Source organism: Malania oleifera, chromosome 13, assembly GCF_029873635.1.
Source record: "Malania oleifera isolate guangnan ecotype guangnan chromosome 13, ASM2987363v1, whole genome shotgun sequence".
Classification (NCBI taxonomy): domain Eukaryota; kingdom Viridiplantae; phylum Streptophyta; class Magnoliopsida; order Santalales; family Ximeniaceae; genus Malania; species Malania oleifera.
This window is the reverse complement of record NC_080429.1, coordinates 1,828,649-1,889,596: the sequence shown is the minus strand read 5'-3', so window position 1 is coordinate 1,889,596 and position 60,948 is coordinate 1,828,649. Positions and strand designations below refer to the sequence as shown.

Sequence of the window (60,948 nt, the reverse complement as noted above, 5' to 3'; positions counted from 1 at the left end):
GAAGGACCTCCGGTGGCTATGTAACAATACGAGGAATACTAAGACGTTCTTACATGGCAGCTATTTATATTTGCGGTCGAATGTTGAAATCCTAAGACATTCACGGAGTGTATATTGGAGATTTTCACGAGGATTCCAACACACGGCCAAACCATATAAAATTGCTGTACTATTCTCTCTTTTCTGTTTCGTTTGTTCCTCTTTGTAGTGTGCATAATCCTACAAGTTGTAGGAGAAATGAAAATAAAAAAATTTGGACTAGGGGCAATTCTTGAATAGATGAACAATGGAATGGGGAAATCAAAAGCCATTACAATAGACAATAAGCCAAAAAAAGAACTTGTTCATTGCTGCACCAAAATGTGGGACTCTTTAAGGGCATTTAACTTCTCGTCATATAAACCAGCTGCCTCAAAATGAACATGAACCGAGGAAAGTAATCAATCTAAAACAATTTAGCTGAGTATAATTTACACGTATGGCAACCAGTTTTTCAAGTGTGAGGCTAATGGCGACATACTTAACGGTCTTGATCTTGATCTTGATCATCTGACTGAAGGTTGATAATTTGTGACACCACAAGCTTCGAAAGCTCACTGATTGCAGCTTGAACCTGATTACCATCTGGATCCCCGTGCCTGGACCATCCTGGTGCTTGGGATGTTAATGGGGTGTATTCAGTCGCAGCTACCCTAGTCTTCCTTGATGTGGAGAGCACTTTCTCCAGATCTGACTGAGACAATGGCCTTGGTGCCTGAAAACCAAAAATAGACAAATTTTAATCAAAATAAAACGCTATCTCTGATAACATCATATGGGCTTATTTCATGGAAGATGGTATTTTTATTAACCATGGGAATAACCTTCTTGCATTTATAAACCCACTCTGGCTAAGTGCCATGAAATGCTTCATTTGAAGAAGCAAAAATGGTTGCTATTAGTCTTGTTAGACAAAAGGTGCCTAATCTGAGCCAACCAAGCAAAAGGTGCTTACATAGTTTTAGTAACTACAATGAGACAGTAGCTTCCAAAATGGGTTTGCTCAATTTTAATGGAGGATGCTGCATGCATCATTAAGATCAACATGGTTACCTATGGGTGCTTTTGGTATCATTACCGTTGCCGGTTTTCTGTTTGCATCTTTTCTAGATGCAAAATGCAGGATAAAAACGTGTTTGGTTTGAGTTTTTTTTAAGCCCCCAGGAGAAACGGTTTTCATGGTTTCCGTAAAAATGAAAAACCACAAAAAGTGGTTTCAACTTGGTTTTGCAACGGGAAAAAGGCGGCAATGTGCTGAAGGGTCCGGGTTCGAACCCCAGCTCATGTGCATTCTGCCTTATTTTTGTTGCCCCCATTTTTTTCCCGCTATTCCTAAGGTTTCATCTCCAGCTGCACAGCTCCTCCCTTTCTCTCTTCTTTGTTAATTTCTCATTCACCATCTCCAGCTGCACAGCTATGCCTCCCTTCTTCATTTGCCTCTCATTAGCCATTTCCAGCCGCACAGCTCTTCCTCCCTTCTGTGTTAGCCTCACATTCGCCATCTCCAGCCGCAGGGCTCGTCCTCCCTTCTTCGTCCACCTCTCCTTCACATCTCTCTGTGCTCATCAGCTGCTGGAGCTTCTGCGAAGTCCTTCACACAGCGCTTCCTCTCCCTGGAATCCCTTCTTCATTCGCCACTCTATCCAGTCATCTTCAGCTCCTTGCTGCACAGCGATTGGAAGCCAATCCATCCACCATTGCAGCCACGATCTTCAATCTCCGGTATTTTCCTTGCCTATTCTATTGCAAACCTTGGAATAAAATTTATCAATTTCATTTTTTGGGGTGGGGTAGGGACAAATCATGTATTGTGCATCTTAAAAGGTTTTCACATTTCATTGTTTTTTTCTTCTTACTCTCCTAGAAAATTTGTCTTCTCATTTTCTTTAAAAAGCTTGTCTGATATGTTAAGTTGGATAGCAATGCAATCAATATAAAGCTTTGACATGGTCCTCTGCTTTACCCACACGAGAGCTTCAATTTATTCCCAAACAGCAGCAAAATCAGGTACAACATAAAACATGCATTTAATTTTTTTTTTTTGAAAAAAAAAAAAATGTTTGCTAGATTACTGCAGCATGCATTTGTCAGAATCTAAATATCCCTGTACAGAGATATAATGTAATTCTAGAAGCAAGCCATTCTCTTTTTATTACTATTGTTACTTAATTGTTTGACCAGAGTTGTTAAAGCCTCGGTACAACAATTCCATATTTTGATCTGGCAATTTGCCAGTCTATCCAACAAAACAGACGTAGCGTCTCCATGTGTGCATATAATAGGTATAATCTAGAAGAAGTCAAATTAATTTGGATTTAATGGTGCTGGTCCTGGAACTGTGGTATATAAAAGAAAAAAGGGCTTGGAACGAAGCAGCTTCTAAAGGGTTTAAGCTTAGCACAACATCACACACAGAGTGCTCTCAAAATGGAGACATAAAAGAGTTCTTTTCTTCTTCTAAACAGCATTAGCAGAGAAGATTACTGGAGATTTGTAAAAGAAACCCACTAGTTGACTGTTAATAAGTAAACAAAAAAAATGACAGCTATAACATCAATGCATCACAATTAGTATAAATTTTTTAACTTTTAATACACGAAGGAGTTCTGTTTCGAAAGTATTGAATTCTACAAAAAGGTCCTTTCACACTATGTTAGTATATAAATTAAATAACATTTAATATTCTTTAAATCAAAAGCATGATTACTGCAAATGCAATACAAAGAGTTAATATTGTTCCTATGAAAAAAATTAAATTACATATACAAAATTAAACTTCATCTTATCTATACAAAATATATATTCTTTTAGAAACTTTTTTTTTTTTAATCAAAATACCCTATACATGTCTAATACATAATAAACTGTTATGTCTACACATTTTCCCCAAGTTTAACCAAAATTTTCATCAGGCAACAGTAGCATACCAACAAGAACAGTGCACTCATGGAATCAATATTAAAAATAAACAAGTCAATTGGATAATAGAATTAATGCTTTTAAGAACTATCATATCTTTATATACCTCCTTCTGATGATGTAAAGGATGGATCTATATTTTCTAGTAAGACAAGGGTTCCTTTAATCTGGGCATTCTGCATCCTTTCATCCAAGGGCTGCAAAGCGCACACTCTTTTTTGTTGCATTAAGTGCCCATTGTGCTGATGTGTGTGCCTGATTCTCCTACAATATTAATCTTGGATTTTTTCTAGTTACGAAGATGGAAACGGTTGAGATTCAGAATGATATGAATGACTGTGTGGAGTTTGAAGAGAAGGATGTGTGGCCTGAAGCAATTGAACGATATCTATTTGACTTAATGATTGAGAAGGTGAAGAAAGGAAATCGAACCACTACAGCCTTTTAAAAATCAGGTTGGAAAGCAATAAAGAAAGGACTTAAGGACAAATTTTTCAAGGATTATAATGATAATCAGCTAAAGACAAGTACAATCAGTTGAGGGGAAGGCAAAGGCATTTCAAGGCCTTAATCTCCGAGACTGGAATTGATTATAACTCGTTAACAGGCCAAGTAAATGCAGATGATAAATGTTGCAAAGGTTGGCGTAAGGTAACATCTAATATCCTAATATCCTACATACATTGTTGAGAAAATAGGGCTGTCATTTCTTTTATTTTTTAAAAATGATGGGTTTTAACTAGTACAGTAGTATATTTAATTCTTATAGGTACATAGATTGGGAAAAAGTTTGGAAGGAATTGCCTAGAATATGAAAACCTGCGCTTCATTTTTGGAGACACTACAGCTACCAGTGCTAATGCACATCCCTCTACTATGTCTCCATCAGAGAGTGAAGACGAAGGTCATGGTGGCATTAATGTAGACAATGAAGAAGACCGACCTGCCATCCCCACTGAACATGGACCTACTATTTTATCCAAGGAGAAGTCTTCTAATCCTAGGCAAAAAAGGGCAAAAAACATGAGTTCTGTAATAAAGAAGGTTTTCACTATTTTTGGTGAACAATCAATCTGGAAGAATGATATATTTGAACAGAAGTTCGATGTGCATTGCATGACTCCTCTTCGTATAAGGAGATCTTTCTAGACATGCCTGATGAGAGGAAGAGGGATTGGTTAATCACTCTTTAGTTTATTAATTATGTTATGTTTTTGTCACTTGACGATTTCAGTTTGTTGATTGTTATATTTTACCTCTTTTAAACTACTTGACGTTTTAATATGATTGTGTAATAATTATGGATGATGTTTGTTTTAAGTTATGCTAAAGACATTACTCGTATGACTATGAATTGCATTTTCTATGTTACACTAGGTAATAATTGTGGATGTATATTACTTGTGGATGATGCCACTTTGGTTATGCCAAATTATCGTTTGATTCATGTTATGTTGTAGTATGGAAAATCTGTCAGATTTTGAAACTAATTCAAATGAGGAGACATTTAGGAATGTTGTGATTATGTTGACTTTGTTGGAGGATGAATCTTTGCATTCGAATAAACTACCATGTAGAACATCTATTCTACCAGGACATGATTGGGTTCTTGAACTCCTAAATGGTAATCCTACAAGGATTTATGAATCATTTTGCATCGATAAATATACTTTCTTCAACTTGTGTGAAGAATTGAAGCAATGGGGAAACTTGAAGACCACAAAAAATGTGACAGTTGAAAGGGCAAGTAGCAATTTTTCTTATGACTATTTGTCATGCTGATACTGTTCGTGATAATGCTGAGCGATTTCAACATTCTACATGGACCATATCCAAGTATTTTCACAAAGTTGTGTATGCAATGTATTGACTTGCAAAAAGAATTATCAAACCTCCATCATTTGACAATGTTCCTAAAAAAATACGTCATAATTCCAAATATTTTCCATATTTTGAGGTATAACAATTGAGTGATATTTTTCATTAATGTTCTTAGATGAAGTATGTATTTATGTTTTAAGTATATTTTTATTATGTATAGAATTGTATTGGAGCTATAGATGGGACACATGTTGCTGCTTGCGTTCCCAGTGACGAACAAATTCCATATCGAGGGAAAAAAATTGAGGCAACATAGAATGTGATGAGTGCATGTTCATTTGACATGTTTTTCACATTTGTAATGGCTGGATGGGAGGGAACTACAAATGACTCAAGAATTTTCTCAGAAACTCTATCAAGACCTAAGAATTACTTTTCAATGCCTCCTCAAGGTAATAATTTAAAACGTGTAGTACATTGTTGTTTTATATTTATAAATTCTTATATATTTTTTTTAAAATGGAAAACATTATCTTGTAGACTCTGAATATACAAATATGACTGGGTTTCTTTCACCGTAACAAGGAGAGAGATATCATTTAAGAGATTATAGAGGTAGGGAAAGACCACAAGGTCCAACAAAGTTATTTAACTACAGGCATTCTTCTCTGCGAAATGTCACAGAACAATGTTTTGGAGTTTTAAAAGTTAGATTTCCAATACTTTAAAAAATGCCTACATATAGCATTAGAAAACAAAAGTGTACTGTAATTGCATGTTGTGTTGTAGACAATTTTATTAGAATGAATGCTCTCAAGATGACTTATTTGAGGAATTTGGAGAAGATATGGTTATTGGAGAAGGAACGAACGCAAATGCCCCTCGGCTTGAATATGATACTAATCCATCACAGCTACGCATCATCGCTCGTAAACGTGACAAAATTGCTCGGAAGATGTGGGATGATTTAAGTAATGAACATCATGATTTTGAACGATTGGTGTAACTTTGTTGTAATAGAAAACTACGTGATTTCCACTTTTTGTTATTGATTGGTTATTCCAATTTGTAAGAATTAATAGACTTACAGTAGTTTTTTGTTATCTTTCAATGAATTAATAGTAATTGCCATCTTTGTTTGATATTTTTATCATCTTTAATTTTTTTTACATTTATTACTTTATGGTAACATCCAGTTCAATCATTTTTCACCCCTCTCCTGTCCTCAAACAAATGAACAAGTGTAAATAATGAATTTAGAGCTTCTTCACTATCAATGCATAAAAAACTGAGAAATAAATTAGAAAATATTCCAAATAAATGAACAAAAATATTTTACTCATCATTAGCATTTTATTTTTCATAATTTTTAATTATATTAAAATATTTCTTATTTGTAATAATATTTAACATAAAAAGCAGTGCAATGAAAAACGAATTTCCTTCATTTTTTTTTCATCCTTTACTCAAAAAAATGAACAAATGTAAATAACATAACTAAGGAGGTCAATGTCTTTTGAGTTTTGTCCTTATTATAATTTCACAAGGTAAAGAAAAAATTTGAAAACAAAAAAATCAAATAGATTTTTTATTTTAATTTCAGGTTTAAAAAAAGAAAACAGACAACCAAACAGGTTCAGTTTTTGATTTCAGTTTTAATGACAGAACCAAGCAGGTTGTTGTTTTCAGTTTTTAGTTTCTGTTTCTAGTTTTCAGTTTTCGTTTCTAGTTTTTGGTATTCAAATTTTGACAATGATACCAAACGGCCCATATACTTTTTGCTTGCCACGGGTGATGAGAATCAACAAGCACCATTAAATGATGAGAATCGACAAGCACCATTAAAGGATCCATTGCATGTTCCAGTGAGACCTATCACTAGAGAGAGATCCAAGAAGATCAAAGAAGCACTTCATGGGTTGATTCAAGATATTTGGGCTTATTCAAAAAACAAGGCACTCCAAGCTTGACCCAAAGAAAGATAAAGACTTAATAAACTTAATCCAAGTTTTTGATAGAGTTGATCTTGCTTAAATGCTGTAATCTTCTTAATAATTGTGTGCTATTCAAATATGAGATTTGACTTTTTGACTTAAATCTTTACATTTAATTTGTAATTTTGCAAGACAACTTGTTTGCTTGCATGTGCATATTTTTGTAAGTTGTGTTATTATTAATTGTGTTAGGTTAAGAGTTGTTGGAAGTGTTCAATGTTTTGTCTCCTAGGCTATGCCTATAAATAGCTTTCTCATTGTAAGAACAAAGACATGAAGGAATAAAAATGTGAGGGTTTGTTTCTTCTTGGTTCTTCAAAGAACTTGTGAACTTATCAAGGAATTCTTCCTTATGGCATTCAAATTTATACCTTTGGTTCGTGATTCATTCATAATCATTGGGTCGGGGTTTGTTAATTTATATCTTCGGTTCATGATTAAGTTATAATCATTGGGTTGGGGTTTGTTACTTTATACCTTTGGTTCACGTTTCATTTATAAACGTTGGGTCTGAATTTTCTATCAAAAATTTGAATTTTAGTTTTCTTGGGCAAGTATTCCAATATTGTTCGTTGGGTCTCAATATGTGTCGGTTGAGGTTCGCATCATTTGGCAAGTATTCCAATATTGTTTGTTGAGTTTCAACACATGTCGATTGAGGTTCGCATCATTTGGTATCAAAGCTTAAGTTCTAAAATCAAGTTTACTATCCTTTTATCTTTTATTTCTTGTTATCATCCTATCTTGTTCTATTTATGTTCATTATTCATTGTTTTTGTTTTGTAACGTATACCAAGTAGGAAAAAAAAAAAAGAGGAGGCATCAAAAAAGAAAAAAAAAAAAGGAGACATCAAAAAAGAAAAGAAAGCAACAAAAAAAAAAAAGGTGATATTGAAGCAACGGATACTATCACTTGGTACTTAACAAAGTTTTTTTTTTTTTCTTGAATTGTGACTTTTGTAGTTTCATTTCCCTCAAAAATCTGATTTTTTGTCCTCTTCCTTGATCTGTTGTTTCTATAATATTTTCTTGCCGTCAATATTGGCTTAAAATACTACAAGGATTCGAGGACGAATCCTTTTGTAGAGAAGGGGAATGATGAGAATCGACAAGCACCATTAAATGATCCATTGCACGTTCCAGTTGGACCTATCACTAGAGAGAGATCCAAGAAGATCAAAGAAGCACTTCATGAGCTGATTCAAGATATTTGGGCTTGTTCAAAAATGGGGCACTCCAAGCTTGGCCCAAAGAAAGATGAAGGTTTAATAAACTTAATCCAAGTTTTTAATAGAGTTGATCTTGCTTAAATGCTATAATCTCCTTAATAATGGTGTGTTATTCAAATATGGGATTTGACTTTTTGACTTAAATCTTTACATTTAATTTGTAATCTTACAAAACAACTTGTTTGCTTGCATATACATATCTTTGTAAGTTGTGTTATTATTAATTGTGTTAGGTTGAGAGTTGTTGAGAGTTGTTAAGAGTTGTTGGAAGTGTTTAATGTTTTGTCTCTGAAACTATACCTATAAATAGTCTTCTCATTGTAAGAACAAAGCCATGATGGAATAAAAATATGAAGGTTTGTTTCTTCTTGGTTCTTCAAAGAACTTGTGAACTAATCAAGAAATTCTTCCTTGTGGTGTTCAAATTTTATACCTTTGGTTCGTGATTCATTCATAATCATTAAGTCGAATTTGTTAATTTATACCTTCGGTTCATGATTAAGTTATAATCAATGGGTCGGAGTTTGTTACTTTATACCTGCGGTTCACGTTTCATTTATAAACGTTAGGTCTAGATTGTCTATCAAAAATCTGAATTTTAGCTTTCTTGGGCAAGTATTTCAATATTGTTCGTTGGGTCTCAACGCGTGTCGGTTGAGGTTCGCATCATTTGGCAAGTATTCCAATATTGTTTGTTAGATTTCAACGCATGTCGATTGAGGTTCACAGCAACAGGTCTCAAACATTTCATATTATTATTATAGTTCTGTCATAATATTTATCTGCAGGGAATGTGCTTAAATCCCAGCATTCATCAAAATGCACCAGCATAGAATCAAAGGAATGGTGGGTAAACTAAATACAGGAAGACAAGATGAGAAATGAGTACTAACAGGAGATGGCTTCCCACTCTTCTCCTCATCGAGTAGATCTCTGATAGGAAAATAGGCTGCTTTCTTGCAGAGCTCAAGTAGATCAGAACCAGTGTAACCATCGCACAAGCCAGCTATGTGATAAAAGTCAATCCCATGTTCCACTCTCTCACCCTTCAAAACAACTTTCAGTATCTCAGCCCTCTCCCTTCGATCTGGCATCCCAATTTCAAATGCCTGAGGAAGACGTCGAAGTATTGCTTCATCAAGCTCTGAAGGACGATTAGTTGCAGCAAGGACCATCACTCTAGCATTCTCTATAAAGACAGTGAAGGATAATCATAACCAAAAAATTCGTTTCACACTTTTTAACTAAAGGAAAAGGACAGGCTAGAAATTATAAAAAAATATAAAAAAGTGAACTTCATCTTTGTAAAGATATGATGTAACTGCTACTGAATCTAAAAACTCACGATCTGTGGTAAAACCATCCCATAGAGCCATGAACTCAGTCTTCATGTTAGTTAATGCTTCATGATCTGTATTGCGGCGCTGACCCAAAAAACTGTCAACCTCATCAATGAATATAATAGCAGGCTGGAGTTTATGAGCCAAGGTGAATACAGCAGCCACTGCAAAAGTTACAGTAGGAAATCAACAATCAACCATATAGAAAACGTAATTTGCAGGAGGAACACATACGAGAGTCAGCTCTATGCAGTCCAGATCAGCTATACATGATCTACTAGCAACCACCTGTGCAACTAACATGGGTCCGCTATCTGACCTAACCATAATTAGTTATGCATTCTTCCACATGCCAGTAAAAAAGAAAAGGCTGAAACACAACTCAAGTAAAAATTTATTGAAGTTATGAAGAGCATAATTACAGTCAAATAATAGTGACCATTCCTTCTTTTGCTATTTTTTTTCTCTCTGTTTTTCTCCTCTTTCTGCCCACACGACAAATCAAAACAAAACATTATCTCTTCATGAGATGGGGAAAAGCATATAGAGGAGAAGCTTCATTTTCAAAAAGACTGGTCATTTCAGTCGATCATTCTGACCAGGGTTTCTCTTACCCTGCAAAGCCTAACCATCTTCAAATTTAGGCTTCATTTTCAAAAAATGCTCTTTTCAATTGATCATCCTGACCAGGGTTTCCCTACAATGCATAGCCTAACTATCTTCTAATTTAACAAAAAATATAACACTAAATATCAAGGTACATGTGTGTAACACTTACATGCATAACATTTTACTAGACATGCTTCTTAGTTGATTTCTGAGATGACCATGCTTAATAAAATCTTTACTTTTCTCATTTGCAATACAAAGGCTAAGCCAAAAGAAGACAACAGAGACATTATCTATAAAATTTTGACCAAAAATTTAACATTTACATGCATGACGTTTTATTAGATATTCTTCTTAGTTATGTCTAAGTTGAGCATGCTATATAAAATATTCATTTTCTCAAATGCGATGGCTTGTATGCCAAAAACAAGTTGCGCTGTACGCCTGTACGTAAAAAGTAGCATTTCAACATAATAACCCATTTCATTCAAAAAACACAAAAATTTCTGCATTTTGGACAGCGATCTCACCATTGGGCCATTTGGTACAAGTATCACTGTCAAAAATATGAAAACGTCAGCCAAAAACGAAAACACGAAATCAGAAATGAAAAAATTGAATTGTTTGGTTAATATTTCCAAAACTAAAATAAACTAAAAACACAATTGAGCTCATGTTTAATTTTCTCCTTGAATCAAATAATAGTTAAAAACTTCATTTAAAATAATAAAAATTGAAATTATGCAAATTCGAAAATATTGTAATGAAAAAAAAAATTAATTGCAAATATTTTATTTTATTGTTTTATTTTTTAACTCACTTTTTTTTGTGCTCCAAGAACTATCCTATTTGTACATGGCAACTGATGAGGTAAAAAAGATTTTTTGGAAAAAAATTTTTACAAATTTTGTAAACTTTTTTACTTTAATTATTTTTAAAATTCATATGGCCATTTTATTTGTATAGAATGAATTATTTAATCATAAAATTCAATTCTAGTTACTAAACACCAATATACCCATTTTAGTTCAACAAATCACAATAGAACACACTTTAAGCTTAATGTTCTACTCTTAAATGTTGATATATGCATCTAAAAAATCTACATGGCTAAAAAATTAGAGAGGTGGGATGAAGAAATTGTATATGATGCTGCAAGGAATTGAACAAGACACTGCAAGTGATGCTTGCTAAACTGACAAGGATACTCTTAGCACAATGGCTCGAGGTGCTCAATGAGAAGGGGGTATGGGAGAATATCATATGCTCATATTAGGAAGCTCTCAAACTTCTCACTCATAGGTAGAAGCTCTATGTACTTGAAATGTAAAATGAGTGTGCTGAGCTAGGAGTTAAAAGAGTCCCTTTCTAAAGCGTCGAAACTTTGTTGAAAGAAGGCCTTTTTTAATGGACAAATTGGTGTATATATAGAAAATTTGTCTATTAAGCATTAGGCAAGACTAAAAAACCCTTTCAAGTTTGGACTGTATATTATGGAGAGATGTTAAGGGTAGAATCTTTCTTTCGATAAATATGCATTGTGTTAGTCCACGTCCATAAGGCATTGCCTATTGTCCATTAGACAAGACTCAAAATCCTTTTTCAGTTTGGAGTCTTTGTGACAAAGAGGATAAGGATAGAATGAGTAAAACATGTCTTCTTTTCGGATGGCTAGAGCAAAGACTCCAAACCAAAAAGGGATTTTGAGTCTTGTCTAATGGACAGAAGACCATGCTTCTTTTGAGTATTAAAATCAAGTGTGCGACTTCATCTTGGATTGACTAAATCAAAAGATAGAGCTGAGGGCAAAGTGAAGTTGCCTAGAGGGCACACAAACCAGCAAGGAAATGTAGCAAGACACACTGGCAAGGGAGAGGTAGTATGAATTAGCAAGAATGACAAGTATACTTGCTATATCAAAGCCAATAGTGAAATTGTCAAAATTATTGCGAGTGTTGAAGTATTGGGTAAAATGGAAAACCTAATCAAAACGATAGGTCTCTCCCTCTATTTATAATATATGTCCAATGAACATAATTTAACCTTAACAACTAACACTTACTAATATAACACTAGCACATACTAATAATGCTAAATGAACAAAATAACCATTAACACTCCCCCTCAAGTTGAAGCATAGAAATCATACACTCCTAACTTGTTACAAGTAAATTTAAACAAGTAACCTACAAAGTTTTAGTGAATAAATCAGCAAGCTACAACTCATACTACACCTAAGTGGTTGTAATGAACTCTTGCCCAAGTTTTTCTCAAACAAAGTCGCAATCAACTTCAATATCTTTTCATCACATAGGGAAGAACAGGATGGAGGCAATATGAAAAGCAACTTGATTATCATGCATCAACTACATAGACCAAGAATGTGGAAAGCCAAGTTCTTCCACTAAGTTCTTTAACCAAATAAGTTCATATGTAGTGTGAGCCATGACCCTTACTCTAGCTCAAACACTTGACCACCACAGTTTATTTCTTACTTTTATAGGAAAACAAATTGCCCCCAACAAAGATGCAATACCCAGTTGTGGATCTTATGTCAAATACAGAATGATCTATTGCATACCATCAAAGACCAAACCTAAGTACTACAACATTGAATTGACCAAACCATGTTCCAGAAGACTGTTTTAATTCATATAATGATTTACTAGGCTGACATACTACGCTTGACCCCCTTGAGCAACAAACCCAATGGTTGCTCCATATAGACCTCCTCCTGAAGATCACCGTGCATTCTTCACATCTCAGCGATGCAGAGAGCAGTGATAAGTAGTGGTTAAGGAGATGAATAATCCAAACTATCCACTTAATATATCCTTTAGGATTGATTTTCACAGTATATACGTAGCAACAAACCACAAATTTATCAGGAGAAAGAGATACCAATCCCCAAGTATAATTTTCCTACAATGCACGCATCTTTTCAAGCATAGCATTCCTCTATCCAAAATGGGTTAAGGCTTCAGATATAGATCTAGGAAGAGCAATAATAGATAAGAATACTAATAAAACAATAATATGAGGGTGACAAGAAGTCATTACAAACAAAATTAGAGATGAGATGTTGTGCACATGTGCCCTTACCTTTCCAAATAGAACAAGGGGTTCAACATAAAGGGCAAAATGGCATCATGAAACAAGGAAACCAACTATGAGCTCCCATCGTGAATACACTTGCATATTAGAATGATTGAAGCGATGAGTACTCAAATTATATTGAGAGTCGAAAATAGGTGGATGATTAGGCAAACACAATAGACTAGAATATAGAAGATAAAGTAAAGGGACAGACTTATTGAAGTCGAGAACACTCAAGGACTAACAATAGTATGGTGTAGACTCAAAGAAGGTAACAAAGCAATGTAGTGTAGGGCTATTACAACGATATCCTTTTTGAGTACATGAGATGCCTAGGAAAAACACATTTTATAGCACAAAGATCTAACTTATCCACCCAAGAGTTACAAATGAATAAAAGGCATACTGCTTTTCTTTTACTCCAATAGATTTTTTCCTAATTGTTTTTTGGTTATTGGGATCGGTACAACCGAATATACAAGGCGATCAAAATAACAAAGAAGCATACAAGAAGAGAACATAATAGCGAATTTTAACACACAGAATGAAGAATGCAATTTTGTTAATAAGATAGCAGGAAATGAGCACAACATCACTCCAAAACACTTTAGCAACAAGCATTTGGTAAAGTAAGGTACGAGTGAATTCAAGGATATAACGCAGCCCTATTTCAATGTAAAGTGTGGAAACAAAATGACTAATGAACAATATCAGATTGTGTCATATAAGTAGTGAAGTGCATACCGAAGTACTCTTTAGCATTATCATTCCAAAGAATCAAAACAAGCAAATCAAATTGAGTCTTTATTCAAAACAAAAGGCACAAAATATAAGAAACAACTCAAAACGATCTTTTATTAAATAGAGCCAAGTCATCAATGAAAAAATAATCAACAAAAATTGTGAAGTATTGAAAACCTAACTTGATCAAATCTAACTAGGACCCTAAACATCATAATGGACTAACATCAAAGAGCTTGCTGCCCATTGACCCAGGGGGCAAATGGAACTAGTCATTAAAACTCAAAGTAGGAACTATTTGTTTTGACTTTTCCAATAAAGTATGACCAGGGTGACAAACAATTTGCAGTGGTGTAGCAACAAATGAATCACCCACAAACTGACATAACACTGCCACCAACCTAAGAGACTAACCAATGACCTTAATAGTACTAAACAACGACTAATGAATAAACACAAGTTAACGATGAAAAAAAAATGTTAGATTTTTTAACAAAATACATGACCAACAACTTGAAATTATGGTATATGGAAGGCTTTTAAGTCATTCTGGAGGAAATCGAAGAAAAAACAAGCCTGAAGGATATCTCACATGCAGGTGACAGGGTTCAAAACTGCTAGCAAACTTGGCTAGTGCATGGGCTCTCATCAGGAGATGATATTTCACAAACTTATAGATTGGAGGGTTTTGTAACTATATATGGGGTTTGATGTAGGACAAGAAGTAAGACCATGGAAAGATCCTTGCTGGAAAATAATTAAGAAGAGTTAGGTTAAGTAATCGTGGGGTTAAGTTAGTAATTTATGATGTGTGGTTAGTAGTTTGTTATGTGTGTTAAGTATTAATTAGCATAGGATTATGTGTATTTGGGGGTTATTTGTAATGTTTGTGTAAAGTAGGGATACATTTGTAATGTAATGTAGTTTTAGGGGTCTGAAGTGTACTTTCATGTAAAGAGGCTTTCTTATAAGTAGTGTATGAAAGCCACGCTGTAGGAAGTTGATGAATTACAAATTGAAGTGAACGTGAATTTTCCCCCTGGTATCTCCTCTCTCCTCCCTTCCTCTTCCTCCTCTTCTAATTTCTGCATGGCTGCAGAACCTTGACGCTGCCCCCTGCATCATTTGGTTTAGAGCTCAACCACGATCTCTTTCTTCCATTTCAATTCCCCCATCTTTTCTTTTCAATCTTCTTCTTCCCCCCTCTTCTTCTCTTCTTCCTTTCCCCCACTGTTCTGCAACTTCTATCTCCCTCTACTACAACTTCTTTCTCTCTTCCTCTATTCTGGGGCGTCCCCTACAAGCGACGCGTTGCACTTGAACCACCTGGGTGTAGCGAAAAGTGGGCGAGGGTGGGCTAGATCGTCGCCCCGAAGCGACGCGCTGTGTCGGCGGCCGCGTACGGTGTCAAATATGCGAGAGTTCCTGCATCATTCTAGACGTGGGCAAGTAAAGACGTTAGTTCAGGAAACTAATATTAGATTAGCAACTTGGAATATAGGGACACTTACACGTAAAAGCATGGAAATTGTGGATACAATGATTAGAAGAAGAATTAATATAATTTGCCTTCAAGAAATTAAGTGGGTGGGGGAGAAAGCTAGAGAAATCGATAAATCAGGATTTAAACTTTGGTACACTGGAAAAGAAAAACATAAGAATGGAGTAGGCATTATTATAGACAAAAACTTAAAAGATAGCGTTGTGGATGTAACTAGAGTAAGGGATAAAATTATAAAAATTAAGATGGTATTAGGACAAGAGATAATAAATATTATTAGTGCTTATGCTCCTCAAGTTGGCTTAGCAGAAAATCTTAGGAGACAATTTTGGGAAGATATGGATAGTATTATACAAGGCATACCGGAGACTAAGAAAATATTTATAGGAGGAGAACTGAATGGACACGTTGGAAGAGATAATAAAAATTATGAGAGGATACATAGAGGATATGGATATGGAGACAAAAATGAGTCTGGGGAGATGATCTTAGACTTTGCTATGTCATATGATTTTAGTATAATGAATACTTGCTTTAAGAAGAGAGAAGAACACTTAATAACCTTTAAAAGTGGACAAAATAGAAGTCAAATAGATTTTTTTTAACTAGGAGGGTAGATCGTTTATCATGCAAGGATTGTAAAGTTATTCTAGGTGAAAGCCTAACCACACAACATAGAGTCTTAGTGTTAGATATATGCATTAAAAAATGGAAGAAAAAGGATAAAATAAACCAGTGTAGGAGAACTAGATGGTGGAACCTAAAAGGAGAAAATATAATAAATTTTAAAGATAAAATGATCAAAGATGGAGATTGGACCTCAGAGGATGGAATAGATACTAATACTCCTTGGAATAGATTAGCTAGCTCTATTAAAAAGATAGTAAAAGAGATTTTAGGTGAATCAAGGGGAAGATTCTCGAATAGCAAAGAAAGTTGGTGGTGGGATAAAGATGTACAAAAAATCATAAAGACAAAAAGAATTTGGTATAAAACATGGCAAAAATGTAGAAACAGAGATAACTTTGAAAAATATAAGGAGGTAAGAAAAGATGCAAAAAGGGCCGTTAGTGAAGCTAAATATAGATCATTTAATAGTTTGTATGGTAGATTAGGTACAAAAGAAGAGGAAAGAGATATATTTAAACTTGCTAAAGCTAGAGAAAGGAAGAGCAAGGACTTAGGAAATGTAAAATGTATAAAAAGTGAGGATGATATTGTCTTGGTTAAGGACGAAGATATTAAAGAAAAATGGCGAAGTTACTTTAGTAAGTTGTTTAACGAAAACCAAATAGAAGGCTTAAACTTAGAATTGTCAAATGAGGAAAAGTCTAAAAATATAAGATTTATTCACAAAATTAGAGTTAACGAAATTAAGTTTGCACTAAAAAAGATGAAAAACGGGAAAACTATGGGACCAGATAACATCCCAATTGAAGTTTGGAAATGCTTGGGTGAAAACGGAATTATATGGTTAACTAATTTATTTAATACAATTGTAAAAACTAAGAAAATGCTAGATGAATGGAGGAAAAGCACTTTAATACCTATATACAAAAATAAAGGAGATATTCAAAATTGTAATAACTATCGTGGAATTAAACTAATGAGTCGTACGATGAAACTATGGGAAAGAGTAGTTGAACAAAGATTAAGGTTAGAAACGAAGATCTCAGAAAATCAATTTGGTTTTATGCCTGGGAGATCTACCACAGAAACTATTTATCTTTTAAGAAGATAAATGGAAAAGTTTAGGGAAAAGAAGAGGGACTTGCATATGATATTTATTGACCTTGAGAAAGCATATGATAGGATATCTAGGGAAGTTCTATGGTGGGTTTTAGAAAAAAAGGGTGTATGTTGTAGGTATACCGATGTCATAGGCGTACATCAAGGATCTGCTGAGTCCTTATCTTTTTGCTTTAGTGATGGACCAATTAACTAAGAGTATTCAAAAGGAGGTTCCATAGTGTATGTTATTTGCAGATGATATTGTATTAATTGACAAAACTAGGGATGAAGTAGAGGCTGAGTTAGAATTATGGAGAGAAGCTTTGGAATCTAGAGGCTTCAAGATAAGTAGAAATAAAACAGAATATATGAAATGTAATTTTAGTAATGATAGGAGGAATATTTGAGACAAAGTTAAACTTGATGATGAAGAAATAAATAACACTTGCAGATTTCGATACCTTGGATCTATTATGCAAGCTGAAGGAGAAATTGAAGATGATGTAATGCATAAAATTAAAGTAGGTTGGGTAAAATGGAGAAGTGCTTCAAGTGTGTTATGTGATCGTAGAATACCCTTAAAATTGAAAGAGAAGTTTTATAGGATAGCTATAAGACCAACTATGTTATATGGATCGGAATGTTGGGCGACGAAAAAACATAATATTCAAAAAGTAAAAGTTGCCTAGATGAGGATGCTTAGATGGATGAGTGGTATAACATTGAAAGATAAATTAAGGAATGAACATATTCGTGGTAAGTTAGGTGTAGCTCTTATAGAAGATAAGATAAAGGAGGGACAACTCAGATGATATGGACACTTGCAACGTAGGCCTTATAGTGCACCTGTGAGGAAGAGTGACCTAGTTACTGTGGGGGACAGTAGAAGGGGTAGGGGTAGACCAAAAATAACTTGGGAGGAGATAGTGAGTAAGGATTTAATATCCTTGAATCTATCAAAAGAAATGGTCCATGATCGCATAAATTGGCGGAAAAGGATTCATATAGCCGACCCCACTTAATGGGAATAAGGCTTGGTTTTGTTGTTATTGTTGTTGTTGTTGTCTTCTTTCCTTCTCTCCTTTGTTCTGTAACTTCTACTTCCTCTTTGCTGCTGCTGCTACTTTCTTCTCTTCTTGTTCTCTCGTTTTCCGTTTTAATCTCCTGCTCTGTTCCTAATCCTTTGCTGCCACACAGCCTTCTGCCCTCTTGCTTCTGCTGTGTTTCTCTTCTCCTTCTCTTCTTCCTCTTTTCTTTTATTCTCTCCCATAACTCCCTCAACTCTCTTTCTCATCTTTGAACTCTGTGGCTATCTCTTGGCAGTTTGTGGCAGTTTCTATCCAGCAACTCCTCCAACTTCCCATTTTTTCTTCTTCTCTCCTTCCATTTCTTAACTCTCTCTCTCTCTCTATTTCTGAATTTCAGTTAAAAGAAAAATTGAAAAGCAGTTCTGCGGTTTCTGAACTTTTCATAAAATTCCATCCATGTCCCCATTTCTTCAAACACCACTTTCCAGCCACCATCCTGCAACACCACCCGCACCACCAAAAACAAACCCCCCCCCCCCCCCCGACACCCTTCCCCTCAAAATTTTATCACTGTCCAACAACCGGAGAAACCCCCACGCGCTGGCAAACATACTCCAGCCATCGGCCTTCAAGAATCACTAGTGCCTTGTGTTTTTCTCATCACACCACCACCACCACTGTGCTCCCCACCCACTAAACTGCAGTCGCCTGAAGTTTCATCGCCGAAATCTCGCCACCGGTGACTCATGCACCTCATGCGCCAACAAATAACATGAGAAAGTCTCCCAGAGTCTTCTGCAATTTCCTGCCTCATGAGAAATTTCCTATAGCCACAATATTTTTGAGTTTCTCCATGATAATTTGATCTGCAGCTTGATATTTTAATCATGGAGACAATATAGTGTAAGCAAGCGCAATATTTTGGCACGAAACACAGAAATTGTCACTTCCAGCATCAAAAATCAGGTTTTGCTGCTTAATTTGTGAGTTTTCTTCATGAATTTGTTTCATTTCAGCAGGAAAATTCAATATCAAAAGGTGAATTAAAGATAGTTTTTCTTTAGACATTGGGAGTAAGGCCGTGGGAAATTGTGTTAAATGGTTGTGATATATAGCTGCAGCATCTGTATATGCATAAATTCAGCAACATGGTGACAAATTATAAGCAAAAGTAATGCCATTTATCATACCTTGGGCACAATTTCAAGCTCTTCAACACCTTTCCCTCTTCAACACATTTCTCAAGTGTGGAGAAAAGGCTTGCAAAATCATCATTGATGGAAAATGCCCAGTGGTTGTGGTTTCCATAAATGGAATCATTCGTATGCAGCTTCATCCAGAACCTCACCCAAAGCGTTATGTGATAACTTGGGTTGATAACGCAATTTTACATGTTTATAAAAGATGTTTGGTTCCCATCCAAATGGATGAATATTTGGCTAATTTTGGTGTGATATCCTCCCTATGAATAATGGCCATATTCTCCTTGGCTCTCCGTTCTCCTTGATTGGATGATTTAGTTTAGGTGTGACTCAAGGACATGAAAACACATCTTTCTTTCACTATAATGGGAAGAAAATTGTTTTGAAGTCCGCTCTACCAATGAAACAAGACAAAAAATCAGTCATAAATATTCAGCTTGAAGACAATACAAGGAAGGAAATGAATGTGTTTGACATACGAAGTCCTTCAAACATTCATATTGTAGAGTTTATCATTCCCGATGTGCTAATTGATGCCAACTCTCAATTCAAGCCTATGATGATGCCAAAGGATCGTGGTTTCTTGTCTCACTCAAACATCGAATTATTTCCCATTTTAATTTTATTATTTAATAAAATATTAAATAATACTTTGTTTGGGAAAAAAATTCCCATTTTAAGGCTTACATAATCTTGCAGGACCAAACTGCGAGATTTAAAGGGCCAGGGGTTCTCGTGGTGACGCGTGGCAAAAAATGTCGCAGGATAGTCCTACGAGATTTGCCGGGGAAATAGAACGGTGTGTGACGCGTGGCAAATCTCGCAGGACCATCCTGCGAGATTTGCTTGAACTACTCCTTTCCCCTTATATGAAATATATATTTTTTTGGTAATAAAAATATGAAATCTCCCACCGCTTGAAATTCTGTAATTTCACTTCACCCCACACCTTTCCTTAACCAGCTTCAAATTAATTAATATATTTATTTCTATAAACAAAAGATTCGTAAATTTAAAATATGAATTCATAATTATTATTTTATTAACATTGTTGGGCCTTATTTTTCCTTCTGACTTTGAGGTAACTTTCTTCCAATTTGAATCTATTTGTTGTAAATTGTTGAAAAGAAACATTATACCTTTTCTAGTTAATTTATTATCTTAGGCTAGATAAAATTATGGAGAATAAAGAAATTAATGTTATCAAAATGTACATTGAAATTAAAAAAATATTTAAAATTCATTTAATTGTGTAAAATATTAATATTTTTTATTTTAAAAATTATAAAAATTACAATTTACTTTTTAGTTTTTCAATATTGTATTAAAATTGTTCAAAATAATTTCTTGTTTTTATTATTAGATTTAAAAATAATTATAAAAATAGCAACCTTTTTATTCAATTTTTAAACAACTATATAAAATATTATTCCGAATCATGAATTTTAGGGTTAAACTTTAAATTTGCATGAATTTGGAAGAAATTTAATTTATTTTCCAAAGAATGCCATGGAAACTCAAATCCATAGAGTCATTTAAGATTGGTCTTTCGCATTTTTAGGGCTCGTAGTCTTTCCACTATATACTTTTATTCGTAAATTTAAAATATGAATTCATAATTAATAAAAATTGAATTGCGAGCTATAATAATTACATGTTTCCATGTATTATTTCCAGAAAAAATCAGAGTTTACTTTTATAAAAAATATTTTAAATAGAAAGAGCCCAGACATGGCACTAGCAATTATTATTTTATTAACATTGACGAATTTTTTGGAAATAATACATGGAAACATGTAATTATTATAGCTCATAGTTCAATTTTTATTAATTATGAATTCATATTTTAAATTTACGAATCTTTTGTTTATAGAAATAAATATATTAATTAATTTGAAGTTGGTTAAGGAAAGGTGTGAGGTGAAGCAAAATTACCGAATTTCCAGCAGTGGGAGATTTCATATTTTTATTACCAAAAATATATATATTTCATATAAGGGGAAAGGAGCAGTTCAAGCGAATCTCGCAGGATGGTCCTGCAAGATTTGCCACATGTCCTGCGAAATTTGCCATGCGTCACATAGCGTTCCATTTCTCAGGCAAATCTTGCAGGACCATCCTGCGAGATTTTCATGCGACGCATCACTACGAGAACCCCTGGCCCTTTAAATTTCGTAGTTTGATCCTGCGAGATTACGTAAGCCTTAAAATGGGAATTTTTTTCCCAAACAAGGATTATTTAATATTTTATTAAATAATAAAATTAAAATGGGAAAAAACTCCTCAAACATTGGCTTTCAAAGAATCCAAGTTTGCTTCCCTTACGAGCGACACGTTGCACTTGACAACTATAAGACCAGCTATGCTATATGGATCGGAATGTTGGGCGACGAAGAAACATAATATCCAAAAAGAAAAAGTTACCGAGATGAGAATGCTTGGATGGATGAGTGGTATAACATTAAAAGATAAATTAAGGAATAAACATATTCGCGGTAAGTTAGGTGTAGCTCTTATAGAAGATAAAATTAGGGAGGAACGACTAAGATGGTATCGACACTTGCATTGTAGACCACAATGCACCAATGAGGAAAAGTGAGTTAGTTACTGTGGGGGGGAGACATAAAATAACTTGAGAGTAGATAGTAAGGATTTAATTTCCCTGAATCTGTTAAAAGAAATAGTTCATGATCGCATAAATTGGCGGAAAAGGATTCATATAGCCGGCCCCACCTAATGGGACTTAAGGCTTGGTTTTGTTGTTGTTGTTGTTAGTATTAATTAGTATAGGATTATGTGTATTTGGGGGGTTGTTTTTAATTTTGTGCAAAGTAGGGGCATATTTGTAATGTAATGTAGTTTTAGGGGTTTGAGTGTAATTTCATGTAAAGAGGCTTTCTTATAAATAGTGTATGAAAGTCATGTTGTAGGCAGTTGTTGATGAATTTGAATTGAAGTGAACGTGAGTTTTCCCTCTGATATCTCCTCTCCCCTCCCTTCCTCTTCCTCTTCTAATTTCTCCATGGCTGCAGAACCTTGATGCTGCCCCCTGCATCAGGGTTGGTTTTCCAAAATCTAAAACTTCTAGTTTAATTCCCTTAATCAAATGATCGTTTTGTCCTTTAAGCAACTCAAAAGATTTTGAAGGGCAATACCTATACCACTTCCTTTCGTTTGGTATAAAAATCAATGTGGCTCTCACCCAAGGCTACAACTTCAACCTTTTTGGGGAGAGGGTAATGGCCCCATGATAAAGTGGTATTAGAGCCAACCCAACCTGATTAGACTCACGCCAAGCGCCCAAGGTGGTAGGCGGATGGCCATCAGCCTAGAGGGTGTCACTAGATTGGGTGGGGGAGAATGTCACACCGAGCACCCAGGAGGGGTATCCAGGGTGTCTGGCCAAATGCCAAAGGTTAAGCAAGGAGCTTCTATCCTATATCGGAAAAAGTTGGGAGATTCTAAGGGCTTATAAGCGTGGGCGCTGGACACTCTAACAAGGTACCTTTTTGAGGAGAGGGTAATGGCCCCGTGATTGTTAGCCTATTCAAAGCATTAGAAATAGTCTCCAAGGCATTCTCCATATCTTGTACCCTACCGAGCAATAATTCCACCTCGGCAAACAACTTAACATTAGTCACCATGCTTATATTTGTACACGCGTGCACAGCAATAATTTCACCTACGACCCTAAAAAAAGCGCCATCAATTCTCAATTTATTTATGCAAAACGACTAACCTTATCCCCAATTTCTAAAAAAATACCTTAAATTCACCTTTAATCTTCCAAATCATTCAGAAATTAAATAATTTCACTAAGAAAACTCACAAATACAGCAACGAAATCTGATTCTTGATGCTGGCAATGACATTTTCTAATTTTTTGTATCAAATTATCGTGCTTGCTTGCAAAATATCAAGCCCATAATCAAAATATCATGGAAAACTACAAAATTTCATATATGGAACCAATTTCTAGCGTGTGGAAGTTGCTAGGGTTTCTAAGGAATTTCCACATGCGCGCAGCAGGCAAGTGAGGCACCTGTACGCAGCAGGTAAGTGAGGCACATGCACTGCCTGCGATGATTTTATGACAATGAACTTTGGTGCAAAGTAGATCAGAAGGTCCTCGTTGCAGCAGCGGTGGTGTGGGAAAATAATCTCAGGGACTTGGGGATTTCAAACGAACAGCAGCTGAGAACCTTTCTCAGCCACATGGGGCCACAAGGTTTCTTTGACGGCGTTGAAATTTAAGGGAGAGGCTTTCCAAACATTTCTATTTTGAATGGCAGATCTGGTGTTGCAAAATGACACTTGCAAAGTGACATTTAAAATTTGAGGTTAGTGGTTGTAATTTCAATTTCGGTTTGGCAATGAACAGCACACGAGTGAAACAAATTCTCATATTCAACAATGAGTGAGGAAAAATAGAGATTCTGAAGAGAGAGAGAGAGAGAGAGAATATGTAAGAATCAAAACTGTAAGAACATGAGAAAGAATTGAAGAAGAGAAACAAAGAAAATAAAGGGCTAGAATGAACAGAGAGAGAGAGAGAAGAAGAAGAAGAAGAAGAAGAAAAAGAATGAGAGAGGGGGGAAACTCGAGATTGAAATGGAAGAATTAAGATTGATTTGGGCTCTAATGCCAAGATGCGGGAGAGCATCAATGAATTGTTGCCAAGGGAGAAATAAAGGAGAGGAGCCGCAAGACGGAAGTGGAAGAGAGGAGGAGCAAGGGGATAAAATTGGGGAGAAAGAACACACATTTGATTCTCAATTCAAAATTAACAATAACCACATCTTAATTGGCTTTCACGCACGATTATAAGACAGCCTAAAATACAAGAAATTAAACATATACCCCTAAAGTTACATGAAATTACAAACAAACCCCAACAACGTAATCCTACTACAAGCAAACCAAATAGGCATAATAAACCAATGTTTTAAAAGGCAGCGTTTTAACCCTCAAAAGGCGAGGCGTAAGCCTTAAGGCGTTGGGGCATAAGCCTTTTGAGAATTTGTTTTCTAAGATAAAAATTTGTTAAATAAATTATATATATTTAAAATAAAGTAAAAGTTAAGAAAATCACAAATATAATGTAAAAGAAAAAAAAAAACTAGATGTACTTCGCAAAATACTTGTAGGCCATTCAAAAATTGTTAACTTGAATACATGACATAAATCATGACAAGAGATAGCCATACCATTACAAAGTTAAAACTATTTTCATGACGTAAGATACAAGTCCACTTATTTTGAAAAGGTTGAGTTTCAAGAGTTTTAGAAATAAACTCATATTATGACATTCATTTTGTACAAACATGTAGTTAAAATTTTCTAACCAATTCTAACTTGAGAATCACACACCAAAAATGTGTAAGCCTCAACTAAAAAGGCACAAAAAGCGTGCTTTTGTAAAAATGCGTAAGCCTCAGCATGTAATGTGTTAGCCTTTTTGGAATTTGGTATTTTAGATTGAGCCTCAAGGCGTTTTAAGCATGCTTTGCCTTGAGGCGAGCCTCGATTGAGCCTTTTAAAACACTGTAATAAACTATTAATCAACTAAGCACATTAGATTTAGGATCCAACAATCCCTCAGGCCCCATTCCTTGAATTTGGCTTCCAAGTTGGGTCAAAATGATCCATCCAAATACATGCTTCCTATCCTACGTCACCTCTTACAAAAAATTCGATCACCATCTGATCTTGAATGTGGTTACATGCGCCAAGAACAGAAGCTTTGGCTGTCACACCTTCAAAATCTCCCCTTTGCTGGAGTAAATTTGACACATTACAATCACCTGTTTCTCTCTTGGCAATAACTCCAATTGCTAATCTGAATCACATAGTTCATAGGCTTTTATACACTCTAGAGCCCAGATTATTGATACTCTCACCATCCTAGAAATGACATAGTTCCGCACTTATATATATGCTATATAAAAAATCAGCAACCTTATGTTTTGTCAGCTAAGTCTAGTGCATGGCTTGCCAGTTATCAATGTAGAACTACACTTGCGTGTAAAATTACAAATACAATACAATGGCATCACACAATTGTGGTAACGAAGGTTTATGCAATACATATAAAAATATAGCACTTAACAGTGTAATGAAGATGAATCTTAGAATCATAAATTTCTCTTTCAGCAACAGTTGAATCCAAGAACTAAAGTACGAACATAAATACATGATAAACGCTTACCAAGCTTTTGTGCATCCCCAAACCATTTGCTCATTAAATTCGATATTCTAACATTAATGAAAACAGCTCCAGACTCTTTTGCAATAGCTTTGGCAAGCATGGTCTTTCCCGTACCAGGAGGCCCATATAACAATACCCCTTTTTGGGGACCAAGAAGCTTCCCATGTGCAAACAACTCAGGTCTCCGCAATGGAAGAATCACTAGTTCAAATAATGCTTGCTTAATCGTTTCTAACCCTCCAATGGATTTAAATTCCACATCTATATGGTCCGGATTTATAACATCACAAGCTATTACATCCTGTAAAATCATTAAACATCAAAGAGTCAAACACAAAGGGGAAAAAAATAATCCTAAGTTTACTTATTCTAGTAGGGTCATAGTCTTTAATTCTAGTAGGAAAGTAGTCTTTAGTTTTGTTATATGACAATGCCATGAAAGTTCTGTTGGTATTGCTATTTCATGGTCCATTTAAACTGATGGTTTTTTCATTCTTTCCTAAACTGAACATGTTGCAAAAAATATTTGCCATAATTAGAGCAGCTCCCTTATTCATAAATTTATTATCTAAAAAATTACACCAACAAATTGGTCCATGCAAAAATTCATGGGAGCCCAAAAACCAGCTTGGATTTGAAGGCTTGAAACACCAATCCCTAATCCAAGTTCTAATCAAAACAGTCATAATAAGGATTTAAAATGCCATTCAAAATTATAGAGTTTTGTATAATTCCACCCAAAATCCAAATACAAAACTCGAACTCCATGCTCCCTAATGCAATGTTGATCTAACTTTAATTCATCAAACCATAATCTTCAAACCCCTAAAAATTCCTGACAGTACAAAACCATTCAAAGGCAACTATCATTTGCAACAATAACCTTCTATATTTACTTTCTGCTTCCCCTCGACAAGCCCGGAACTATGACAAAAATGAATTATTAAACTCACCTTGTTCTATGTACTTCTAAAGAAACACCTTAATTCAATCAAACGTATAGAAATCCCTCACAGAACACCACCGTTCAAATCTTACCCCTTGCACAAAACAAAACAAATAGACTAGTAATCAAACAGAGAAAAAAAAAACACACACACACATGCGCGCGCGGGCACACGCAGACCTCGTAGTGGTTGGTTTGAATAAGAGGGCGACCAAGACGCTTGGCGATTTCCTTCTTCTCCTGAAGAACCTTCTTGGATGCCTCGCGGTTGGGGTCCAGGTGTCGAAGCCCAGCGAACAGCACGAGGCAGCTCAGTGAGGCGCTCGCTGCGTACAGCACCAGTTTCTCCAAAAACCTCGTCTCCGATTCCATCTCTTTCTATACGCAACAATTTCAATTCAAACGCTGTTCGTTTCCTGCAAAAATGGGTTCGGCAAGGAATGGAAAAGTAGGGTTTGAAAGTGCGGAGAGAAAAGAATAGCTATGGCGGTTCGACAACTGCGCAAATGCCACGTGGCCACGCCCTAACCCATACTGGAAATTACAGGCATCAGACTCTGGGGATAGTATGGCATTCCCGAATTTCTATTAAATTGAAGTGCTGAAGAAATTCAGAGTTGGCTCGATTACAAAATCAAAGAAATTAGTACGGTATAAAGGCAACCCTTCCATTCTAATGCAAAACTATAGTCACTACAACGACATACCTCACTTTTGTTAAATAGTATAATTAACTCAAATTAGATATTATTTATTGTGCAACTATTCTTATCTTGTATACACTTTAAATAATATTTCAAAATAAATACGCAAACATATGAATATACATAATTAAATAATTTAAAATCTTTTTATGAGTTTTGTTAGCAATTTCATTTGTAGTTAATAGTGGAGTATTGCTAACCCATACGTATATTTAATTGGTTCTTAAATTTTTTTCTTTATCCTAATTTGGTATTTGAAAGTTTTACTTTTTTGTATTCTGGTATCTTGATAGAAATATGAGTTAGTTGGTATAACATATGATGAATTCCAATAATAGATTTGAACAAATTTTAATACAAATTTAAAAAGCACAGTACAGATCTAAATTCAAAATACATCTAAACATAGGATTAATGTTTGTCGTATATTTAATTTATATATAATATATGTTGACTAGTTCAAGCACATTCTTTGTTATAGTTGCCTTTTGATCATGTTGAAGATAAATTTTTTCATCTTATTGATAATTGACATGACATAAAAAACAAGATTAGAAAAACATGTTAATGAGCTGTGAAAATCAAGGTTTTACAATTAACCTTCAATTATTACCATTAAATTAAGATGAAACCTTTCACCATAAAAATAAATAGTGAATAAATGCTAAATTTAATAGGGATATGTCTTTCCCAACTATAAAAGGGACATTCGGAAAGAAGGCGAGTATCTCATTCTGATATACAATTTCTTACTGTTGCAATCTTATCCTACCGCAATCCTTGATTTAGGCATCATCGCGATCCCCCCAGAGTACACTCCAAGTCTTCCAAACCTCCTGGTTCAATTCCTTGTAGGTGATTGCGGTTTAAGATTAGTCTACATCAATTAGCCAATTTTTAGCAGCAATAGTATTCATTGCCACAATTAATATTGATACTCAATTCACACACTTTTAAAACTAAATTAATAATGAAAAAAAAAAAAACATACATATACTAATTGTTAACCAAGCCACTATAATCTTAATTTTTTCTCAGAAAATCCTTAAAACTATTTTTTCTTACTTTTTTTAACTATTAAAAACACTCAAAGAAAATATTACAAAATTAATATTTAGAAACAAAAAACATTTTCATATGGATCGACTATCATTTTTTTTCCTACACGTGAAGTGATTTTTTTTTAATAGTTCATCAAATTGACACACAAAAAAAACGAGAAGAAGAAGAAGAAGAAAAAGACGAACGAGAGGGGGAAAATTGGGGATTGAAATGGAAGAATTAAGATTGATTTGGGCTCTAATTAGGGGTGAGCATTCGGTCGGTGTGAATTTGATTAATTAACCGAATTAATCGAAAAAATCTCATTAAACCGACTGAAATTTCATATTTAACCGAACTCAAAACCAACCGAATCGAATTTTCGTTAAATCGGTTAACCGATTTTAACCAATTAAATATTTTAATATATATATATATATAATATAGGCCTTATAGTGCACCTGTGAGGAAGAGTGACTTAGTTACTGTAGGGGGCAGTAGAAGGGGTAGGGGTAGACCTAAAATAACTTGGGAGGAGATAGTGAGTAAGGATTTAATATCTTTGAATCTATCAAAAGAAATGGTCCATGATCGCATAAATTGGCGGAAAAGGATTCATATAGCCGACCCCACTTAGTGGGACTAAGGCTTGGTTTTGTTGTTGTTGTATATATATATAATATAGATTTTTAATATATATAAAATATAAATAATATAAATAAAATATATAAAATTTTAATATTATATATATAATTATTTATTATTAATTTATAGTATTCGGTTAATTCAGTTAACCAAACTAAATAAATTTTTAACGGAGTCGAATGGACCGAATTTACTCAGTTAATTTGGTTTTAACTGAATTATGCTCACCCCTAGCTCTAATGCCAAATGATGCGGGGAGAGCATCAATGAATTGCTGACAAGGGAGAAATAAAGGAGAGGAGCAAGAAGGCGGAAGTGGAAGAGAGGAGCAAGGGGCTAAAATTGGGGAAAAAGAACACATTTGATTCTCAATTCAAAATCAACAATAACCACTTCTTACTCGGCTTTCACACACGATTATAAGAAAGCCTAAAATACAAAAAATTAAACATACACCCCTAAAGTTACATGAAACTACAAACAAACCCCCACAACACAATCCTACTACAAGCAAACCAAACACGCTTAATAAACTATTAATTAACTAAGCGCATTAGATTTAGGACCCAACAATCCCTCAGGCCCCATTCCTTGTATTTGGCTTCCAAGTTGGGTCAAAATGATCCATCCAAATACATGCTTCCTATCCTACATCACATCTTCCAAACAATTCGATCACCATCTGACCTTGAATGTGGTTACATCCACCGAGAACAAAAGCTTTGGCTATCACACCTTCAAAATCTCACCTTTGCTGGAGTTAATTTGACACATTACAATCACCTATTTCTCTCTTGACAATAACTCCAATTGCTAGTCTGAATCACATAGTTTATGGGCTTTTATAGACTCTAGAGTCCAGATTATTGATACTCTCACCATCCTAGAAATGACATAATTCCACACTTATATATATGCTATATAAAAAAATCAGCAACCTTATGTTTTGTCAGCTAAGTCTAGTGCATGGCTTGCCAGTTATCAATGTTGAACTACACTTGCATGTAAAGTTTCAAATACAATACAATGGCATCACACAATTGTGGTAACTAAGGTTTATGCAATGCATATAAAAATATAGCACTCAACATAGTGTAATGAAGATGAATCTTAGAATCACAAATTTTTCTTCCAGCAACAGTTGAATCCAAGAACTAAAGTACATAAATACATGATAAGCGCTTACCAAGCTTTTGTGCATCCCCAAACCATTTGCTCATTAAATTCGACATTCTAACATTAATGAAAACAGCTCCAGACTCTTTTGCAATAGCTTTGGCAAGCATGGTCTCTCCCATACCAGGAAGCCCATATAACAAGACCCCTTTTTGGGGACCAAGAAGCATCCCATGTGCAAACAACACGGGTCTCTATAATGGAAGAATCACTAGTTAAAATAATGCTTGTTTAATCGTTTCTAACCCTCCAATGGATTTAAATTCCACATCTATATGGTCTGGATTTATAACATCACAATTCACAAGCTATTACATCCTGTAAAATCATTAAACATCAGAGAGTCGGAAGTTTACTTATTCTAGTAGGGTCGTAGTCTTTAATTCTAGTAGGAAAGTAGTCTTTAGTTTTGTTATATGACAATACCACGAAAGTTCTGTTAGAAGTTGCTATTTCATAGTCCATTTAAACTGACGTTTTTTTCATTCTTTCCTAAACTGAACAGGTTGCAAAAAATATTTGCCACAATTAGAGCAGTTTCCTAATTCATAAATTTGTTATCTACACAATTCCACCAACAAATTGTTCCATGCAAAAATTCGCAGGAGCCCAAAAACTCACTTGGATTTGAAGGTTTGAAACACCAATCCCTAATCCAAGTTCTAATCAAAACAGTCATAATGAAATATGCATTTCGTGTGATATAAATTCAAACCCAAAAAGGTTTTGACCTACAAATCCTTGTGAAAATACCCTCGTAAGCTCTATATGGTCATTCTCTATTTCCCCTCTGCAAGCACAGAACCGTAAATAAAATTAATTGTTCCATTCGTTTTTCCTGTAAGCTTTTGAAAATGCACTTAAGCTGGATTTGGGAACATGAAGCCGAAGTCTTGGATTTAAAATTGTGAGGATTTAAAATGCCATTCAAAAATATAGAGTTATGTATAATTCCACCCAAAATCCAAGTACAAAGCTCGAACTCCACGCTCCCTAATGCAATGTTGATCTAACTTTAATTCATGAACCCATAATCTTCAAAACCCTAAAAATTCCTGACGGAGTGACGGTACAAAACCATTCAAAGGCGACTATCATTTGCAACAATAACCTTCTATATTTACCTTCTACTTCCCCTCGACAAGCCCGGAACTATGACAAAAATGAATTATTAAACTCGCCTTGTTCTATGTACTTCTAAAGAAACACTTAATTCAACCAAACCTATACAAATCCCTCACAGTACACTGCCGCTCAAATCTTACCCCTTGCATAAAACAAAGCATACAGACAAGTAATCAAACAAAAAAAAAAAAAAACACGCAGGCACACACAGACCTCGTAGGGGTTGGTTTGAATAAGAGGACGACCAAGACGCTTGGCGATTTCCTTCTTCTGCTGAAGAGCCTTCTTGGATGCCTCGCGGTTGGGATCCAGGTGTCGAAGCCCAGCGAACAGCACGAGGCAGCTCAAGGCGGCGCTCGCTGCGTACAGGACCAGTTCCTGCAAAAACCTCGTCTCCGATCCCATCTCTTTCTATACGCAACAATTTCAATTCACAATGTTCGTTTCTTGCAAAAATGGGTTCGGCAAAGAAATGGAAAAGTAGGACTGTGCGGGCTCGCGAGAGAGGGGAGAGAGAGAAGAATAGATACGGCGGTTCGACAACAGCGCGGACACCACACCCTAAATCTATAGTGGAAATTACAGGCCCCGGGCTTTGGGGATAGTGTGGCATTCCCATTTCCCGAATTACTATTAAATTGAAGTGCCGAATTATAGAAATTTTGTTGAGATTGGTAGGTACTAATAATGACCATAAAATCTATGAACACATATTAAGAAAAAATAGATCTAATAGTATTATTGAGGATCCAAAAATTGATGAGATTAGACTATTTAATCTAATAATTATTCAAATATGGAAGAGTATATTGATTGACTAATACAATTAGTCAATAAAAAATAAATAGCTATGTCAACAATGGAGGGTTTGTTCCATATATACATTTGTGCATGTAAGTATTTCTCATATTAAAAGAGAAAAAATGTAAGATTTAGACACTAACTCTCAAAAGATTTGGGGTAATTTAGTCCATTAATGAGTTGATATCATGTGTCATGATCTAGTTGTCTCCTTTTAGGCCCTTATAGGTTTGAGTCATCGAGTCCAACCTAATTTTGATGTTCGAATCAGATCAGTTGATCGATAAGGGTTTGGCAAGGGTCAATAGCTTGGATGGCTTCAATGTGAATGAGGTTAGCAATTAATTTAATTTAAAGTTAAATCGGACTAGACCCAATAACTCTTCAAAGTTGACTCGATCACAAAATCAAAGAAATTAAAATGGTATAAAAGCAATAACTGTTATTTTTTGTCCCACATTGGTAGAATAGTTCCACATTAGTATAAAAAGTTGTTTTGAATTTTGTGTATTATTTGTCTCACATTGGAGAGAAGTGTTTTTTGGATTTAAAGTTGAAGTTATATCAAGAGTTTAACTCTTCATTTGTAAGACACACCTCAAAGTTGTACTTTGTCAAGAAGTAGTGGATTGATTGTCGGCGCCCAAGGACGTAGGTAATTCTATACCGAACCTCGTTAATTTTTTATCTTGTTCTTTTTACTGTCTTATTATTAGTTTCTTATATATTCAATAGCAATAGTTGTAGCATTGGTGTTTGGCACAAGTGGGGTGTCCGGCACAACAATTGGTATCAGAGTTAGGTTGAATAGTGTCGATACGGAGGTGTTCCTCTGTTAGGATCCTTAATTTCACGGTTGATGCTTAAGAAAGATCTTGTCTAAGTGAGTGCTCAGAGACGATTACGGCTCAATCGCTCCCTAGAGGTTAGCCTGATCAAAGTGGAATTCCATATGACAAGACAGAGTAGACACAGTTGGCACGTACTATTCATCCTAGGTCTTTTACTTTGTTGGTTGCTATTGAATATATAGAAGATGACAGAAACTAGTGCAGCAGTAGAAGAAATTATGTCCACACGAACTCCAACCCCTTCGGCTTCGACATCATCATCGAAGACGATAGCTAATGCTCGGTTTAAGGTAAAGAAATTTGATGGTACCAATAATTTTGGTATATGGCAATGTGAGGTGATGGACATCTTGTATCAGCAAGAACTAGATATTGCTTTAAATGATAAACCAGTAGATATGAGTGACAAAGATTGGGAAAAGATCACTCGTCAGACATGTGGTACAATTCGTCTGTGTCTCGCTAAAAATCAGAAATATTGTATTATGAGGGAGACATCCGCAAATAAATTGTGGAAAACATTGGAAGATACATTTATGACCAAAAGTTTGGAAAATCGGCTCTATTTGAAAAACAAATTGTTTCGCTGTCATTATCAACCAAGTATTTCGATTAATGACCACATAAATGCTTTCAATAAAATTTTGGTCAATTTGTTAAATTTGGATGAAAAGGTGAAAGATGAGGTTAAAGCGATATTGTTACTGAATTCTCTCCGTGATACATTTGACCACCACTTTATTGCATGGGAAAGATAAAGTTACTTATGATGTTGTTTGTACTGCATTGATTAGTATTGATTACAGAAAGAATGATCAAAGGGTCCATAAGGAAATAGCAGAAACACTAACAATAAGGGGACGTTCTCAGAGTCTTATGCCTAGAAGGAAGAGTAATCTCATGGGAGAAGTAAATCTCGCGGGAGACCTACTAAAGATGAATGTGCCTTTTGTCATGAAAGAAGACATTAGAAGAAAGATTACCCTAAATTACAGTAGAAGAATAAGGGCAAAGCACATTCTAATGCCAATATAATCAATGATAATGGAAGTGAGTCAGATTTTTCTCTTATTGGAACATCTTCGTCACATTATTTTGGTAAGTGGATTTTAGATTATAGTTGTTCCTATCACATGTGTCCCAATAGGGAATGGTTTTATAATTTTGAAGAATTAGATAGTGGGATTGTTTTTATAGGAAATAATAATACTTGTAAAACAACTAGAATATAATCAATACAGTTGAAATGTCAAGATGAAACTATTAAGACATTGACTGATGTTAGGTATGTTTCAACCCTAAAGAAGAATCTAATTTTATTTGGTGTCTTAGAATCTAAAGGGTTCACTGTCACTTTGAAAGATGGAACCTTAAAGATTAAATTAGGTGCACTGGTGGTGATGAAATGAATAAGGAAAAATAACTTGTATTATTTACAAAGTAGTATAGTTATTGGCTCAACAATTGTTGTTTCTGAAAAATATGCAAATTCATATAGAACCAAGTTATGGCATATGCGATTAGCACATGCAGGAGAAAAATCTCTGCAACAATTAGTTAAACGAGGTTTGTTAAAGGGTGCAAAAGTGTGCAAACTTGAATTTTGTGAACATTGCATTCGGGGAAAACAGACTAGAGTGAAATTTAGCACTACAATCCACCAAACTTAAAGTATTTTAGACTACATCCATACAGATGTATGGGGGCCCACAAAAACGGCTTCATTAGGTGGTATGCATGATTTTATTACTTTTGTTGATGATTTTTCCAGAAGAATTTGGGTGTATTCTATGAAGTATAAAAATGAAGTGTGTAATATTTTCCTTAAGTGGAAAAAATTAGTTGAAACTCAAACTAGCAAAAAGATTAAATGGCTCAAATCAGATAATGGTGGTGAATACACAAGTGACCCATTTATGAAGGTATGTCAAGATGAAGGTATTGTTCGACACTTCACAGTTCGAGATACACCACAGCAGAATGTGGTGACAGAGCACATGAATTGGAATTTGCTGGAGAAAGTTTGATGTATGTTGTCTAATGCTGGGTTAGACAAAAGGTTTTGGGCTGAGGCTGTTAAATATGCGTGTCATCTCATCAATCGTCTACCATCATCTGCAATAGGGGCAAAACACCTTATGAGGTATGGTCTGGAAAGCCTGCTAGTGATTATGATTCTTTACATGTATTTGGTACTATAGCTTATTATCATGTTAAAGAATCTAAGTTGGATCCAAGAGCTAAGAAAGTAATATTATTGGGGATAAGTGCAGGAGTCAAAGGATACCGTCTTTGGTGTCTAGAGACAAAAAAATGATTTTAAGCAGGGATGTTGTGGTGACCTAGGGAATTATGGTATTTAAATAATAAAAGATGGAGGAAATGGAAATTTAAAAAAAAAAAAAAGGAATAGCAAGATGCGTTCGTCGATGACGTGGCATATTAGGCTTGTCGACGAGGGTGAATTTCGTCGACGAGCAGTTACCGAAGGCTATTTCATAGCTCTGAATTTCGTCGACGAGGAACAAACTTTCGTCGACGAACTTCCTTCGTGACATCGTCAATGAGGTGATGTGGCTCCTCAACGAAGGTTGGTGTATAAATAGCCCTAAACACGATTTTTTAGCAGAATTTCATGCGAAATACCCTCCTCTCTCTCCTCTTTTGATTTTCCCTCCTTCTCTCTAGGATTTCGGGCCGATCTTTTGCTGGTTCGACAATCCGAGGCCACCACAATACTCCTGAAAAAGTTCTCTTTAACTTTGCCAGAGTGGAACGTTGGTGAGGCAAAGCTGGAATTCATCCCAAATTTAGGGTAAGACTTTTATTCAGTATTTGGTCTTCCCTACAGTTGTAGAAAACGTAGTATGTGTAGAAATACTAAATTTTTGTTCTAGGAAATGTTATTTTCAAGGTGTTGAACGGGAAACCCTGTGGATGCAGGACTAGTTGTTGTAGGGGGTTTTCAGAAATCAAGTAAGGGGATAAACTAAGTTAGTTGTTTTCATGAAAATGTATGTATAATTTTACAGCATCTAATTTTGGAAATAAATATATATTAGCATTATGTTTGGGAAAATACTACTATAAATGAGAATATGTTTTAAATATGTGTAATACCCATTTTGTGTGGCATGAGTAGAATTTATTATAATTTACTGATTTTTGGGAAAATGATAAATCATACAAAGTTCATTATGATATATCGGCGTACGGGCCGAGAGTTTTGATATGATATACCGGCGTACAGGCTGAGGGTTATGGGATATGCCGGCATGCTAGCCGAGCTTTAAATATGATATAACGGCGTATGGGCCGAAAGTACTATCTGATATGTAATACAGTGTATGGGTCGTGAATGTTAAAATATGAAATGCCAGCGTGCGGGCTGATGATTTTTCACGTTATATATGCAAAATGATATAATGATATTAACTTGGCAATTATTATTATGAAATAGCCATGTACCACTGTTTGAATATATGTTATATATTATCATAACCCGATTAGCTTGGTTTAGGCTTACACGTGCATGGTATCGTAGCTATGTGATCATGATGATTATGATATTGTGTTATCGTTGTTGTACGGGGCAGCGTGAGGATAGATAGTCGATGTGGTTTATTGAAGTGTTGGCACCCTTGGTGTTCGAACCAAGTCTGGTAGACCCATCGTACTTACAAACTTTGCTTTTGACTTGGCAGTGATTGGCTAACCATTGTCAGGTCGCGCCTTCGGGCCACACAACCCAGTCACGTGGAGGTAAGACATTACACTAGCCAGCTAACCTTCCAGGATTGTTTTTCTATTATTATCATATGAGATGAATTATGTTTATGAAAATCTAATATGTTCTATCATGATATGATTATAAATGTTTTCCCATATATATTATATACAGTTTCACTAAATATGTTTATGTATGATTTTATGTATAACACGGAAATACTCATGTTGCCACACACTAGTATTAGTTTATTTTCCCTTACTGAGAGGTGTCTCACCCCAACTTATATGTGTGACGGACTGCTCATTTTCCACATTTTTTTTTTATAATAATAACATCAATCAATGTCACACATCACACATTCCAGCTCAGCAGGTCACAATCCACCTGAACCCGTGGGTACCAAAGATATATCAGAGTATATATATATATAGCAGAAGCCTAAGCAGCAGAAAGCATATAATCCATATACAACTTATCACAACATGCATTACAACACGAGAGTTACTATAATCACTGTATCTCATATATACATCTCAAAAATTACATCTAGGGACATTCCCCACAAAATCTATCTGTCCTTACAAAACTTACCCTTCAAAAAGGGCACAACTGCTCTAGATCAGCAAGACTTTTCCCACTCTCTTATTAGGGGCTCTTGAAAAGTTCATAAGATTTAGGGGTGAGACACCTCTCAGTAAGGGAAATAAACTAATACTACTGTGTGACAACATGAGTATTCTGTGTTCAACATATATCATACATAACATGTTCAGTATTGTTTATGAAATCTGGGAAAACATATGTATATCAAAACATAGCAGAACATACTGCATTTCATAAGCATATCTCATCTCATATCATAATAATAATAACATAAAAACAATCTTGGTAGGTTAGCTGGCTGTTGTTATGTATTACCCCCACATGACTGGGTTGTGTGGCCCGAAAGCGGGACTTGACAATGGTTGGCCGACCACTGCCAAGTCAATAGTCTAGTATGTAGGTTCGATAGGTCTGCCAGACCTGGTCCGTACACCAGGGGCGATAACAGCACACTTCTTGAAAATAACCACATCAACCATCCAATCTCACACCACTATGTACAGCGGCGTTAACACAGATATCATGATCACGAGGACCATGGACACATAGTAACGGTACCGTGCAAGTGCTAACCTAGACCAAGCCAAAAAGGTTCTGATAACATATATACTAAACCAGTGATACATAGATATCTCATATCATTTATTTTCACATCAATCACATCATTTTGCATATATACGTGTATCATAAAAATCATCGGCCCGTACGCCGATATTACACATTTTATCATAACACGGCCCGTACGCCGACAAATCACATAGCACAGCCCGTACGCTGGCAAATCACATAGCTTGGCCCGTACATCGGCAAATCACATAGCATAGCCTGTATGCTGGCAAATCATATAGCACAACCTATACACTGGCAAATCTCATCCACATAACACGGCCCGTACGTCGGCAAATATATCCACATAGCACGTCGCATACACCGACAATCATATATATATATAAATATTTCGGCCCGTACGCCGATTTTTCCATCATAAAAACCCGTGTCATAATCACATTCCCAGAAAACAGTTTCTCATACATTTTATACTCATGCCACACTAGCGGATTTTCACATATTCAACATACGATCATTTTCACAGTATTTTCCCAAATATGAAACATATATATAAATATAATTATTTCTCCTAAAATCAGATGTTATATATACATATACATGCATTTTCTCAAAACAAAACTAGCTTAGTTTATCCCCTTACCTAATTCCTGAAAAACCCCTAAGAAAATCTTTCCCGCACCCGCAGGGTTCCCGACTCAACACCCTAAAAATGAAAACCCCCAGTATTAAAGTTCAGTATTTTTCATACGTACAACACTTTCTATAACTGCCACAAAGTCAAATTTGGCTTAAAAAACCTTACCTCAACTTTAGGATCATTCCCAACTTCGTTTTCCCAATGATCTGTTCGTGCAATCGTAGTCCTTAATCAACTCTAGCCACCGCTTCTGCCTCATGTTCAACTCCTTCTGCGTGAAAAAGTACCTGAGGCTTTTGTGGTCAGTGAAAATCTCACACTGAACACCGTACAGGTAGTGTCGCCAGATCTTCAGTGCATATACCACAGCAGCCAATTCTAAGTCATGCGTAGGGTAATTCTTCTCATACTCCTTAAGTTGCCGAGAAGCATAAGCTACTACCTTACCCTGTTGCATAAGCCCACATCCCAAACCTTTTAGAGACGCGTCGCTATAAATCACAAAGTCCCCATCCCCCGAAGGAATGGTCAACACTGGAGTAGTAACCAGCCGGTGCTTCAACTCACGAAAACACTACTCGCAATCACTAGTCCAGTCAAACTTCACCCCTTTCTTCTTCAATCATGTCAGAGGTCCAGATAATTTAGAGAAACCCTCTACGAACCGACGATAGTAACCCGCCAGTCCCAGAAAACTCTGAACCTCTTGCACACTCTTTGGTCTAGCCTAGTCGACCACAGCTTCAATCTTACTGGGATCAACGGAAATACTGCCCTTAGACACCACATGGCCTAAGAAAGCGACCTGATTCAACCATAACTCACACTTCTTCAGCTTAGCATACAACTTCTTCTTCTGCATAATCTGCAATACTAACCTCAAATGTTCCACATGCTCTTTTGTCCTCCTCGAGTATACCAGGATGTCGTCAATGAATACCACTACAAATCGATCTAGGTACTCATGGAAAACCCTGTTCATCAGATCCATGAACGCCGCTGGAGCATTTGTCAACCCAAATGGCATGACCAAAAACTCGTAGTGGCCATATCTGGTTTGGAAAGTAGTCTTTGCCACATCCTCTGTTCTAACCCTCACCTAATGATATCCTGACCGCAAGTCAATCTTCGAAAAGACCTGCGTTCCTTGCAGCTGGTCAAAAAGATCATCTATACGAGGCAAAGGGTAACGCTTCTTCACCATCACTTTGTTGATCTCACAGTAATCAATACACATACGCATCGACCCATCCTTCTTCTTCACAAATAGTACTAGAGCTCCCCAGGGCGAAACACTAGGTTGAATGAATCCCCTGTCCAGTAATTCCTGCAACTGCTCTTTCAACTCCTGAAGTTCTGCTGGAGCCATCCGGTACGGAGCTTTAGAGATCAGTGCCTTACCAAGCAGCAACTCAATCGTAAACTCCACCTCACGATCCGGAGGTAAACCGGGTAAGTCATCTGGAAACACATCCAAAAACTCGTTGACTACCCTAATATCCTCGAGCCTCAACTCATCCCGCGGCAGTTCCTTCACACAAGCTAGGTACCCCTGATAACCGTCCAAGAGTAACCTCCTCGCCTGCAATACCGATAGAATCTGTGGCATCGAACGCACACACGATCCCACGAACTCATACTCCTGCTTTCTAGGAGGTTTGAACACTACTACCTTCTTCCGACAGTCAATCACCGCATAGATGGAAAACAACCAATCCATTCCCAGTATGACATCAAAACCTAACATGTCGTATACTACAAGATTTGTCGGTAACAATCTCTCCTGAATCACCACTGGGAAGTTTCCTAACATCTTACTACAAATCGTTACACTCCCAGTCGGTGTAGTTACAGACAACATCTCATTCATCACACAGGTTTCCACCTCACACAACTTCACAAAACTAGCAGATATGAATGAATGGGTTGCCCCTGAATCAAATAAAACAACAACTCTATTCGAAAGCAATAACATGGTACCTATCACCACGTTCCCTGCGTGTTCCGCATCTGCTGGAGTAAATGAATATACTCTCGCCGGAGCCGTGGTTGCCTAGTAATTCACCCGAGGCACCTGGTTACTTCCACTACTCTGACTCAGTGCAGGCATAATCCTCCTCGGTTCCTGACAGATTTTCGCCATGTGGCTCGACTCGCCACAATTGTAGCAAACACCCCAAAAAGGCCGACACTCGCCCTCATGCCATTTACGGCACTTAGCACACAATGCAGAGGATGGATCCCCCTGAGAACTCAACCAATCGGTGTTCTACCGATAACCAGAACTATAGCTCTTCTTCTTCTTCTAATGTCCCTGCCGACGACCACTCTGAGGACCAAAAGATACTAGCCTCTTCCCCTGAACCTGTACTACCTCATCTCCCCGAAGGTCGGTCTCAACTATGGTGGCTTTATCCACCAGGACAGAGAACTCACGGATCTACAGCATCCCCACAAGACGGCGGATGTCTTTCCTCAGACCCCTCTCGAACCTCCGAGCCTTCTCGTGCTCATTCGGAACCAAGTACGATGCAAATCGAGACAACTCGATAAATCTAGCAGCATACTTCTGCACTGTCAGAGTACCCTGTACCAGGCCTGCAAACTCATCGGCCTTCGCATCCCGAGTGGAGACCGGAAAGTATCTCTCGAAAAATACCTCCTTGAAATGGCCCCATGTCATGCTAGATGGACCAGCTCTCTGCCTCTCCAGCAGGCTCACTGCCGTCCACCATCGCCCTGCCTCCCCAGTCAACTGGAAGGTAGCATACAAGACCTTCTACTTCTCAGTGCAGTGGAGGACTTCCAAAATCCTCTCGGTCTTCTCGACCCAGTCCTCTGCCACTATCGGATAAGGTCCTCCCGTAAATGTTGGAGGGTGCATGCGTGTGAACCTCTCGATGGTACACCCCACATTACTAGGAGAACTCTTGCGTCTCCTAACACTTCGCCCAATCTCTCTGATCACCTGTCTCACCAAACCGCAAGACACAGAAGGAGACTCATCGCTAGCCGTCTCCTCAGAACCACTCTCCAAGTTGTTATCCTTGGGCTCCATACTAAAAGCAAAATAGGAATCGGTTAGAATTTCTATATTGTACACAGTTAACACAATCATAGACCTAATCATGTCAACTACTACTCCCACAGATCTAAGCCTGTCCCGTCACACCAACATGAAAGTTGTCAATGATCTGCCCTACCTTTACTGGAATCGTCATTCCAGGAAAAACACGGAATATCGCCGACACATCCCGATCTAGCAACAGAACAACCCTCGACCAACACTACCCATTTCCTACATCCTATACTCTGGTATGTACACATCAATACTCCTAACCAAGTCTACAAGACCTAAAAACCTGGTTAGCTCTGATACCAAACTGTCACGCCCCGAACCCGAAAATAGGACCCAGGGGTGAATTTAGGAACCTAACCTGTCTCTGTATCAATTAAAACATACATGATACATTGTAATTAAGAGGGTCTGACCTCGTGGGGTACACGGTTGCCCTGTATACATACACATATCAATCCATACTCATCAGATACGCAATGGAATACGGTCTTTTATACATACACAAGATCATACTAGAGTCTATACAACTAGGACATACATTCTCATAATTACAACACATACCCCAGGTGTCTACAAAACCATCCTGACAACCTGGATGCCAAAACTTGTACCTAGAAGGTACTAACAGTAGCTACGACACCCTTGCTTCCCAACGCTAGGATGCTACTTACCGCTACCTGAAGGCCCTGAAAATATTGTACGTACATTCGGGGTGAGACACCTCTTAGTAAGGAAGAAAGCAGTTTATATCAGTGTGTGGCATACCAGTGTCATTTTACATACTTCATAACACCATACATACGATACAGTTGAAACAATTCGTACAGTTTCATACGTATACATACAGTTCTAGTATTTTAAGAAAACCATTCCAGTTTATACGATACCCAATCTACATACATACATACATATATACGGTCAGTGTCGTCAGACTAATTCGCAACTACACTAGGTCACCTCGTCTCACAGCAATTACATTGCTACCTACACAACTACGCTACGACGAAAAAGGCCCAATGGTGAATCCATTGCATCATACGCAACTACACAAGGTCACCTAGTCCCACAGTGATTACGTTTCTACACATGCAACGACGAAGATTTACGACTCAGGCCCAATAGTGAATCCATTGCTACATACGCAACTACACAAGGTCACCTAGTCTCACCCCGATTACATTGCCACGTGACAACTACGCTGTGACAACCTAGGCCCACTGTAAATCCATTGCTACAAACGGTGTAGATCACACCTTTGGTGACTAGCTGAAACATACCGGTGATATTTCACACCCTGGATATAGAGCCGGCCACTCTTGCCCATGGTAACTACCCGATACCTGGCAATTTTACAAATCCATGGAAATCATTTTGGAACTCACGTTCCTATACATTTTAGCATACGGTAATTAGCCGCCACATAGCTGTTTTACAAATACCTGAAACTAATACATACATTCATACATACCACACTTATTTGGTTTATGGCAATTCATATCATTTACAATTTCAAGTATACAGTTGATGCAAATATGGATTACGGTCACCTCAATAATATAGTTTTAATACTACCAGCAGATATCCAAATAAAATAGACATGATACCCGAAATTCCCAATTTTCCCGAAAACTGAAACCCGAAAATCTCGCATTTTTACCTGATAGATTTCCCCAAATAAGTAGCCAAAACATACATATGATCATAGCCTACAAGCTTACTGATCCTGATTTCAAAAATGAACTGATATAAACAGAATCCCTTTACCTTAACCCGAAATCCAACTACAAACTCTATGGTCCTCAAAACTACGAACCGAGACCCCGAAACCTACAAACCACAGTACGAAACATACTTACAATCCGTACTACTATATATATACTGAATCAGAAATAAAAATTGAGCCTTACCTCAATTTTGGCCTGAAACCCGAAAACGCTCGAATTGAGATTCCGATCCAGTCAAAACGTAGAGAATCCTTCACTGATCCTCGCAGTATCGTTGGATTTGTGAATCCGGTGACAAACGGTGAAGGAATCGAAGAGAGAGAGAGAGAGAATTTCCAAAACTTAGCCAAGAAGAAACCCAATCTCATTTATAGACCTTTGACCTGAGGGATTTCGTCGACGAGGCAACGATTTCATCGACGAACCTTGATATTTAAATTTTCCTAAACCCCTCGGCTTTTTCTCGTCGACGAACCTCTGAATTTCATAGATGAAAAGTCTACTACCTTCGTTGACGAATTTTGGCCTCATCGATGAAGTCTGCAAAATTCCATACTTTACTCCTTTTTTTTTTTTTTTTACGTAATTACTTCGTACAATACAAATTCGGGTTCTTACAGTCTCACACTCGAACCTAATTAATTTTTTAGGAGACCCTAAGAGACCGGTGGGTCGTGGCCGCCGTTGAGCTTAGTGAGTTACCCCATTATGAGGGTAAGATTTTGATATAGGATCAGGAGATTTTTGTTGTATGATCCTAGAGTTATTTTGATGTTTTGAAAGTTGTGTATAAATACAATATTTTGATGATGTAGTAAACTCTGGTATTATGTTTTATGGTTGAATGATTGAAATTTTATACTACTGTTGCTTAGGTTTCCGCTGTAATTGACAGGTGTCCCCGTTACCCACGGGTTCGGGTTGACTTTTCTATTTATTATGTTATATTTTATATTAAAGAATTTAAGGACGTTACACTTGCCACTTGATCGTGAGATAGATTTTCCTATTGATCTGCTTCTAAGTACAGCGTCGATTTCTAAAGTACCTTACCGAATGGCACCAGCAGAGTTGGCATAATTGAAAGATCAGTTGCAAGATTTGCTTGATAAGGGTTTTATACGGCCTAGCGTATCTCCGTGGGGAACTCCAGTTCTATTTGTGAAGAAGAAAAACGGGTCTATGAGGATGTGTATAGATTATAGGGAGATTAATAAAGTGACAATCAATAATAAGTATCCTCTACCCCGTATAGATGATTTGTTTGACCAACTCCAAGGTACGCGGGTGTATTCTAAGATTCATCTCATATTAGGCTACCATCAGGTGAAAGTGAAAGCAGAAGACGTTTCGAAAACAACTTTTAGAACCAGATATGGGCATTATGTGTAACGACCTCAAAAAATATATATATATATATATATATATGAGATTAGTATAATAATCTTAAAATAATAATAATAATAATAATAATAATAATAATAAAATAAATTAATTAGATTTAATTAGCTAATTAAATAAATAAATATAATGAATAGTATTGGTATGAAAAAAAAACTTATTGGAATATATATATATATATATATATATATATAAAATATTAGTTTATTTTTACGCGTATTTAATTATACCAGTTTAATTTTTAATATACTTGCATTTATTTTTGGGTTAAGAAATGTTCCAATCCACTCGGGTAAATTTTCAGCATTTCTTTCTATTAAAAATATATATATATATATATATATATTTTTAACACAAAAATTGTGTGGCACGAGTTTATTTATACGTTACATTTTAATGAAAATATGAGTAAAGATGAGATTTTCAAGAGATTATTTTAAATAGCATAAATTATAATAAGATGGTTTTTAAAATCCCTTATGGTAAAGGAAGTTCAAAGTTACAGATGTTCGGTATTGTAACTTAAAATTTAAACGGATCAGAGTGCACCCACGCTGTTTACAAAGCGATTATTTATGTTAGTGGATTTCTCCTGAGTGCACATCTGGTTCCGGATTAGGAATTAATAAGAAAAATCTCACTTAATGTTTACGTACGTTGATTTAGTTTGGTCAGCCAGCCAACTAAGTCCAGTCTTCGGACCGCTCAACCCAGTCATGGGGGTAAACATGACTTACGACAAATAGACCTAAAGGTAGTTTTTACAATATATGTTTATACATATTTAATTACGTGTACAGAGTTATTAATGATTTGAAGGAAAAATATAAGTTTATATGAAAATGGTCATTCTTGTGCCTAAATGACGATTTAAATGAAACGTATAATGAAAAGTATATGTATGTGTATAGTTAAATATTTTTATAATTTTAAAGTTAAAAGTATAATTTAACGGTCACAGTATATGGTTATTAAATTTTACTGTTATAGTTTATGGTAAAAGTTTTATGCATAAATTTTTAGATTTACATTTATTTTTTAAGCAATTTTGAAGTTATAGTATTAAATATTATTTTACAAAATTTTTAAAAGCTCATTTTGACCACACACTAATAATAATCTTATTTACTTATTGAGCGTCGTCTCACCTTAATCATAATTTTATTTCAGATGACTCTGAAGGGCATATTGGAAATCAGACATAGCAAGTATGTAGGTGGGATAGTAAAAAATAAGGATTTATTAGAAATATTAGTATGATGTCAGATGATTATCTATTGTGTAATTTTTCTTTTTTGAAAATAAATTATTGTAATACGGTTAATTAGCGTTCTAGTTTAATAATATTTGAGTTTATTTACTTCCGCTGTAAATCAATAGTAAAAAGTAAATATCCCAGACCCTTCGGGGTTGGGGTATTACACAACCCGTCATGGGTGTTATACATATCGTTTATCCATGCAGGGAGATTCTTTTGCTCATATTGGTAGATATAAAAGGAAAGTTTGTATTTTTAATAATAAGTGTGAGTTATAGTTATAAATGCAGATTAATTTAAAATTAGATTAATGGTTATATTTTTTCTACACTAAAACTCTTGTGAGCCACACACTGATAATAATCTATTATGTCTTACTGAGAGGTGTTTCACCCCATCCTTATCTAACAGGACCTATAGGGAAAAAGAGCATGGCAAGCGTTGAGACATAATTAATTATTATAGCTTAGAGTGAGTGTTTGTAGGATGTTGAATTACTTATGTTTTATGTTGTCTTTGGGATGTAATATTATTACTTGGGAATACCTTTGTGTTGTGACGTTTAGTACTCTGGTAGTGTAATTGAGGTTTATATAATTTCCGTTGCTTGTATGATAGTCGTGGTATTAGTGAATTAGTTAAGAGAACCCTCCAGGCCCCACTTTCAGGTTCAGGGTGTTACACGAGAAGCAAATTCATGTTTAATTAATTTTACATTAATACTTGCTTGTAGTTGAAGTAATTAATTATATAGTTTAGCAAATATTCGCAAGCATTAGATCATGGTCAAGTATTTGAAGTAACATTGTCTAAAGTTTATGTAAGCTTGTGTTTGATTGAAGTGGGCATTAAGTTCCCACTGCAAATTAAACTTTATTTTGATTTACTAGTTTAAAGACTTGCCTTTGAATTTATTCCTTGAAAACTTAATTATTGAATATGGAAGAATTCAATTACGGTATTATCATTATATACTTTAGTTCAATCAAAGATAAGATTCCACATATGTTGATAAGATTTTACAATATCAATCTTATGGCTAACATTGTTTATCGTTTCGTTGTATTTTTTTGGAGAAAATTTTAATGGGACGAACAATTTTAATTTTAAAAAATTGCATAATGTGGAGAATATATAGAAGGGAATAAAATAGAAAAAATAAATAAATTTCATTAAACAATATTGCACATCACTTAATACTTGAAATATATACTTCCAAAGACAATCTTAGTTGATTCCAAAACATTATATATTTTTATATTTAATGTCAACATTTAATTAATTTACATATTTGATGATCTCATTTACGTGTTTATTTCTTATTATAGACTCATACAATGTTCACATTGTTATTTTCTTAATAGTAATATATATATATATATATATATATATATATATATATATATTGATTACATAGGAACTCCAGCCACCAACAAGCCCGTCGGACCTCCTGGTGCGACACCAAACCTACGGATTAATATAATTTCTTATATAACTAGTTGTAGTTAACATAATAAAATTAATTTATTCCTACTGTTGCACTCTTCCTATTGATGAAATTATATTCATTTTAAATTGGCGGAAAAGGATTCATATAGCCGACCCCACTTAGTGGGACTAAGGTTTGGTTTTGTTGTTGTTGTTGTATGTGAAAAAATATTTGCAAAAATCACGAATCATTATTATTATTTTTAAATATTCATTTTAAAAATAAATAAATTTATATTTTTATTGAGAGACAATAATGGCTCTAATGGTGCCAAAATCCAACTTGCAATAAGAGAATGTAAGAAGTCTAAAATGGAACGATAATGGCCTCATCCTATATTCAATTTCCACCATCCATCCTTGACATGAAAGAAAATAAGTGTTCAAACGAATCTCATTACATCACCTCCATCAGTCCTTGTGTTCATCACTTTGTTTGGTTGTGGAGGAAAGTAGAGAAAAGAAAAAACATCCACAAATCACTTTTTGGGTCTTGTAGATAAATATTGAGAGAAAGAGGGAAAAGATGAGGATGAAAATAGAAAAAAAAAATTAAAACATGCTTGGTCTGTGTATGGAAATTAGGGTTTAAGATTGTGAATTCAATTTTGAGTTATTTTGGACGATATGCAGAGTAAAATCATGGATTTATAATTAATTGAACAAACTAATTTTTTATAAGTTATATAAATTAGTCTACAAATTTTAATTTGGTGCAAAAAATCTTATTATTACAATTATTTTATCGAACCGACTAACTATTGAAACTTATTAGTAAATCCTTTTTGGACAATTATGTCGTTTTATGATTGAGTTTGTACAAAATTTTGAGTGAATTTCACAATTTTTTTGATGGTTTGAACGGTATTTATGTCATTTTGTATGTATGAAATTTTACTTGAATGTTTGATAGTAAATTGACGAAGAGTCCTAAAAATCGAATGCCGATAACAATGTGCGAGATGCATTTGTGTCCTTTGTGTATTTTTGATAACTCATAAGAAGACAAACAACCTATTTATCACGAGTATTATATTTAGACAATGAACAATTAATTGCGTAAAGGGATTAATCTCTTATATAATCTCAATGTTACGCATAAATCATGAGACAGGAAAGTGGGTTCCACTTGTTTGGATAGCTACGACTCCAAATGAGACAAACCATTATCGATTTGATAGTAGCTCGTGTGAGCACTTTTGTTAAGATAAACGAGTCAAATTCAAATATAATTTTGTGCTTGAAAACTAAACGAGCTGAATTTGCTTGAGTTAACAATACTTGACTTTTGAGTTAGTTCATTTAATTAGTTCACATATTTTGTTTAAAAACTCAAATAATATGCTTGTTCACTAGGATTAAAAGTTTACTACTAAAATAATATTTATTATTTTTTTAATATATACGACAAAAAACAAACTTGTCTATTGTTGGTTAATTGATACATATATATATATATATATATGTGCTTGTTACCCATATATATTTAAAAGTATTTTATTTTTAATAATCACTAATCATAGTTTATTTATCTTTAAAATATATAAGTCCAATTTGTTTATTAAATGAGCCTATAATTGAAATTAAGAATATTATAAGCGACTCTGAATTAGTTCATGAGTTTTTATAAAAGAGCCCCGGACAGAAACCACGTCGTCAACTTGCCGGCCCCACCTCCTCCTTCGCGTCTCTGTCACCAACCTACGACCGCAGCGGATCGCACGCGGCGGCCTAGCCGGCGAAAATCAAGCGACACCCAATCAACTCGCAACACGGAAATCCAAACGAATAGATTATGATAAGGTGGTCTATTGTCATTGGACCTGTTAAATCTTTCCTCACAGCCATGTTTCTTTTGACGCTGCTAAAAATCAATGTCTGTGCTTGACCAGAAAAGCGGAGATCATTTCCCTTTTCCGATGCGCCATGTTTTGGCCACACGCCCTTAAAGGAATGGTGCAGAATTTCAATGAGAGAGAGAGAGAGAGAGAGAGAGAGAGGAGAGATTGGAAGCAATGAATGGTGAAGTAAGAGGCCAGCATGTCAACTTTAGTTGCCATCCATCCGATAGTGCGTAAATTACTAAAATGGAGAAGAAAATGGTGGGACGGGCAAGTAATTTCCGATGAGTGTACTGCAATGGAAAAATTGTACTGCTTGCAGTACATTCAACAAAAGGGTTTTTGTGAAGTCCACTTTTGGTAATGTTTTGAGCTTCTTTAATTTTCTTCGCTGGTACATATAAATTTAGATGGTGCTATGGTGGTGTCGTGTACTGCTGGTGGAGCGGTGAATTTGTAGGAAAACAGGGAGAGAGAGAGAGAGAGAGAGAGAGAGAGAGAGAGAGTGAGAAACCCACTTTTTGGGAATCATGGGATTTTGATTTTTTGGGTTTTAGGTTAACTAGTGTGGGTTTTGATCCCAAGGGCTTGGATGTGAGAGACCCATTTCGCTTTTGGTCTGTAAGTGCGAACAAAGATGAAGGGACCCATATGATGATTTCATGATTTCGATCCACTTTGGAGGTTAAATACCGGGTAGGCCTCAAGAACCCTCGTTGTGAGCATTTCTGCGTAGTTTCATTGGGATATTCGCTAAGTTTTTGCGATTAAAGTTTGGGTTCATCTTATCTTTTCAGAGGTTCTGAGCTAGCTTGGAGACTTGGTTCAGGTGAGGTTGTTTGCTGGTTCATATTTATGTATTTGGTTTCATTATTATTATTATTATTATTATTATTATTATTGAAGAGCTTGTCTCGTTAAGAATCCTTGTTATAAGCATTTCTGGTTTATCGAGGCAGTCTTATTTGCATATTCAGTAAATTTTCGGGGTCTTTTATGGCTGTTCAGGCTTGAGAGGTTCTGAGCTTCCTCTGCTGAAGAGTGAAGTTTAGTAGTTCAGGTGAGATTATTTGTTGATTTAAGTTTTCCTCTCTCTTTGGGATTATTAGATGGGCTATTTTTAATTAAATTGGAATTTTTTTATTTGGGTATTAGTTATCTGTTGATTCTTGCTCGTCTCTTAGTTTGATTGAGGGCATGTTTTTTAGTTGTGAAAAATGGTTTTTCATTTTTTATTTTAATTTTGAAGTTATATTGTTTCTTAGTTCTCCCATTTTTGTAAAAAGTTAAGGAATATTTTGTAATTTCTTGAAAAACTGAAAATATATGAAGGAAGAAAAGGAAATTATAAAAGAATAAATTATTTTCATGTTTGAATATCAACAAAAATAAGAAAAAAATTAAAGAATAGATTTTTTTTTTAACATTTCATAAATCTTTAATTTTCTTTTTTTTTTTCCCCGACTTTGTTTTATTGAATTTTCATTCTCAATACTGAATAGAGAAATTTTGAGAAAATTCCGTGAAAATTTGAGTTCCTTCTTATTTTCTCTTCTTTTTCTTATCTGGCCCCTCATAAAATCTTTTTCTTAATAGCATTGTGTTGACTAATTGGAAGACAATGAGGAATGCAAACATGGAGGTGATTGAGAGGGAGGACGTGGAACAGCTTTCAAATGGGACACAAAATGGAGCAGATGACTTTAGGAGGATAGAGCCATGGACTAAACAGATCACAATTCGAGGATTGGTGGCCAGCATAGTAATCGGGATCATATATAGCATAATAGTTATGAAGCTCAATCTCACCACTGGGCTTGTGCCAAATCTCAATGTGTCGGCAGCTCTGCTTGCTTTTGTGTTCCTGCGAACATGGACTAAACTGCTTCACAGGGCTGGAATTGTTTCGGCTCCTTTCACCCGGCAGGAGAACACTATAATTCAGACTTGCGCAGTTGCTTGTTATAGCATTGCTGTTGGAGGTTGGAGAACTCAATCTTGTTGATTTTGAAGATTTTTTTTTTGGTTTAATATGTCATTGCATATTAGCTTACTTTTGTTTTTATTTATCGTGTCAAAGAACCAATTCACATAAATGTTTAAGCTTCTTATTCGAATAGTGGGAAGAGCACCAGTTGATGATGCCTTGTGCTGAAAATTTTGAGGAGTTTGTACTATGTCAGAGCCAAAATCGCCTAAAAGATTAAGCTTGTTAAGTTAGGTCCCATGAATGGCTTTAATATTTTTCGAACATACCAATTATGGTTCTGCAGGTGGGTTTGGATCCTATCTATTGGGTTTGAACAAGAGAACGTATGAGCAAGCAGGTGTTGATACAGAAGGGAATACTCTGGGTAGCTATAAGGAACCTGGGGTGGGTTGGATGACTGGCTTCCTTTTCGTTAGTAGCTTTGTTGGGCTGTTGGCATTAGTTCCTTTAAGGAAGGTACAATCCTTTTTCCTGTCTTGTTTTTATTTAAATTTCAAATCGAATGGTTGTTGGAGTTTGCTTTGGTGTTTTGGGAATTGAGTGTGGACTGTTCTAGGGCTTGTTGCTTTGTAATTGATCCATTGAGAATAGGCTTTGGCTCAAGGAGGAATTTGAATTTTTTAAAAGGGTTGGGGTGCGGGGGTTTGGGGGGTGGGGGTGTTTGAGTTTCATACTTTCTGTAATATGTCTGGTGAGAAAGCACATTCAAGCAATAAAGTTCCCATAACATTGGTCTCTGATTAGCGTGTTATTTTGTGCATCTCAAAACTGTTTATTCATGCATTTTTCATTGTGCTGCAGATTATGATTATAGACTACAGATTAACTTATCCAAGTGGAACTGCAACTGCTGTTCTTATCAATGGTTTCCATACTCCTAAAGGAGACGAGATGGCCAAGTATGTTTCCCTTTTCCCATTTTTTTTAGTAGTTTTCAAACTTAAAACCTATTTAGAATTTGAGTATTAAACAGTTCAAAGAAGTGAGACTTTCCTTCTTGCAGGAAGCAGGTCCATGGGTTTGTGAGATTTTTCTCTGTCAGTTTCCTTTGGGCATTCTTTCAATGGTTCTATTCTGGTGGAGATAAATGTGGATTTGTTCAATTTCCTACTTTTGGGCTGAAAGCTTGGAAACAATCGTGTGTACACTGCATTTTTCCTCATCATAATTCTAAGCCTTACCCATGATTAATCCTTCCATCACACCACTGATTTGAATGACCAAATTTTGCAGATTTTACTTTGATTTTAGTATGACTTATGTTGGAGCGGGAATGATCTGTTCCCATCTTGTGAACTTGTCCTTGCTGCTCGGTGCTGTGCTCTCTTGGGGTATCATGTGGCCACTTATAGGTCAGCTTAAAGGAGATTGGTTCCCTGCAACTTTACCAGAAAGTAGTATGAAGAGTTTAAATGGTTACAAGGTCTGTGAATTTTGGAGTTCTCTAAGCCTATGTTTGGGAGCCTAGAGTTCATACCTTAGGTTTGGATTTGTGTGGATTTGGATGGAATGCAATACAAGACTTAATAAGTACATAGCTTCAAATTCAAGACCCAAAATCTATGTGCTCCTAGACACTACCTAACTTCCCATTTTCTCTGATGTTTTGGAAGAATTGACTTTGGAATTCTCGTATAGTAGAAAACTCTCATTAATTTCTCATGTTCGTTGCAGGTTTTTGTTTCAATTGCTCTCATCCTAGGAGACGGGCTTTACAATTTTCTCAAGATACTTTATTTCACTAGCAGAAACTTGTCTGCCGGATTGAACAAGAAACCCAATAGAAGTAATTGAACAAACTTTTAAGTAATTTTTCCATATTGCTACTTGTCTTGAGATTAGTGCATTCCCAGTTTTTTTTATCACCAATTACAGCTCCCAGATCCTAAAATTTTTGGCACTTGTAGTATTTTTCATTCCCTTCTCCTGTTTTTGAATTATTTATGTGCCACTGCCCCTTTATCCTTTGATTTGCTGGTGCTGCTATTGGTGTTTGGTTAGCTAAAGAAGGCGCTAGCGAGTAGAGTTTATTAATCCAATTCCCTTCATCTGCAGTTTCAGATGCCCAGAATGAGCCCATTGATGATCTTAAAAGAAATGAAGTGTTCATAAGAGAGGGCATTCCCTTATGGGTTGCTTGCACAGGATATATTTGCTTTGCCATCATCTCCGCCATCGTGATCCCACTTATGTTCCCTGAGCTCAAATGGTACTACATCATAGCTGCCTACATTATTGCTCCCTCTCTCAGCTTCTGCAATGCCTATGGTGCTGGTCTAACTGACATGAACATGGCCTATAACTATGGAAAAGTGGCTCTTTTTCTCCTCTCTGCTTTGGCCGGGAAAGACTCTGGGGTAGTCGCAGGACTAGTGGGCTGTGGCCTGATAAAATCAATTGTTTCAATCTCCTCTGACTTGATGCATGACTTCAAAACAGGTCATCTCACCCTTACCTCTCCTCGCTCAATGCTTCTAGGGCAGGCCATTGGAACGGCCATTGGCTGCGTGGTAGCTCCCATCACATTTTTCCTCTTCTATAAGGCTTTCGACGTGGGCAACCCAAATGGAGAGTATAAAGCTCCTTATGCCATAATATACCGAAACATGGCAATTCTTGGGGTTGAGGGCTTCTCTGCACTTCCCCACCACTGCCTGCAGCTGTGTTATGGGTTTTTTGCCTTTGCCATTGCAGCAAACTTGGTGAGAGACGTCTCACCAAAGAAGATTGGGAAATGGGTTCCTCTCCCTATGGCCATGGCTGTGCCTTTCCTGGTTGGGGCTTACTTTGCTATTGATATGTGTGTGGGAAGTTTGATAGTGTTTGTGTGGCACAAGCTCAACAGCGCGAAGGCAGGTTTGATGGTTCCTGCAGTGGCATCCGGGTTGATCTGCGGAGACGGGTTGTGGGTTCTTCCTTCTTCTATCCTTGCTTTGGCAAAGATTAATCCGCCTATCTGCATGAACTTCTTGGCGGCTTAGACTATTCTCTAATGAATCAAAGAGATAAAAACAGAAACAGGAAGAATTGCCATTGAAGCAGAATAATAAACCAAATGCCAGGTTTTAAACTGATATGCTGTATCAGGAAATGTATACAAGTGAAGAGAAGTTTGCTCCTCTTTTTAAATTATTTTTTTCCCCCTAGCAATAGTAATATAGGTTCTTCTGATGTAGAATGAGTTTCCATGTGAGATCAAGAGGCAGTAGGGGATAGCTCATGCATTGTGCTTTAATAGAAATTATATTTGTGGATTGTGTGTACATCGCATATGGTTCCATGGGTTGTTTTGGTTTATTTACGAGCATAGAAGGGAAAAGAATCCGAGAAAAATAGAAAGAAATAAAATTAGAGATGGGAGAGGCAAAATATGAGTTTCTCATAGAATCTTTTTTTTTTTTTTGAAAAGAGTTTCTCGTAGAATCTAATAAAATTCAAGTGTTCAACTTATCTCTCTAAAAATAGGGAGAAACGAGAGGATTCAGTGAAGAGGCCCATTTGGAATCAAATATAACTCAAGAAAGGCTAGTAACTTTTCTTTTTTCTTAATAATTTTTATAAAAAATATCTTCAATTTTCTCAAGATACTTTATTTCACTAGCAGAAACTTGTCTGCCGGATTGAACAAGAAACCCAATAGAAGTAATTGAACAAACTTTTAAGTAATTTTTCCATATTGCTACTTGTCTTGAGATTAGTGCATTCTCAGTTTTTTTTATCACCAATTACAGCTCCCAGATCCTAAAATTTTTGGCACTTGTAGTATTTTTCATTCCCTTCTCCTGTTTTTGAATTATTTATGTGCCACTGCCACACTCAAATTCCCAGATCGAAATTATAACAAAATTATAAGAAATAGGGAGTTTCTCATAGAATCTTTTTTTTTTTTTTGAAAAGAGTTTCTCGTAGAATCTAATAAAAATCAAGTGTTCAACTTACCTCTCTAAAAATAGGGAGAGACGAGAGGATTCAGTGAAGAGGCCCATTTGGAATCAAATATAACTCAAGAAAGGCTAGTAACTTTTCTTTTTATTATATATATTTAATTGAAGATATTTTTTATAAAAATTATTAATATTATATTTGCTATCAAATATAATATTAATAATTTTTATAAAAAATATCTTCAATTTTATTCGAAGTCACTTTGACTAGTGGCATTTGCCAAGTGATGTAGGCCATCTTCTTACTAGTCAAATAGCTATTATGTTCAATTGTTGGAACAAAATTGGTTTGAGAATGAAATAATCATAAATATAATAGTTTAGGAGGAAAAAGATCATCTTATTTTAGATGAAATGATTGCCTAAAAGATAGTTTTATTATGACATTTCAGGATATGTTTATGTTGAAATAAAATGTTGATATGGAGAAATAAAATTGTGTGAGAAAAATAAAGATAAGAAAGTGAAACATAGATTTAACATGGTTAGGCAAATTGCCTACGTCCACGAGAGGAGAGCAGCGAGAATGATTCACTATGGAATTGAAAAATTATAGGAGCATTTATCACTCACTTACTCAAAAATACCTAAACCCCTTTTACACCCTATTATAACACAGAGAAAAATTCACAACGGAGCTAAGCCAGAAGTCAATTTTCTTCTTCTTCGAGATGCCTTTTATTGAGAGATCGTAGAGTGACCTTCACTGCCAACAACCACGCACAGCTCTGCAGCCCATCCTTTCCCGCTGCATGTGCGTGTGTCCCATATGTTGGCTTTTTGAGTCCAATCCCTATTTTGATGCTAACAAAGCATTTGTATTTTATGTGTGCACTTAGTATGTCAATAGGTTTACATTTCAGTACGGACATAAGATACGAGAAAATGAAAGTCTATTGGACTTAAAGTTTATGCATTTCAGGTGTATTCCATGCAGAAGAGTAAAAGAAGATGACATTTCATTTAATTTGTATATGCATTTAGGTCTTTATATTTTGGTCTGTAATAGATGCATACATCCTGCATGATATGATTTAATGCTCAGATAAGCTATAGACAGATCTTCCGACCTTGGGTTTTTATACCCTTTAACTAAATTGTCACAAGCTTATTCACACAGGGTTGAAAAAGTACAGGGGTTAAATAAGACTTAAATGCACATTTTTGAATAGTCTTGTGCGACCGAACCTTAGCTTTATAAATGCCTCGATCGACCAAACCAGCCTAAATTCAAATTGTTGACTAAGGGTCGGGTGACCGAACCGTATTTGAACGTACTATCCACGGTCGACCGAAACTTAAAAATGACTTTTTCTACCTTCCCCGGCCGCCTGAACTTTTAGTTCAAAATCACCTTGGGCGACCAAATTGTGAGGTTCGCCAAACCGAATCACTTGTCGGGAGACCAAACCTCGAACAATTGGAAAATCGCCTTGGCCTAGCCAACTAGACTCACCCTCGGGCACTCAAACTCAAAAATTCATCTTTTCTCTTTGTGTTTGTTTAGGTGACCAACACTAAAGACCAGGCAATCAAAACTCTCGGGTTGCCAAAAATTGGGGTTAAAATTTAGTTAAACTTTTCTAAAATTTTAAATAGGTCCCTAACGGTCATATTTTTGAGAAAAACTATAAATACCTCTTTCATTTGTTTGATTAGTAACTTTGATTAGCGAATATTTTCTCTCAAATATTTTTAACCTTTTGTTAATCAAAGTTCCCCCAAACTTATTTTTTATTGCAAAAACTATTTCTTGAGACAAATCTTTTACTCTCCAAAATTTTCTTTCATTTATTATTGTAAATCATTTTTACAAGAGAGTTTTTATTTGAGCTTTTACTTGCTTTGATTTGCATATAGATCTTCAAATGCATATATTTTGTTTTGTGCAAAGTTTTTGAAACTATAACCATAGGTTCTCCTACGTCTTATTGAAAATATTTTTTGGAGAAATATTTGGTTTAGGGTTTAAATCTTTGAAGTCTTCATCATACATATTATGTTCACTGATTGCAAAAATATTTTGAGTAACACATTCTTACTCTCATGAGCATATTTCATATCATATTAGAGTGTGCATTTTATGAGCTTAAATGTATACATCATATCTTATTTTTTGAAGCATGTAATATGTACAAAAATATTTTATTGTATCGGTTGGGTTCACCTCGGAATTGAACTGGAGAGTCTCACCCCCGTAAGTGAGACCGGTTCGGTTTAGCCCAAAAATTGAATTGGGGAGTCTCAGCTTCGTAAGTGAGACAAATTGGGCTCACCTTGTAATTGAGTTGGGGTTTTCCTCGCCCCATAAGGAGAGGATGTAAATGACTTCTGTTCCGCCCGTTTAAGTGTAAAGATAGTGTAATCCTTGGGAGGTATGCCCATGGCGGGGGTAGACTAGTTTTGCCGAACCTCATAACAAATCTTTGTGTCACTCTCTCTCTATCTCATTTAAATTCGCGCACTTTAATTTCCACATGTGTATTCTTTCATTTTTTGTTATAATTATTTGCATGCACACTTCTATTTTAAATGAGATATGTTTCACGTGTATATCTGTTTTTATTGTTTTATTAATTTACTTACACACGTGAAAAATGAGATATGATCTATAGTGAATCGACGTAAATGTATAATTTTGCCAAAATGTTTTTAAAACCCAATTCACCCCCCTCTTGGGATCACACCAATTCCAACACAATACATTGCCACTTATGCACAACACTACCACACACCTATGCACCTACTATAGTGTGCATGCGTCCCATATATATATAGATTTGTTATGCATGGGATGATGTGTAACGCCCCAACCTGGGTCTTCTAGGGAGCATTGCGTCTCTCCTCCTCTACCTGTATATAGATTTGTTATGCATGGGATGATGTGTAACACCCTAACCTGGGTCTTCCAGGGAGCATTGCGTCTCTCCTCCTCTACCTGGACCAGATAACAGGGGGGGCGAGCCTTATCGGACTAATGACTGGCCCCATAGATCAACACATGTCCTTTTCAGTGTGTTTTGTCCTCACTCACACACTTCTTGAGAAAACTTCCTAGAAGGTCACCCATCCCAATATTGCTCCAAGGCAAGCACGCTTAACCGTAGAGTTCTTATGGGAAAGCTCCCGAAAAGAAAGGTGCACCTTGTTGATATGGGTAGTAACATCTAATATTTTTTAAGTTTTTTCATCCATGGGGTATCACATTCTCCCCCACTTATAGAATGCAACGTCCTCGTTGCGAACCCACATTTCCAAACCCAGGCGATGTGAATCTCATCACACTTCCGGCTGGGTGTAGGCTCTGATACCATTTGTAACGACCCTCCTTTCGGGTGTTGTCACTTTCCTTATGGGCCTTGCGCCCGTGGCAACAACAGGTACCTATCAGAGCACTCCTTGAGATTGAGGCGTTACGTATTGCCGTCCCTCAATTCAGTAAGCTCTCGGGCGGAGAGTCTTACTTCGCCACAATCATTCATAAGCGAGAGTTCCCGAGGATTAGGGGCTTGCTGAATTGAGGGACGGCGATACGTAATGCCTCAATCTCAGGGAGTGCTCTGATAGGTACCCGTTGTTGCCACGGGCGCAAGGCCCATAAGGAAAGTGACAACACTCGAAAGGGTGGTCGTTACAAATGGTATCAGAGCTAACACCCAACCAGAGGTGTGATGAGATTCACATCGCCTGGGTTGGGAAATGTGGGTTCCCAATGAGGACGTTGGGTTCTATAAGTGGGGGAGAATGTGATACCCCATGAATGGAAAAACTTAAAAAAGATTAGATGTTAGTACCCATATCAACAAGGTGCACCTTTCTTTTCGAGAGCTTTCCCATAAGAACTCTACGGTTAATTATTCCAAGAAGTTTAAATGTAATTAGAAAATGTGAGTAAATATGTAATATTTCTTTGGCAGGTACATGTATGGTTTTAGTAGTGTAGTATTTTAGTTTTGGGAGGAATTTTCTTTTGATATATGTAATCTCCCAAGACTTGAGTTGTAACCACGGTATTCCTCCGCCATAAGTGAGGGTAAGTAATAAAACAAGTAAACCATTTTGCCTAATAAGGGATGATGAATTATGAGAATAGCAAATTTCGAGGACGAAATTTTATAAGAAGGGGAGAATGTGACAACTCGAATAATAATGGGATTTAAGTAATAAGAGGAGGGGAATTGGAAACGGTAACAGAAGGAGGAAGTCCGCTTCGTCGACGACATTGGATTTTGAAAGGAAAAACAAAAAAGGGATTATCAGGGCTTCGTCGACGAATCCCCTGTATTCGCTGATGAAGGCTTAAGAAAATTCGTTGACGAAGACTGAATTTCGTTGACGAAGAAACACCGAGAGGGGTTCTGGTGCCTATTGAATTTCGTCAATGAAGATTGAATTTTGTCGATGAAATTAGTGAGAATTCGTCGAAGAAGGATGCGGCTCGTCGACGAAATCTCCTGTCTATATATATGAAAAATCTGATTTTAACTTCATTTTTAAGCTTCCTCTCCACTCTTTCTCTCCCCTTCGACTCTCTCTTCATTTTTGGGCCATTTTTACGCCGGATCGACGATCTGAAGTCACCATAACGCTCCTGGCGAAGTTCTCTACTAGTTTGCCGGAGCGGATCGTTGGGAAAACAAAGTTGGAAATCATCCCTAAGTTAAGGTAAGACTTTTTAAGCCAAATTAGGCTTTATGGTAGTTATAGGAAATGATGTACGCATGAAAATATTGATGTTTAATACTGGGAGTTTTGAGTTTCAGGGTATTGATCAGAAAATCATACGGGGGTTAGGTTAGGATATTTTAGGGGCTTTCTCAATAATCTGGTAAGGAAATAAACTAAAACAGTTATTTTCCATGCAAATTATTATTAATTATGAGTAAATTTATTTTCAGAAAAACATATGCTATATTTGTATATCACATATGAAATGTATGTTGGAAAATACTGCTATTATGATTAAAATGTATATGTATGTATGAGATGTCAGAAATGATGATTTTAAAATATAAAGTATGACTTTAAACGGCATTAGTGTGGCATGAACATTATTTTTTATGTGAAGTGAATCATGATATGAATGATTTTACAAGTAAAGCATTTTCAGGTATTTGAAAAGACGAGTTATGCTATATTGAGTTTGATGAATATATGATAAATGAGTTATTTTCAGAATGTAAAAACAATTCTGGCACGAGGCCATACTTATGTTATCGGCACGAGACCGTATTTATGTTATCGGCGTGAGACCGTATTCATGTTATCGGCGCGAGGCCGTATTTACTATGATTTCGGCACGAGACTGTATTTACTATGATTCCGGCACAAGGCCGTATTTATTATGATTTTGGCACGAGGCCATATGTATGATTTTGGTGCGAGGCCATTTTTATAAAATGTTTGACATGAGACCGTATTTATGGAATTATGTACTATATGTTATTAGAATCCGGATGTTAGTTTAGTTCAGTTCAGGAGCTCGGTACCGTAGCTATATTGTAGATCAGATATCTATGTCAGATTAGTGTTAACCATCCCACGAGGGGATGAGAGATGGATAGTCGATGTGGCTTTCAGTAGAGTGTGGACATCCACCTGGCAGTCCGAACCAGGGTGTGGCGGGCTCATCGTACTTACTGACATATTTGATTCGGCAGTGGTCGGCCAGCCATTGTTGGGTCCCGCTTTCGGGTTGCACAACCCGTCATGGGGGGTAATACATGACACCAGCTAGTTATTCATCTTGGGTATATTTTCAGTATTACAATTATAACAGATGTTTTATGTATGTTATGATTTATTAACAAATGTGAAAGTACATGATTATCCAGTATGTTATGATGAATATTTATTGAGTTATGAAATGTATTGTATAAGTATAAATGCCTTAAATGTTCATGTTGCCACACAGCTGTATTTAGTTTATTTTCCCT

General features: G+C 36.0%; 2 protein-coding genes across 9 annotated transcripts; one reads left to right on the top strand and one right to left on the bottom strand.

The window, feature by feature from the left end:
- Positions 1–323: 323 nt before the first annotated feature.
- LOC131145630 (uncharacterized) lies at positions 324–31,750 on the bottom strand. Its single transcript, XM_058094816.1, has 5 exons — positions 31,309–31,750; positions 25,459–25,759; positions 9,348–9,506; positions 8,896–9,191; positions 324–754 (listed from the first exon to the last, which is right to left on the bottom strand). The coding sequence occupies exons 1-5, from the start codon at positions 31,498–31,500 to the stop codon at positions 521–523; spliced, it is 1,182 nt and encodes a 393-aa protein (XP_057950799.1). The 5' UTR covers positions 31,501–31,750; the 3' UTR covers positions 324–520.
- A 17,113-nt stretch (positions 31,751–48,863) lies between these two features.
- LOC131145628 (metal-nicotianamine transporter YSL3) lies at positions 48,864–54,331 on the top strand. Of its 8 annotated transcripts, none has more exons than XM_058094813.1 (10): positions 48,864–49,774; positions 49,876–49,907; positions 50,087–50,138; positions 50,675–51,060; positions 51,352–51,524; positions 51,870–51,967; positions 52,072–52,206; positions 52,302–52,491; positions 52,743–52,854; positions 53,124–54,331. In XM_058094813.1, the coding sequence occupies exons 4-10, from the start codon at positions 50,700–50,702 to the stop codon at positions 54,047–54,049; spliced, it is 1,995 nt and encodes a 664-aa protein (XP_057950796.1). In that variant the 5' UTR covers positions 48,864–49,774; positions 49,876–49,907; positions 50,087–50,138; positions 50,675–50,699; the 3' UTR covers positions 54,050–54,331. The 8 variants fall into 8 exon arrangements, with proteins under 8 accessions (XP_057950796.1, XP_057950791.1, XP_057950793.1 ...); XM_058094808.1 differs by having other exon boundaries at positions 48,966–49,774; positions 50,056–50,138; XM_058094810.1 differs by having other exon boundaries at positions 48,966–49,774; positions 49,876–49,912.
- Positions 54,332–60,948: the final 6,617 nt, after the last annotated feature.

What these genes read in the sequence shown, in the direction of transcription:
- LOC131145630 (XM_058094816.1), bottom strand. Translation starts at nt 31,500, where the DNA reads ATGGGATCGGAGACGAGGTTTTTGCAGGAACTGGTCCTGTACGCAGCG. An exon ending in TTCAAACCAACCCCTACGAG is followed by an intron (nt 25,760 to 31,308) that starts GTCTGTGTGTGC and finishes ATGATTTTACAG; the next exon opens with GATGTAATAGCTTGTGATGT. An exon ending in GGATGGTTTTACCACAGATC is followed by an intron (nt 9,192 to 9,347) that starts GTGAGTTTTTAG and finishes CTGTCTTTATAG; the next exon opens with AGAATGCTAGAGTGATGGTC.
- LOC131145628 (XM_058094813.1), top strand. Translation starts at nt 50,700, where the DNA reads ATGAGGAATGCAAACATGGAGGTGATTGAGAGGGAGGACGTGGAACAG. An exon ending in CATTAGTTCCTTTAAGGAAG is followed by an intron (nt 51,525 to 51,869) that starts GTACAATCCTTT and finishes ATTGTGCTGCAG; the next exon opens with ATTATGATTATAGACTACAG. An exon ending in GAACAAGAAACCCAATAGAA is followed by an intron (nt 52,855 to 53,123) that starts GTAATTGAACAA and finishes CTTCATCTGCAG; the next exon opens with TTTCAGATGCCCAGAATGAG.